Genomic DNA, 67221 nt, shown 5'->3' with positions numbered 1-67221 from the left:
TTGGCCTTTGGTTTTATGGGACTGGCTTATTTCACTTAGCATGATACTCTCCAATTCCATCCATTTACCTGCAAATGCCATAATTTCATTCTCCCTTAAGGCTGAGTAATATTCCATGGTGTATATGTACCACATTTTCTTTATCCATTCATCTGTTGAAGGGCACATAGATTGGTTCCCTAGTTTAGCTATTTTGAATTGAGCTGCTATAAACATTCACGTGCCACATCAATGTAGTATGCTGATTTTATGTTCTTTGGGTATAAATCAAGGAGTGGGATAGCTGGGTCAAATGGTGATTCCATTCCAAGTTTTCTGAGGACTTTCCATACTGATTTCCCAAGTGGTAGCACCAATCTGCAGTCCCACCCACAATATATGAGTGTACCTTTTTCTCCACATCCTTGCCAACACTTATTACTTGTATTCTTGAAAATTGCCATTCTGACTGCAGTAAGATGAAATCCGTGTAGTTTTGATTTGCATTTCCCTAATTGCTACAGATGATGAACATTTTTTCATGTTTGTTGATTGATTTTATTTCTTCTTCTGTGAAGTGTCTGTCCAGTTTCTTATCCCATTTATTGACTGTTTTTTTTTTTTTAGTGTTAAGGTTTTTTGAGTTCTTTATATATCCTAGAGATTGATGCTCTATCTGAGGTGCATGTGGAAAAGATTTTCTCCCATTCTGTAGACTCTTTCTTCACATTATTGTCTCCCTTGCTGAGAAGGGTTTTAGTTTGAATCCATCCCATTTATTGATTGTTGATTTTACTTCTTGTGATTTAGGAATCTTATTAAGGAAGTCAGGTCCTAAGCCTACATGATGAAGATTTGGGCCTATTTTTTCTTTTATTAGGCACATGGTCTCTGTTCTGGCACCTTAATCTTTGATCTACTTTGAGTTGATTTTTGTGCAGGGTGAGAAATGTCTGATTTCATTTTGTTCCATGTGGATTTCCAGTGTGAAAACTTTTTTTTTTTTTTTTTTTTTTGTGGTGCTGGGGATCGAACCCAGAGCCTTGTGCATGTGAGGCAAGCACTCTACCAACTGAGCTATATCCCCAGCCAGTGAAAACTTTTTGATTGCCCAAATTTCTCTTCTTCTAAGAACTCTTCCCCATTCTTCTTTCCCCTGAATTCTACCTCAATGATCAGCAATGGATTGATTGCGGTATGGACATCTGTCCCTAAGTGAGTCCTTGGGAAATGAAATCCCAATCCTTGGGAAATGAAAACTTCTACCACTAGCTAGCTGAACTTACCGGCTAATAGAAATTTGGATGCTTGGTCAGCATGCACAATGCCCTGGCTGTGCTCCTCAGCACCACAAGAAAAAAAAAGTGGAGAAGTTGTTTAGGCAGTCAGGGTTTTTTGCCATGTGGCTTGAGAAACAGAGAAAGTTGTTCAGCAAGCAGAAAGAAGGTGGCAGTTCAGAAACGGAGCAAAACATTTCCTTGATTTATTATGATGTTGCAGGCGCTAGTTCCAGTCTACTGCTGGCATGTGTCCCTGCCCCTCCCTTCCTCCCTTCCTCCCTTCCTCCCTCCCTCCCTTCCTCCCTTCCTCCCTTCCTCCCTCCCTCCCTTCCTCCCTTCCTCCCTCCCTTCCTCCCTCCCTCCCTCCCTCCCTTCCTCCCTCCCTCCCTTCCTCCCTTACTTTCTCCCTCCCTCCCTTCCTTCCTTCCTTCCTTCCTCCCTCCCTCTTTTCCCCTCCCTCTCTCTCTCTCCACTCTCCCCTTAGTGCTGGCAAGGGTTCATTTCTTGCAGAAAAGCTTTGAAAGATTTTCCTATTAAAAATCTCTCCCCATCTGGGATGATAAAAATGTTCTGGAATTAGTGTGAAAACCATACAATTTTGCAAACATACCCCAAATCCACCGAATGGTACCCTTTTAAATGGTGAATTTTATGGTATGTGAATTAAATCTCTGTAACAAAAAAGTAAAAACAAAAATAAATAATGAAAACATGGCCACGGTAATACCAGCTGACATTATATGTAATAAAATTAGTCTTAGGAATATGGTTCAGTGGGTGGAGCACTTCCTAGCATGCACAAAGCCCTGGGTTCAATCCTTAGCACCACAAAAATAATAACAACACTAAAATTAATGTAATAAATTAGATTCATTGATTATATAATAAAAAAAGGAAAAAAAAAATCACCCAAACTGGCATATTAAAACATCTCTAGGGCTGGGGAGATAGCTCAGTTGGTAGAGTGCTCACCTTGCAAGCACAAGGCCCTGGGTTCGATCCCCAGCGCCGCAAAAAAAAAAAAAAAAAAAAATCTCTAATTCTATTATTGAAGAATTTTCTCCTTTAGTTAAGGCATTGCTACTCCCAGAATCTCCTACTAATAAGCAAATATATTTTTACAATGCAATGGTTATATTAGGTGCTAAGATATCAGTGTTCTAAGAATACCAGCTAAGATTTACTGAATGCTTATTGTGTTCCAAGATCAGTTCTATGTGTTTTATTTGTGCTAACTCAAAGTTTTACCACAACCCTGAGAGATAGATATGATTAGTATTTCCATTTACAAAATAGGAAACTAAGATGCTAGCCTGGTAGGGTAGTATTTTCGTAAGTAAAAATAAATATAAGCAAATATATTTAAAAAAAAAAAGTACTAGTCATTCGCTCCTTTGGTTAACTTGACTGGCGAATAATAATCACCTTTCAGAGCCATGAGAAAAAATATAATGGAAAATTGTTATGTTATTTTATGTGGACAGTTTATGGAAGGGATAATGGTAAGGAGGTGAGCAATGGTCCAGAACAGCTAGAGGGTAGCACTAGTGTTGGGGGTCACGATGGGATAGTCAGGGCGTGGGATTATGGGGTTGGGAGAAGAAAGAGGAGAGGAAAAACAGTGTCTAGAGAGGACACGTCCTCTGTGGGATGGGACAGCCTCCACCACACCGCCCCCCTTTCCAGTGTCCCCATATTGGATCCAGCCTGTTCTCCTTCTTAGAATCTGTGTTTTCCAAGAAAATGAATGTCAAAGACAAATCTTAGAACAAAGCTAAATTATTAATAGTCCTGAAAACAAAACGGACCTTTTATCTCTCTGACAACACACTTGTTCTCCTTTGCTTGTTAACTGTGGATCACATAGTTTACCTTTCTCTTTGTTCTCCAAGAGGTACATGAAGAACTTTTTGAATTCTTGCCATATTATGGAATGACAGGAAGGGGTTTCCTAAATGTGGTGTGATGGTAAGCCTTCATCACCTGCACAGACAGCCAAGCAATAAAGGGTCACTCACTCAGTCCCTTAACCACAGAGAAGATGGATTCTTCAGAAATTGTTTTTACTAGCCTTTAGAAGATAATTAAAATTGCTCAGGAGGCTGAGGCAGGAGGATTGAGAATTCAAAGCCAGCCTTAGCAAAAGCGAGGTGCTAAGCAAGTCAGTGAGACCCTGTCTCTACATAAAATACAAAATAGGGCTGGGGGTGTGGCTCAGTGGTCAAGTGCCTGAGTTCAGTCCCCAGTAATTAATTAACTAATTAATTATTATTCTTGCAGATGTAGGGTTAGAAAACTGCATAGATAATTTAGATAGCCTGTTACTTCTAAATTAAAAGATTTTGGGCCAGGTGTGGTGGTGCACACCTGTAATCCCAGGAGCTCTGGAGGTTGAGGCAGGAGGATCGAAAGTTCAAAGCCAGTTTCAGCAACTTAGCAAGACTGTCTCAAACTAAAAAGTAAAAAGGGCTGGGGATGCAGCTCAATGGTTTAGTGACCCTGGGTTCAATCTCCAGTACAAAAAAAAAAAAAAAGAGGTTTGTGATAAATTTGTTGGAACCTATTGTCATAGCCTATGTAAATAAGTGCCTATGAGTGATGATAGGTAAATGGAATTAGCTATTGCTGGAGATAAAGTTAGTTATATTGACAAATGCAATGGTTATATTAGGTGCTAAGATATCAGTGTTCTAAGAATACCAGCTAAGATTTACTGAATGCTTATTGTGTTCCAAGATCAGTTCTATGTGTTTTCTTTGTACTAACTCAAAGTTTTACCACAACCCTGAGAGACAGATATGATTAGTATTTCCATTTACAAAATAGGAAACTAAGATGCTAGCCTGGTAGGGTAGTATTTTTGTAAGTAAAAATAAAAATATGCTAGAATATTCCAAAAATAAAGTAAAATTCAAAAAGGCAAGTGAGTTCATTTAGTTGCTTTCCTCTCCCTAGAGGTTCTCCTTTTACTCAATGTTAGAACTTGGAATTTCTGGGGTTTTTTTCTCATTACATCAACTCTAGGGTCTGTTACCTTAAATGCTTATCTGAATCGTGACTCTGTGTGAATTCTTGGGTATAGATCTAGAATCTCTGAGACTAAAGCAAGCTCTGATGTTCTATTCTCGTGACCTAAAAGCCCCGGTAAGAAACCTGATTGTATTCAGAGTTTAATGACAAGCCATCTGAACATTTTGAAGAGAGACACGACATGACTTTTGCTTTTCATAGATCACAATGATTGATGTGTAGAAAATAGGCTGGGGTGAGGGTAAGAACTGAAACAGAGAAACTAATTAAAAAGTCATTGAAATAGTACAGGTGAGATGTAATGATGGTCCGGATAAGGAAATAGTAGAAGAGGCAGTGGGAAGTAGATTTTCAAATATATTTTACAACTTGAATCAATAGCATTTGCTTTTCGCCTGATTGCAGGCTGTCTTCAAATTCGTTGGCCTTAGAAACTGGTTGAAAGGTAGGTTTTCTATCCAACTGTATGGAGAAGTTCATGATAATGAGGGTAGAAAATCAAAGAGTTTTGTTAATAAGTTATTTTATTGATTAATTTGTAAATTTTTGAGGCAGGGTCTTGCTATGTTGCATGGACTGACCTTGAACTCCTGAACTCAAGTGATCCTCTCACATTAGCCTCCTGAGTAATTGAGACCACAGGGGAGTGTCACCATGCCCAGTTTTTTTTTTTTTTGGTTATTTAAAATTTGAGATGCCTATAAGACATCCAGGTGTGACCCAAAGTAGGCATTTAAATATCTGAGTCTATAATTTAGGGAAGAAGAACCTTTGTTTTTTTTCCTCCCTGCTATCACTACAATCTCAGGCAAAGATTTAATGAACTAACTCACATCAAGCTACAAGCTGTGGGGAGAATTCCATACATTTTCCCCTTAGAAATGTTTTAATTTCATTACAGGACAAAGTGCAAAATTCCTGACACTCCTATTGAATAAAATAAACAAACAAATAAAAAATGCTGCTTGGGCTGAACAAAATAAATAGCTATTTCTGGTGCCTGTATGGTTAATCCTCATGAGACTCTCAATGGTAAAGACATAGACATCCTTATAGAAATGTCAATGAGAATATCAAGCTAAGTGAAATAAGCCAATCCTAAAAAACCAAAGGCCGAATGTTTTCCCTGATAAACGGAGAATGATATATAATGGGGGGGGGGGGGTGAGAGAAGAATGGAGGAACTTTAGATTATGTAGAAGGAAATGAGGGGGGGTATGAATGAAAAATGGTGAAATGAGACAGACTTCATTACCCTATGTACATGTGATTACATGAATAGTATGAATCTATAGTGTGTACAAACATAGAAGTGAAAAGATGTGCCCCATTTGTGTGCAATGAATCAAAAAGAAGTATGTAAAAAATTTAAAAATAAATTAAAAAAAAGAAACGTCAGTGTCTTGACGTATTACCACTTTGCCAAAGAAATGTCTTATATTAAATATGTTCTTAGATTGAACATAGTTGATAAGATTTGTCTCTAACTCACTTCTTTATACTCAACAAATGACATTAGTTTTTTTCATATATATGGAAAGAGAAATGTAGTAATATTTTCACACTTTATCAGGAAATATACAAAGATACAAAAATTGGAGCAGCATATCAGAATGTGTAAGAAAATCACAGTATACAAAAAAGTTTTAACGTCATATATTTTTATGTGCAAAAAAGCCACAGATTTTCTTTGTAAAGTGCACTTATTATATATCTGGCATTAAATTTAGAATAGAGTGTTTAACATTTCAAAGACATAATGCTTTCACAAAATAATTTATATAACTAATCATTCTCTATAACAACCTTTTGGAACAAGTGAAAAAACTTGCTTAAAAAAGCTAAATGGGGCTGGGGATATAGCTCAGTTGGTAGACCTGTCTGCCTTGCATGTACAAGGCCCTGGATTCAATCCCCAGCACAGCACACACACAAAAAGTTAAACAATATGCCTAAGATTATATAATCAAGAGATGGCAAACCAGGCTTTAGTCTAGTTCTTTAGGTTCTACATCGTGCTGCTTCTTTCCATTTCTTTATTCTTTTAATCCATAATGTCCTCTCATATTTGACCATTTTTAGTAACTGTATCAATAGAGGCTTTTTCAAGATAATATGCATTGCCTTTGTGAAGATATTTACCTTTTTTTTTTTTTTTGCAGATGCTATCTTTTTTTTTATTTTTACAGACTGCATTTTGATTCATTGTACACAAATGGGGCACATCATTTTGTCTCTATGGTTGTGCATGATGTAGACTCACACCATTCATGTCGTCATACATGTACATAGGGTGATGATGCCTATCTCATTCCACCATTTTTCATACCCCCTCCCTCTCATTTCCCTTTACATAATCTAAAGTTCTTTACCTCTGACAACAGTGAAGAACAATTAAGTGCTTGCTACGGGTCTGACAGAAGAAAGAGAAGAACTTGTGCATGTGTGTCATTTGTGCCTCTGTCACAGGAGAGTGGGGAGCTGAAGCTCCAAACCTCGGGTTCTGTGTTCTAACGAAAGAAAATTTAAAGTCAGATACCAAAAGTCAAGCAAGAGAACTTCATTAAAAGTGAAGGTGAGGTTAAAGTGAAGTAAAAGCAAAGTAAGGCTTCAGCAGAGAACACATGGGTCATCTCCCAGCACAGAAGTATGATGGCCCACTGCCCACGGGGACAATCACAACACGTACGCTCTTCTTGATCACAGGAACCAAAAGGGCTTTATTCCACAAGTCTCAGACTTATATTGAGAACATCAGCCTATCAGAGAGTAGACTACCAGGAAGTCAGCCTATCAAGGAACAGTCTCCAGGCAGATACCAGGATCGCCTCATGTACAACAGCCAACCAGAGTTACTTCCTAAAACTTGTTTATGAGTGCAGCTATGTCTGGCAAGCTGCCAGGCACCATCTTAGAGATCAGGCCATGGCGGCTCTGGGGCCCTCAGAGACCGCCCCTGACAAGAAGGACACCAGGAACAATGCTCCTTCTGGATTTATTACTGTTTGATGTTTGCCCGGAGAACTGGGCAAACTTCTGCACTCTTGGCCAATCAGGTGTTCAATTTCTCCTTCACATCAGGCAGAGGAGTTTTTACCCTAATTGGTCCTTTCCAGAACTGTCAATGGTGGCCATCATCTGTAAGTCAATCCCATGTTAATATGGGCTTTGGTGTCAGTAGCCATGCTACTAAAGGAAGACCTATGGAAACACCTATAGCCATAACTCTGAGCTTTACAGGGCCTCAATGGACCCTATCATGAGTCCCATTAATCCTTCCTTCTTGACATACTTCCCCAGTTAGCTCATTTTTCTCCTGTTTTCTACAAATTAACTGCTACCATTTGCTTTCACATCCACTTTGAAAGTCGTTTAAAGGAGACTCTAAACGTAATTTAAAGAACACCTTTGACCAGGCACAGTGATGCATGCCTGTAATCCTAGCGGCTCAGGCTGAGGCAGGAGGATCGAGAGTTCAAAGGCCTCAGCCTAAGCAACTCAGTGAGACCCGTCTCTAAATAAAATACAAAACACGGCTGGGGATGTGGCTTAGTAGCTGAGTGCCCCTGAGTTCAATCCTGGTACCCACCCCTCAGAAAAAGAAAAGAACACCTTTGACCTTGCTATGCATGTCACTGCTCATTACTAGCTACTACCTAGCACCTCTGTCTCCCCTATTTCCATCTTCCACTACAATTGCATTCAAATCTCTATCATGAACAGTTTCCTTTATCTCATTGTGCATAGTTATGATAGGTGCTTTAAAGTCATTTTGACTCTAATATCTGGGTCATCTCACAGTCGATCTCTCTTGATTGTCTTTCCCTTAAGAATCAATGGGACATGTTTTCCTGATCCTTTGTATGTCAAGTAATTTTAGATTGTGTACTAAACCTAATGGATATTATATTTTAGTCTCTGGATCTATTCTATTTCTCTGAAGAATGTTGATAGTTTTGATTTAGCAAATGATTCATTTGTTTAAATTCCCATTACAAACCTTATCTCACCCATGGTGGTGGCAGCTCTAATCTTAGTTATGTTCCTTTATCTTTAACTGTATCGCTTGCAACCTGACACCATGCATAGTGCAGGAATCAGTCAAAATCTTGGGCAAAGTTTATACAAAAATTCTTGTTCCTGTGTTAAGACTTTTGTTGTTGTTCTTACTATAATGAAATGCCTGAGATAGTCTAACTTTGTGAAAATAAAAAGGAGGTTTATTTAGTTTGTAGTTCTGGAAATTCAAGGGCATAATGCTGGCATCAGTTTGGCGCTGATAAGGAATTCAAGGTGGATAGCAGGACAGCATATGGAAAGAAATGGTCATAGCACCAGGCAGGACACAAAAGAGAGATTCAGGGGTCAGGTGCAGGTTCTTCTAACTATCCATTCTACTTAATCCTTTAAGTAGAGTAATAACATTAATTTAATAATAATATAATAACATTATAGTTAATATAACATTAGTATTAATATTAATAATAATATAATAGCACTTATATAATACTACTACTGCTAATAATAATAATTTATTCTACTTTAATCCCTTCCAAGAGCAGTGCCTCCATTGACTTTAGGCCTCCCACTAGGTCCCTCCTCTTAAAAAGATTCCATACCATCTCCCACCTGCACACTGGGGAGGAAGCTTCCTTTGGGGGACACCCAAAACATATCAAACCATAGCAACTTCCTTCTCTCTTTTCCTTCTGGTATTCCCTCTCATGCTCCAGCTGTTTATCCATGCCTATTCATCGGACCGAAATACTGCTGGCTTTCTACTGTCGTTTTTACTGCTCTGTGTTCTGCTATTACTGTGACCTTCACTCAGGAAAAACCCACAAACAAGCCAGAATTGGTGATACGTGCCTGAAAGGCAATGACTCAGAAAGATGAGGCAGGAGGATCACAAGTTCAAGGCCAGCCTGGGCAACTTGAGGAGCCCCTGTCTCAAAATAAAATTTAAAAGGGACTGGGGATGTCGCTCAGTGGTGGAGTGCTTGCCTACCATATTCAAGGTCCTGGGTTCAATCCATGGCACCACAAATACACATATACATACGTACTGCAAATACACAGGAAATTCACTGTCATTGTCCCTTTCTCCAAATTTTAACTCTTCTCCAGAAACTTGCTGCTTTTGCTCAGTCTTTAGAGCCCTCAGGTAGTTTTCTGTGTTTTATTCCCCAGAGTTATAATTGTTATCTGCAGGAGGGCTGCTCTGTTAGCTTATGTTTTAGTCAGTTCTTTTGCTGCTGTGACCAAAGACCTAACAAGAACAATTAGAGGAGGAAAACTTTTGGGGAGGCTCATAGTTTCAGAGGTCTCAGTCCACAAATGTCTGCTCCATTCTGTGGGGTCCGAGGTGAGGCAGAACATCATGATGGAATAATGTGGCAGAGGAAAGCAGGTCAGTGGCCACCAAGAAGGGGAGAGAGGGAGGGAGGCAGGGAGGGAGGGAGAGGGAGAGAGAGAGGGCGCTCTCCTTACCAGGACAAATTATCAACCTCAAAGTCACACCCTCAGAGCCCCACCTCCTCCAGCCACACCCCACCTGCCTATAGTTACCACTCAGTTAATCCCATCAGGGGATTAATTCACTGATTGGGTTAAAGCTTTCATAACCCAATCATTTCACCTTTAAACCTTCTTGCATTGTCTCACATGTGAGTTTTTGGGGGACAACTAATATCCAAGCCATAACAGCTTATATACCAGAAGCATAACTCCCATCTAAATCTGTTTCAGTTGGGGACTTAAAATAGCAACTACTTTCTTGCTTACAATTCTGCGACTCAAGCTGGATGGTTCTTCTCCATGTAATATCAGATGCAGCCATCTAGAAGCTCCAATGGGTCTGAAAACCCCAAATGGCTACTCCTATGTGTCTGATGCCTCAGTTGGAGGAGTAGGAATAGTTTAGGACTGATAAGATGGCTCGTTTTACTTGATCTTTCCAGAAGTTCAGCTGAGTCTCTTTACATGGCAGCTGATGCTTCAAAAGAAGTGTTCCAAGGGCACACGCCCCATGCACAAGTACTTAATCTCCCCTTGCTTCACATTTGCTAACATGCCATCGACCAAAACCACATATCAAAAGAATCACTGTGAGATGGGACTATGAGGGGGCTTGGCTCATTGATGCCACCCATGTAACAGTCTACCACGATTTCTTAGGCACCCCTGCTTCAAGTCATAGGATGCTTCTCCTCCCTCTTTTTACCTAGTGGATCTTTGTCAGTCATTCCTCCCTCTCCTGTATTCTCAACCCCTCTCTCCCTCCTGATTCTTCCCATCAGCACATAGGTGAGCTCCATAGCTGTCTTCTGGGACTAGCAGCAAAACTATACTTCAGTTACTTCCCTATTTCTCTGTAATCCTTCACTATCAACATCTTTTTCTTCTTCTCCTTCTTCTTATTCTCCTCCTCCTTCCCCCTCTCCTCCTTCTCCTCCTCTTCCTTCTCCTCCTCTTTTTCCTTCTCCTATTGCTACTGTTGCTGCCATACTGCAGATTGAACCCAAGGGTGCTCTACCACTGAGCTATATCCCCAGACTTTTTCATTTTGTATTTTGAGACACGGTCTCACTAAGTTGCCCAGGCTAGCCTTGAACTTGGGATCATCCTGCTTCAGCTTCCTGAGTTGCCGGGGTCACAGGTGTGCACCACTGCACCCTGACCCCAACCAACTTCTTACACTGGTTCTGCCCCTCAGCTCTCTCCAGTTCTCCATCTGGTGATTACCTGGCTCCATCAGTAGTAGGGCTTTCATTCACACCAGCACACAGGATTGCTCTTGTCATTCACATTTCTTACTGCGAAACACAACAGATATGTCTCTGCACTTCTAATTAAATTTCAGCAGCACTGAACAATGGAGAACAATCCTCTGTTATAAGGACTCAATTTACTTTGCTCATCGAGAGCACAGTTACTTGCCATTCTTTTTATTCCATGTTACTTTTAAAAAGTATTGTCATGTCTAAGGTTTTATCATCAGCCTTCTTCAATTTTTGCTATAAATATTCTCTCGTGTCATCTCAACCTTTCCAGTGCTTTAGCTGCCATATTCTGATGCCTCCTAAAACGAAATTTCTAGCCCAGGTCGCTCTTCCTTAGCTCCAGGAACATACATTCCATTGCATACTCCGGGTCTCTTGGTCATCTCATGGGTATACTCAATCCAACAGGTTCAGAACTGAAGTCATTTCCACTCTCCTCAAAAGTACTCTTCTTGTGATCTTCATGACCAATGTCATCAATGGCCTTGGTCACATGACCAGCATCATTGATGGCCTTGGTCAGATGCCTGAGTGTACTTTTGTCTTCCTTTTATCCACTTCCATCCCTGTCTGACCAACGTCACCCATCCTCCCCGGCCTCTCACGTGGGTTTCTGCCATCCACTCCTGCCTGATTTCCCTGAACACTGTTGCTTTTCCTGCCATACCCAATCCATATCCCACTCCCCCATGCACATACATGCAAAATCTGTTCATCACAGTAAATCCAGAATGATCTTTCTATATTGAATGCATTCCCCTTTAATGAGTACCCATCACCTGTAGGATAAAATCATGTTGGGTGACAAGGACCTTACTGACCCAGAAGCTACCTAGCAAACCTCCTTTCCTACTTTCCTCAACACTGCTCCTGACCTAACCCTTCACTCCTTTTCTTGCCGCTGACTTCTCAATTATGCACAATCTCACTCACCCCGACATGGAAATTGAACATGTTATCTCTGCCGTTAAACTCCCCAGCTGTTCTGCCACTCAAATGTGTGATCTTGGAACTATTTACATAACCTCTGCGTGCTTCAGTTTCTTAACTGTAAAATCAGAATAGTAATAGTACTGACCTCATAAAATTATTGTGAGAATAAGCTGAGATCACACACACATAGTGCCTAGCACACGAGAAAGGATCAATGAGGATTTATTGTTGTATTTTTTTGTTTATTTGTTTTGGTACTGAGAATTAAACCCAGGGGCCCTCTACCACTGAGTTACATCTCCATTCCTTTTTATTCTTTATTTTTGAGACAAGGTCTCACTAAGTTGTTCAGGCTGGCCTGGAACTTGCCATCCTCCTGCCTCAGTCTCCTGAGTCCCTGAGATTGCAGGTGTGTACTGCTGCACATATTATTATACCTTATGCTTTTATTATTATTCTCCAGTTATATTATTACTTCTATTTCTTCAGCTTGTTCTTTCCCTTCTTTCTGAGCTTTTGGTAAGGTTGTTTCCATAGCCCGGAATATCCTTCACCTCCCAACGCTGTCCCCTGCCAACATCTGCCCTTTACCTAGCAAGCCCCTACGCATACTTCAGGCCATGGCTTAGATTCTACTTCCTCCTGAGAGACTCCCTTCTGTAACTCTATATTTCCATCTGCTCTGGTATTTATCACACTAAATCATCATCTCCTGTTTATTTCTTTGCACCTCCACAAGATTAGAAGTTCTGTGAGAATATGGGTCATTTCTTCTGGCTCATTCTTTCCCAGTTATAGGCTGAATCACATACCTCTAAAATTCATATGCTGAACTCCTAACTGAATGTAACTATACTTGGTGACAAGGTCTTAAAGGCAATATTAAAATTTAAATTAGGTCTTTAGGGTGGGCCCTAATGCAAGATAATTGATGTCATTATAAGAAAATTTGGACACAGAAGAAAGGAGAAGAAGATAGCCATGTACAAGCTATGGAGAAGAACTCAACCCTGCCATCACCTGATCTCAGATGTCTAGCCTCCAGAATTGTGGGAAAATAAATTTCTATTGGCTTAGCCACCCAGGCTGTGAGTCTTTGTCTGGCAGCCCAAACTAATACATGAATTCACTAAAATATTTCTAGTGGTGGTGCATGCCCGTAATCCACTACTCAGGAGACTGAGGCAGGAGGATCACAAGTCCAAGGCCAACCTGGGAAACTTAGTGAGACCTTGTCTCAAAATCAAAACTTCAAAGGGCTGAAAGGATAGCTCAGTGGTAGAGCAACCCTGGGTTCAATACCCAGTACTTGGAGGAAAAAGTTAGCATGGTGCCTTGCAAACACTAGGAGCTTAAAAATATTTGTTTCCTGAAAATGAATCATCCCATGTTCCTCTGACCCTACATGGAAATGTTAGAGTCAACAGAAGCAATGTAACTAGCTAACCCTTCTTTCTCAGACCAAAGACACTACAGAAATGTGATTCAACCAAATTCAAAATAGAAATAGCATGTTTCAAATACTTGCAAATCATTTCCCTTTCCTTCTTTTAGAAACAGATGGCAGGAAATCTTAAAAATTGTTTCATAAAATAGACAAAGCAAAAGGGAACTTTTTTTCCCCCCCTTTGGTACCAGAGATTGAACTCAGGGGCACTCAGCCACTAAGCCACATCCCCAGCCCTTTTTGTATTTTATTTAGAAACAGGGTCTCACTGAGTTGCTTAGGGTCTCGCCAAGTTGCTGAGGCTGGTTTTGAACTGGTGATCTCCTGCCCCAGCCTCCCGAGCCCCGGGGGATTATAGGCGTGCGCCACCGCTACCGGCAAAAGGGAGCATTTATAATACCTATACCAACAAATCTGCTCCTGATTGATTTTGTTGTTGTTATTTTATTCTAACAGGGGTAAGTACTTGGTAAAGTCATCAAAATTTCTAAGAATATCTTCTAACCAGGCATTAGTTATCTCCAAGTCTGTCAAGCAACCAAATTTAAAATGAAAATAATGGAGGAGAAGGAAATATTTTAAAAACCAATCAGTCAAATTGTCTCCCCATCTCCATTTTTTTTTTTTTTTTTTTTCTGACAGTACTGGGGATTGAACCCAGGGCCATTCAACCACTGAGCTACATCCCCAGTCCTTTTTATTTATTTTTTTTTAATTTTGAGACACTAAATTGCGGAGGCTGGCCTTGAACTTGTGATCCTCCTGTCTCAGCCTCCTGAGTGGCTAGGATTATAAACATGTGCCACCACTTCCGGCCTTGTCAAACTTTCTTGAGGACACAACTTTCATTCTCTTTAATCTTCTTTTGATAGATTGAAGACAATCTGAAGCAGAAAACTACATAAAATTATTCCTCTATTTTTATTATGCTGGCATGTTCACATGTGAAACTCATTTAATCTCTCTAGAGAAAATATGAAACTTCCTAAAATGTGCACACTGAATTGAATGTAATATCTGCTGAAAATTAGAATGAGCTGAAACTCAAAATCTTCAATGGAACAGTTTGCTTCCCATTCAGTTTAAAATTCTCAATCGTCTGAGGTTTCTATGAAGGCGATACTGAAGAAAACGGTTTTAAAAAAGTGAATGTGCAAAAATCAATTTCTAGACAACATCGAAAGTTTAGTTTTTCCAATCTTGGAATGTTAAAATAATTTCAAAAAAACTGAAAACATTTTCTTCCATCAGAGCCTTCCATCTTTGCATTGCTGGTTTTGTGATGTTAGGGGTGGGGTTTTTCTGTGGGAAGGGGGTGAAAAACCATGAACTTTGGTGTCATATATTCTTGAGTTTACACCATGGTGTAGATGTGTGTCTTTGGTCGGATGATCTCTTTGAGCCTTGATTTCCTTTTCTGTAAAATGAGTGCAATATCACTTAATTCATAAGTTTAAGGAGTTTAATGAAATGCTGGGTGTGGTGGCACATGGCTGCAAACCCAGCAACTTGGGAGGCTGAGGTAGAAGGATTACATATTCAAGGCCAGCCTCAGCAACTTAGCTAGACACTGTCTCAAAATTAAAAAGTAAAAAGGGTTGAGGGAGTAGCTCAGTGGCAGAGCACCCTCAAGGGAGTTTCAGGGAAGGTTTAATAAGATAACATTCATAAAAAAAAAAAAAAAAAGATAACATTCATAAAGCAGCACCATAAGACCTGATATACAGTGGATATTTAATGAATACTAATCTTTCCCTGGTTTTCTTGATAAAGGGAAAATAAAGGCACCTAGAATGTTTCTTCAACTCACAGTTAAGGAATTTCGGTTATTCTGTCTGGCTTCATGCTCCTATCCCCTGCACACAGAGGAAGTCTCCTGAGATACAGCAACAGCTTGAGCAGCACTTTAAAGTCTAGCCCTAGAGATGATGATGATGATGATGATGATAGCCTGGGTACAATAGTTGAAATTTCACTTCTTTTTCTTTTTGAACCATTGATGGAATTCAGGGGCTCTTAACCACTGAGCTACATCCGCAGTCCTTTTTATTTTTTGAGACAGGATCTTGCTAAATTGCTTAGGGCTTCGCTAATTCTCTGAGTTGGCTTTGAACCCTTGATCCTCTTGCCTGAGCCTCCCCAGTCGCTGGTGTTACCACCACGTGGTGCACCACCAGGACTGGCTGGCCTGTCTTTTTAAGACAAGGTCTCACTGTGTTACCCAGGCTAATCTTCAACTCCTGGGCTCAATCAAGTGATCCATCTGCCTCAGCTGGGACCACAGGTCCACCACCAAGTTCAAGTGAAGTTTTACATTTTTTAAAATTGTCTTTGGGTATTTAGATACAGCAACCTCCTAACACAATGACTGACACGTACTGAGTACTATTCAAATAATACCTCCCTTTGCTTCCTTATGATTCATCAAAAAGCCTTTTCAAACACATCGCTAAAAGGAAAAATGATCATCTATCTTCAAGTGCTTAACGGGAACACTAAACATTCTTTCCATTTGATGAGAAAAGAGGACGCTTCTGAATGGTCTCCGTCTCACTAACAGAGGAACCGCGCTGCCTAGTGGGGACTGTGAGAACTGCACCTCTAGATGCGCTGTACTGCGGACAAACTTAGAATTGGTTTAGGTGGAGGAGGGAAATATAGGGGAGAGGAAAAGGGTTAATCCTGTAGGATGGAAGACGGTTCTACTCTCTTTCCCCAGGTCCTCAGAAAATTCTATGGAATCTCCAGACACCTGGTGTGAATTGGTTTCTTGCAGAAATTGTAAAAGGAGAGCAGAAGGGTGTTACAGTGTGCTGGAGAATTACAAACCACCATGCTTATTGAGCCAAACTTAAAGGGGAATAAAGGTCCTTTAACGAGGAAGCCAGGCAAGTGACTGGGAGCAGGCTAAGTCCTCAAAAACTCCCAGCACTTGGATTTTGGAGGTAAAGAGTTTACAAAGGCAAAAAACACAAAAACCACAAGAACAGTTTAACCAGATGTAGGACAGAAAAGACCTGGTTGAGACAGAGATGTTGATTACATGGGAGAATTGTTTTGATTACACGTTTCAGAATCATTTTGCTATACATCAGGGCCAGAGTCGGGGGTGCGGGAAGGTCCTACCATCCTTCAACATAGATACAGCGGTCAGGAGGCTGCAAAGAAAACATGTTACACAAGCATACAGTGGCGTCAGGTCAGAACAAAATGGTGTTACTTGGTTCTCTTACATTTCAAGGGGATTCGGCTGATATCTGGGTTCCTTTTGGAAGTCTCATCTCCCTACCACTGACAGGGTCAGAGTGACAGGGTCTTGATAAGTTGCCCAGGCTGGCCTTGAACTTGCAATCCTCCTTCCTCAGCCTCCTGAATTGCTAGGATTCCAGGTAATGTGCCACCATGCCTGGCCCAGCCGCCCTCTCTTCCTGACCTGTGATGGGTGATGGTGATGAGCCAGAAAACCTCATCGGTCTGACTAGCTTTCAGCCACTCAACCGCCTTGCCTCTAAGATCCATCACTATATTATTAACCAAAGTGCAGTCCTCAACTTCCAACTGTCCAAAAGTGTAGCACCAAAGTTGTGAGACAGGTGTGAGAGTTATCATCCCATCTTAGGGAGAAATGAATTGAAGCATCATTATGTAGTTTGCCAAAACAACACTCTGAATTTAGCATTGGTGCCATCTGAACTTCTGCCAGGGAAAAACATCTAATCAGAGTGATTGAGCAGAGTGCTTCTCTCCTGCTATGATGATGCCGAACTTAATCAAAAAGCATTTATTAAATACTTAATTACATGCAGTGCAGTGCTAGATGCCCACAGAGAGAACTGTGTGCACCGGGCCCCTCCTCTCCAGCAGTTTGCATTAGAGAGGTGGGAGGCCTGGAGGGGGAGACAGGAAGGAAGCCAGAATTTCATTAGTTCCTTGTATGTGTGCCAATCCCACTTAGGGTAAGAGATTCAATCCTTACCATTCCCTTATACGCATCATTTTGTCCACTTTACAGGTAAGGTAGGTGAGGCTCATGGATAATTACAGAGCTGTAATTCAAGCTGAGTTTTATGACTTAACACCGCATTACCTTGGGAAGGAGGACAGGCTGACATGGTGAGATGTTCTCAGGATAAAAGGACTCCCTAAACTGGGCATGGTGGTGCACACCTGTAATTACAGTGACTCAGGAGGCTGAGGCAGGAAGATCGCAAATTCAAGGCCAGTCTCAGCAATTTAGCAAAGCCCCAAGTGACTGAGACCCTATCTCAAAACAAAAAATAAAAAGGACTGGGGATGTGGCTCAGTGGTTAAGTGTCCCTGGGTTCAATCCCTGGTACAAAAGAAAAAAAAATTCTTAAAATAAGAATTTCACACCTGTAATCCCAGTGCCTCGGAAGGTTGAGGCAGGAGGATTGCAAGTTCAAAACCAGCCTCAGCAAAAGTGAGGCACTAAGCAACTCAGTGAGACCCTGTCTCTAAATAAAATACAAAATAGGGCTGAAATGTGGCTCAGTGGCTGAGTGCCCCTGAGTTCAATTCCCGGTAACCCCCCAAAAAATCGTAAAGCAATTTCTAAGCACTGAGAGGTGGAAGGCAGAGATATGGATACCATATAATTTGAGATCAAAGCAAAGTATGCCCCGTGGACATTCTGAAAAGGACTTCTTTATTCCATCCCTAAAATTTGAGCTGAATTTGTCTTGCCTAAGAGATACCAGGCTAGAGCTGAACGTAAAGTGGTGGCCCGAGAAGCAGTTGTCCCCCCTCCCCTCAGGCTGTTAGTGAAATTCTGAGATTGCCATTGAAGGTTTGTTGGCGGTGAGAAATCCTCCACAAATCCAGGTGAGGCAGCAAAACCGTGGCAAAAACCACAGTAACCCTACACAAACGACACGTCTGCTGTTATTAGGGGCCTGGTAAGGGACCAGGAGGACACGGTCACTCTGCCTGGCATCGATGTGCCACTCACCGTCACCATGTCATGTCTGAGTTTGGGTTTGGCACCCGCCCTGCCTGGCCTTGGTCACAGTGGAGTTTTATTTTTATTCATTTCCCTGACCAGTGCCTTTCACAGAGCTCTTAGACTGGCAGCTGGATCTAATCACACGGCACTGTGTTCGAAGCCTCTGGAATCCTTCCACGCTGGTCCGTGCTCTTCTTCCACCCCTGTGTTCATCTCTCACAAGTGCTCTCTTCTGTTCTACCATTGCTTTTCTCTCTCTTCCTCCTCCTTCTCTCTTTCTAATCTATTTTTCTGACTCGTTTATCCCACTCCCAACCTTCCCTCAATATCTTATTTTTATACCTTTCTCTTCCGGGCCTATTTGACAGCTGTGGGTTGCATGTTCAGTGCTGAGCTCTGTAATGCAGACACCACACCGGGCCTACCGTTCAGTGGGGGGATTAAGACCTGACCAAGAAACTCTTAATGGCAGGAAATAACTATTATTGGGGAGTCTGACAGAAGCATGTTGTGAACAAGGATCTCAAGCAATGAGAAAGGCTTTCATTTTCTTTTTGCCCTTCCAAACTTGGCATCTCTGAATTTAACTTTGCTAATTTCTCACTCGTTAAAGGATACAAGATCAGTTGAAATGTATACAGTATGAGAAAAAGAACACTTAAAAAATGTTCATGGTCGTTGCTTTCAAGGGCCTGAAGACAGGCTGCTATTAGGGAAAGAAGAGGGAGTTGACATGTCGCAACTCGCTGCTGGGAACAGGAGGACAGGCACGCTTTCTGATGGACAGGTTGGGTGACTCTCAAGTCACAGCCTGCTCAGTGCTGAGGAAAGCTTTCCTCACCAATTCCTTTGTGTCCAGATCCCTAAGGATTCCTCTCTGTATTCCTGTTTCTTCAGTTTTATTTATTTCTTCAGTTATAGTTCCCCAAATTTGATTCAACATATGTAGTTCAAACATCAACCATGTGTCAGCCATGTGGACTATGATGCCGGCAGGTGCTTAAGTCATTTTTTTCCCACTTTATTTGTTTTGGCTCCTTTCCAATGACTTGTAGAGAGACATCTCTTTTAAATGTATATGCTATCTTTGCTGTTGGATATTTATGTTTCAAAGAAATTTTCCCACAAACTTTCCAAAGCACAATTTCTTTCAACCGATTTTTAATTTTAAAATAATGTACCTGTTCTAGAACAACACCTCCACATATTTGCCAAGAGGCATAAGTATGCATGAATAAGAGTGTGGAAAAAATGTTTTATAGCACTGTTAGAAATATCAAGTAACTGAAAGCAACCTAAATATCCAATATTTGAGGACTGATTAAACTATGATACTTTTATTAAAAACACTAGGCTGGGGGTATAGATCTATGAGTGTTAGTGCACTTGAGGCCTTGGGTTTGATCCCCAGCACAGAAAGAAAGAAAAAAGAAAGAAAGAAAGAAAGGAAGGAAGAAAAAAGAAAAGGGGGAAAAAAAGTACATAACTGGAACACTACTGAGCAATTAAAAAAAATAGACCTATACATATGTTAACAAAAGAAAAAAAGAGATCTAGTTCCATAATAAATCAAAATAGTTATGATATAATTTTACATGTCTAATAGAAAAACATTTTAACATATAGATACATAGTATATAGAAAAATTTCTGAAGAAATATAACAAACTGCTTAATGTATGATCATGAGTTTTGTTGGGTTTTGTTTGTTTTTTTTGGTACTGAGGATTAAACCCAGGGGTACTTTATCTCTGAGTTACATTCCCAGTTCTTTTTATTTTTTATTTTGAGACAGAGTCTCACTAGGTTGCTTAGGGCCTTGCTAAGTTGCTGAGGCTGGCCTCAAACTTGTGATCCTCCTGCCTCAGCCTTCCAAGTTGCTGGGGTTACAGGAATGTACCACTGTGCCTAGCTATTTGTATAATTTAGAATTAAAGTTGGTTTTAGTGGCATATCCTATAATCCCAGTGACTCAAGAGGCTAAGGCAGGAAGACTGCAAGTTCAAGGCCAACCTCAGCAATTTAGCAAGGCCCTAAGCAACTCAGGGAAAACCTGTCTCAAAATAAAATATAACAAGGGCTGAGAATGTGGCTCAGCAGTTCAATCTCCAGTACCAAAAAATAAACTAATTAAAATTAAAAATGGCTGAGGATGTAGCATATGATAGAGTGTCCTAGGTTCAATCCCCAGTACCAAAAAAAAAAAAAAAAAAAAAAATTAAGTTTTAAAAAGTCACATGTGGTAAAAAAAAAAAATTTAGAATACAAAAAGTTAAACTGGAGTGAAAATATGTTTCATTTCCAATCCTACAGAATAGAAGTACTCATTAATGGTTTTTGTGTAGTCTTGCAAGAAATTACCATAAATATTCAAAAGCAAATATATGAATAATTTGTACCCTACACACTCATACACACACACACACACACACACACAATATTGTAAACTAATTTTTTATTTAGCTTATCTTCCTGCAATATGTATAATTTAATATATATGCATCTTCAATCATGCAAAATTGAAATGACTGACTCTTTTGTGAGTACAATTTCCTTATAGGGCTATGCTAATTTAAATTGCTTTAATAAAAAAAAATAAATAAATGAATAAATAAATTGCTTTAACAGAGTCGAGAATGTAGCTTAGTGGTAGGACGTGTGCTTAGTATGTGCAAGATCCTCAGTTTGATCTGTAGTACCACTAAATAAATAAGGAAATAAATTGCTTTAACAATCACTAAAGCATTACATGACTGAGATCTTAGTGGTGATATTACTGTTGAGGACTAAATCTTTATTCCCTATACATACCACCTGTGCTTGAAGTGCAATAAAAGTACATTTGAGGAGGGGTGTTTGCCTTGACCTGTTGTGATGTTTGTGTGTGTTTGTTTAAAGCATAAGCACACACTCTATCACAGAGCTACATGCCCAGCCCCTAACCTATTGCTTCTGCTTATATTCCCTCAGAATTAATCTCAGTGACTTTTAATTACAATTAAATATTTCCCTTTATAACTTTTGACCTGGACATACTAAACATGGAAGAGCACCTATTTTTTTCATAGCACCTATCTTGCACAGCTGTCCCAAACAAATGATAAGATGGATCATGTTCCCCCTCTTCCTTTTAAAGGACCACCCTTGATTTCCAGAGAGCATCCTTTTCTCCCATTCTGCCTGTTTCCTGGAAGTCCAAGTTCCCTACTGAAGCACACCTTCTAGATTCAATCCTGAGTTTCTGTGTTTTTCTTCAAGCTTTTCAAAACATTTTGTTTTGGGCCTGATACTTCACATATTTGGCATCTCTCTGAAGATAAATTATCTTTGGAAATCTTAGCAAATATGTTCTTCCACTCCCAAATTAGTCAGTGAGACAAAAATAAAATTATGTTCTACATCTAGAACATAATTAAAGGAGATGTCACTACAAAAAGTTTAAAGCCCGTCTTCTGATTATTTCTGATATAGGGAAATCCACCCATGAAAATGTCACAGACTGATCCAGCTGGATGATAAAGCCTGGTATTTAGCTTTAAAGTAGAATCAGGAGTGAGCAGAGATCAAATGAGGTCAGACTTTGTCTAAGTCTGAATCTGGAAATGTCCCCCAAAGTCTCATATTAAAGACTTGGTTGCCAGCTGGTGGCACTCCTGGGAGGTGGTAGAAACTTCAGGAGGCACAGGGTAGGTCATTGAATATACACTCTTGGGACCCTGACTCTTCTCCCCAGCACCTTCCTGGCTGCTATGAGGGAGAAGTTTTCCTTCACCATGCCCTCTGCCATGATGTTCTGCCTTACCCTAGGCCCAGAAACAACAGACTGAAACCTCTGAGAGGTGAACCCAAATAAACCTTGCCTCCCTTTACATTGATTTTATTAGGTATTTTGACACAGTGATGGAAAATGAACTAACACAACTCTATAATTACTGAACAATAGCCTTGATTTTCATAGTTTACAAAATTCATTTTCATCCTGAGTTTCTATTTTTTTTTTTTTGAAATCTTTTAAGATTTTAAAATTTTGGGGCCTGATACTTCACAAAGTTGATATTTATCTGAAGATAAATTATTTTTGGAAATTTTAGCAAATTTCTACTTTCACTCGCAAATTAGTCAGTGAAGCAAAAATAAAAATTGCCTTCAAAAACAAATGCATTTGTAAATGTCAGGATTTGAGATCACATGAACTTTAAGAGAAAACAAATCACTAATGAGGGAGGAGGAGCTAAATAAAAAATGAAATTTTAGATCCCAAGAACCATTAACAAGAATCCTTTGTCACCCAAATTTGAAATGTTTGGTTACAACTCAATTCTATTTATGGTGCACAGTGCTATGAAAGGCACAAACCTTTATGGAATAAACAAATGGAAACTGTGGACTATTTCCAATTGTTCTCAATATCACTAAATTTATATCTAGAAAAACTGTTTTCAAGAGGGGAAAGTCTCTGGGTGTCTGAGAGACTTAGCTACAAAGCATAATCCAGAGTCAGAATATGTTTATTCCTGAAGGAGGTACAGGGAAGCTTGGAGAACTGTAGGAAAATCTAGGTAGGGCCTAGTCATTCCAAATTTTTGTTTATTTATTTATTCATTTATTCATTCATTCTTTCATTCAGATGCTAGGAATCAAACTGAGCATCTTGTGCATGCTAAGCACATGTTCTACCACTGAACTATACCACCCCCCATCACCAAATCTAAAATTTGACTTAAAAGGCAAGTTAAACCAAAAAATAAGTATGCAAGCAAGTGGGGAACAGTGGCACGTGCTTGTTATAATATAAAGCTGCAGTCATTATAATATATGCTATTATAATATGCATATAATATTATGCTGCAGTCATTTCCCTGCCTCCCAACTTCTTGTCAGTCTGTGAACATCCTAGCTAGCTATTGGTTCATCAGTCAGCTTGCAAGTATCCTTCTCTGTTATTGGTCCCCTGATAAGCCTCAGAATTTGACTGCTTAAGGACAGCTACCCGCCATCTTTTTTCATGCTTTCTCTCTTCTCCTCACTTTCATTCTTTCTCTCTCCTCCTTGCTTTTCACACTCTCTCTTGCGTGCGCTCTCTCTCTTTTCCTCTCATTTTCTCTCTTACCCTGCAGGGAGACACTCTGTTTGCTTAATAAACCCTCTTATGTGAGTTCCCGGGTCTCGAGTGTTTTCTGGGTTCTTACACTTGTAACCTCACCTACTCAGGAGGCTAAGGCAGGAGGATCACAAGTTTGAGGCTAGCTGGTCTCAGCAACCTAGCAATACTGTTTCAAAATTTAAAAAACAAAAACAAAAAAATAGGGCTGGCCTGGGGATGTAGCTCAGAGGTACAGCATCCCTGGGTTAAACCTCTAGTACCACAAAAAAAAAAAAAAAAAAAAGATAAATAGAAAAAGAAAATAAATTTAAAAGACCAGTTAACATCAATATCTGGAACTAAATAGATTCTACCTTAAAATTAACAATAAGTATCAATTAAGTACCTATGTTTATATGATATTTGATAGTAGCTGTGGCAGGCTAAACAGAATTAAGGATATTTTATTTTGATGTTGGAAAAACTCAATGACCTGAGCTGAAGATTAACTCAGTGGTAGAGTGCTTGCCTAGAGTGCACAAGGCCCTGGGTTCAATTTCCAGCACTGGAAACAAAAAGTTAATGAGCTATTATTAACATTTTAATATTTGTAATCAGGCCCAATCATTGTGCCTTGAACAATACTGATAGTAACACTTGAAGGAACTGATAGTGTTTCACATTCAAATCTTCTAATTCTGAACTGTTTGAGAGCAAAATAGGTTCTCTAGTTCTCTTTTTACTTCTCCTAAACAAATGCAAGAATCTTCACCAAAAGATCTTCAATCATGCAAAAATAAAGTGAGGGACACTTTTGCAAATATAATTTCCTTATAGGGCTAACTTATTTAAATTACTTTATCACTCGGGGGACAAATGATCTTCCTTTTCAAGATCTAACAAGGGGGGGGGCTGGGGAGATAGCTCAATCGGTAAAGGACTTGTGTTGCAAGCCCAAGGCCCTGGGTTCGATTCCCAGTACCACAAAAAAAAAAAAAAAAAAAAAAGAAAAAGATCTAATAGGGGCCACTTTTTTAGGTGGAGTCCTGCCTGTTGCCCACAGAGCTAAAATACAAGGGTCTCCTGGAGTCCCCTATGTCTTGGTCATGCTGATTTCTGTATAGAGTGTCTCTGTCTCTCACCAACTTCATGTTAGGATGGCTCCAAACGAGGTCAGAATTAAGCACATTTAAATTATGCTCAAAAGATTAATTTTTATTGTAAAGATTTCTGCGATCTCTAAAATAAACAAGGGATATAATGCAAAACTAAGTAAGGGTATGTGGAAATTATAAAAGGTATTCAAGGTTGTAAAAGAGTTTTAAAAATAAAATTCATGAAAGATCTTATAGAAGACAAAAAAAATGCTTTAACAAATAAAAATAAATATATGAATAAATAAATTGCTTTAACAGAGCTGGGAAGATAGCTTAGGGGTAGGATGTGTGCTTAGCATGTGCAAAATAATTGGCTTGATCTCCAGCACCACTAAATAAATAAGGAAATAAATTGCTTTAACAATCACTGAAGCATTACATGACTGAGATCTTAGTAACAATATTACCTATTGATCACTAAATCTTTATTCCCTATACAAGCCATCTGTGTCTGAAGTGCCATAAAAAATACATTTTAGGAGGAGTGTTTGCCTTGACCTGCTGTGATGTTTGTGTGTGTTTGTTTAATGCTTAAGCACACACTCTATCACAGAGCTACATGCCCAGCTCCTAACCTGTTGCTTCTGCTTATATTCCCTCAGAATTAATCTCAGTGACTTTTAGTTACAATTATATATTTCTCTTTCTAACTTTTGACCTGGACATACTAAATATGGAATAGCACCTATTTTTTTTTTTTGTAGCACCTATCTTGCACAGCTGTCCCAAACAAATGATAAGATGGATCATGTTCCCCCTCTTCCTTTTAAAGGACCACCCTTGATTTCCAGAGAGCAAGCTTTTCTCCCACTCAGCCTCTTTGTGAAAGTCCAAGTTTCCTGCTGAAGCATATTTCCGAGCATGGGACAACCTCGCTCCTCCCCATCAACTCCCCACACCTGTAAAATCTTGCAAAGTTCAGGATTCTATTTCCAAAAACTATCGTCTCTTCTGATTTATACTGGGTCATCACAGATTAATCTCATCCATTAGTGTAAGCAAGCCCTTTAACCTACTAAATACACCATTATCTTTCCCTGCCCCAAACTTTCTGTGGTACGGGGGATTAAACCCAGGGGCACTCTACCTCTGAGCTACACCCTATCCCCCAGCCCTTTTTAAAAAGTGTTTTTGAGACAGGGTCTTGCTAAGTTGCCCAGGCTGGCCTAGAACTTGAGATTCTCCTGCCTCAGCTGCACCCAGTCAAACTTTTTTTATTTTGAAAAATGTCTACCTCCAAAAAAAATTTGCTGAACTATTTGAATAACATATTTATTGCATTATTAAAATAATGACTATGATTAGTTAATGATTTCTCAATAAATCCGATTTAAGAAAAAAGTGACTAACATTTGCTGAGTACTTTGTAGACAACACTGTATGAAGAACATTACATGCCATATATTCTTTAATCAAAAATCTCTCTGGCTGGATGTGGTGGTGAACACCTGTAATCCCAGTGGCATGGAAGGCTGAGGCAGGAGGATTGCATGTGCAAAGCCAGCTTCAGCAATTTAGCAAGTCCCTAAGCAACTTAGTGAGACCCTGTCTCTAAATAAAACATAAAAAGGGGCTGGGGATGTGGTTCAGTGGCCAAATGCCCCTGGGTTCAATACCTGGTACCACAAAAAAAAAAAAAAAAAAAAAAAAAAAAAAAAAAAAAAAAAACACCTTTCTGAAATGGGTGTTTTCTATTTTTACAGATGAGCAAACGGAGTCTGAAAGAATGTAAATGAAGTACCTAAGATCACATGTTTAATAAGATCCAGAATTCCAACTTTCATAACTATCTATAACTGTATCTATTAAAACACATGTCTTGACATAATAACTAAAGGCAATGTGTGAACCTTGATTAGACCCTGGTTAGTGAAAAATAAATAAAAGGTGGCAAGTTTCAAGGGATGGCACATGCCTGTAGTCACACATCTGTAGTCCCAGCTACTCAAGAGATTGAGGCAGAGGACCACTTGAGTTTAGGAGTTCAAGACCAGCCTGGGCAACATAGGGAAACCACAAGTCTGAAAAAATAAAAAACTGTGCGAGTACACAGACACACAAAAAAATTGCAGCATACAAAAATATGCAATGGAGAAAAGATAGCCTCTTCAACAAATGGTGCTGGGAAAACTGATTTTTCCACATGCAAAAGAATGAGACTAAACCCCTATCTCTCACCCTGCACAAAAATCAACTCACAACGGATCAAGGACCTTGAAATTAAACCAGAGACCCTGCGTCTTAGAGAAGAAAAAGTAGGTCCAAATCTTCAACTTGTTGGCTTAGGATCAGACTTCCTTAACAGGACTCCCATAGCACAAGAAATAAAAGCAAGAATCAATAACTGGGATAGATTCAAACTAAATAGCTTTCTCTCAGCAAAGGAAACTATCAGCAATGTGAAGAGAGGGCCTACAGAAGTGGGAGAATATCTTTGCCACTCATACTTCAGATAGAGCACTAATTTCCAGAATATATAAAGAACTCAAAAAACTCTACACCAAGAATACAAATAACCCAAACAACAATAGGGTTAAGGATATGAACAGACGCTTCACAGAAGAAGATCTACAAGCAATCAACAAACATATGAAAAAATGTTCACCATCTTTAGTAATAAGAGAAATGCAAATCAAAACTACCCTAAGATTCCATCTCACCCCAATTAGAATGGCGATTATCAAGAATACAAGCAACAATAGGTGTTGGAGAGGATGTGGGGAAAAAGGTACACTCTTACATTGCTGGTGGGGCTGCAAATTAGTGCAGTCACTCTGGAAAGCAGTGTGGAGATTCCTTAGAAAACTTGGACTGGACCCACCATTTGACCCAGCTATCCCACTCCTTGGCCTATACCCAAAGGACTTAAAATCAGCATACTACAGAGATACAGCCACATCAATGTTCAAAGCTGCTCAATTCACAATAGCCAGACTGTGGAACCAACCTAGATGTCCTTCAATTAATGAATGGATAAAGAAACTGTGGTATATATATATGCAATGGAATATTACTCACCTATGAAGAATAATAAAATTATGGCATTTGCAGGCAAATGGATGAAATTGGAGAATATCATGCTAAGTGAGATAAGCCAGTCTCAAAAATCCAAAAGACGAATGATTTCACTGATAAGCGGATGATGACACATAATGAGGGGTGGGAGGGGGGGCAAGAATGGAGGAAAGAGGGACTGTATAGAGGGAAAAGAGAGGTGGGAGGGGTGAGGGGAAGGAAAAAATAACGGAATAAATCAAACATCATCACCCTATGTAAATGTATGATTATGCAAATGGTAGGCTGTTACTCCTTGTACAAACAGAGAAACAACATGTATCCCATTTGTTTACAATAAAAGTAAATTTTTAAAAAATTGCGGCATAATATTAACAACTAATGAATCAAAGTGAGAGATACACGGATTTTGTTGTAATAGTCTTTCAACATTTCCGTAGGTGTGATGATTTCAAAATAGAATGTTGAGGGGGAATGCATATCTGGAAAGGGCTCTTAAGAAATAATTCTTAGAATCTCAGGATTACGAGATTTTTGCTTCACAGAGTCTTACACAATCTCTTTGCTGACATTTGAGTGGTTTTATTTTCACTAACATCATTAGCAATATCATACTTTACTCAGTATACAAATAAACATTTAAAAGTATAAAAGTATAAATGCTCTGGTATCAAGGTTTTCTATGCAAGCTGATATTACCAGAAAATTTCACTTTCTTTTTTTGCAATTATGTATTTTCAGAAAATTTCATTAAAGTTTCTAAAATTCCATTTAAAAAGTGCTAAAAATTCCATACTGCTGTCAGCTGCAGTAGCACACACCTGTCATCCCAGCTACTCAGAAGGTTGAGACAGGAGGATCTGAAGCTCATGGCAATTTGGAAACCCTGGCTCAAAATCAAAAATAAAATAACTTTTAAAGGGACTGGGAATGTAGCTAAAAAGGGCTGGGGATGTAGGTCAGTGGTAGAGTGCCCCTGGGTTCAATTCTCAGTATCCCCCGCCCCCATCCGAACTGTTTCCTTTCTTACTGGAAAAATCTGATAATTGAAATCGAAATCATTTTTTTTTTTTTTGAACTTTTTTGTTCCTGTCCCCTCTACTGGTGGAGCAGGATTTTACCGCTGGTTCTACCTAAGCACAGAGCCGTCCCTGCAAACAAATACTACGCAAGACAGGAAAAAGTCTTTAAAATCTCTTAAACAGAGGAAAGTGGAAGCCTAGAATACTTCAGTTTTGGACTAGAAACTCATCCTTTAATACCCAAGCCTCTGACCAAGAGCAGTTGGAGAGAGTATTGCCTGAATCCCTAGAAACTGAAAGGTCCGGGAGGCAGCAGCGGCCCACGGGCCGGGTCTTCAGGGCGCGGCACGCCCCTCCCACTGCCTCGGCCAATCAACTATGAGGGGGCGGGTCCCGGGACCGCGGAGGCGGGGCGAACACGGAGTGGGTGTGTCCGGGGCGGGGGCCGCAGGTCCCAGAAGGTGGCGACTTTCCTGGGCCTGCGGCGCCTCGGCGCAGGTGGAGAGGTCAGGCTGGAGGGGCCTTCGGCCTCCGGCGTCGGGAAATGGCGGCGGGGGTCAGGATGGAGGACGTGAGTGCACGGAGGGGTTGGGCGGCTGTCCCCGGAATCTCCTTCTTCCTGTGCTGCGGCGCACAGGGCGGGGACGGTCGGACTGGAGAAGCCTCCGTGCGCCCGCGGTCGGAGGGGGCGCCGCCTGCGTAGGGCCCGCCCCGGGCTCGGGGCTGTGGAAGAAGGCGCGGGTATGCTGTGGCGTCCGCGACACGCCTGCTCCGGGCCTGTGTTCCCCGGGTGGAGGTTGGGGTGGGGTCCTGCAGGATGGGCGCGCCTGTTGGGGGTCCCAGGCCGACGCTAGCCCACGTGTGGCGCGCGTCTTTGGTCCCGGAACTGGGAGCTTCACGTGACGCGCGTCTGGCCTGACAGCCTTCCTCCGGGAGAGCTCGCCCCGCGCTCGACTTGAACGTCCCGGGGCGCAGGGCCGATTCTCCCGCGTGGGCTCTCCTGGGCTGGCTCGGAGGGCCGTGGACCTGCAGTAACTGTGTGCCCCGGCTGGACGCCAGCGTCCCACGGGCAGACCTGTCGCTGTCATCTCCCGGAAACCCCCATTGGAGAAAAACAGTGTCATGTGCTGTTTTGAATTTAGGCGTGGTAGAAAGAAAAGGATTTTTAAATCTTAGATCCAAACTCGATTATCCAGTACCCCAGTTTACAGTATGTACAGTACAGAATGATACCATAATTGCAAAAATCTTGTATCCTTCTTATGACTATTTATAATTTTTTTTGGGGGGGGGTACTGGGGATTGAACCCAGGAGCGCTTTACCACTGAGCTCTCTCGCCAGTCCTGTTTATTTTTTTGTTTTCAGGTAGGGTCTCACTAAGTTGCTTAGGGCCGCCCTCATTTGCTGAGGCTAGCCTCTGATTTGCAATTTTCCTGCCGAATCATTGGAATTACAGGTGTGTACCACCTCACCCCGTGTACGACGGAAACACATATTGCCCAGAATTAAGTTCGTTGCCCATTGGCACATAATAAAATTTTTACCCTGAAGAAATGCAAAGTTGACAGGTGTGTTGTTGTGTTGTTTTGTACTGGGAATTGAACCCAGGGGCGGTGCTTTACCACCGAGCATACATCGTTAGCCTTTTTTCCCCTCCCCCCTCTTTTTTTTTTTTTTCCCTTCTTTTGAGACAGGGTCTCACTAAGTTACTTAGGGCTTGGCTAAATTGCTGAGATTGTCACAGACTCCCAAGTTGCTGTTAATAAACTAATGATTTTATCACTAAATGAATGCATCAGGAAAAGCAATGTCCAAGCATTATAAAATCTTCTTGACTTTGTTTCTGAATTTTTAAGGGTGACATACTTAAGTTGACCATTTATGGATAATGAGACTTAGAAAAAAGCATAGGCAGTGTTTCTTAGTTGGTGCTGAGCTGCCTCTAGAGTTCTTGAATCTGTAACTTTAAGTCTTAGTAGTACAATGGTAGAAAGCTCATTCACTGAACAATTGGGAGCAATGTTTCACCAACAATTTATTGCTAAATTACTGTAGATCTGAGTGAGTTGCTGCTTTTGGTATTTTTTAATGTATGATTTCTAGTATTCAGTAAATAGCTAAAAATTATGGACCAGAAACTTGAATGAATTAAGAGTCAGACTGTGTATTAGTTAGGATTCATTGTTTGCAGTAAACTAATGGCTAATTTACAAAGACAAGGATTTATTTGAAAGGATATAGGGTGCATGAACACCAAGACCTCTGAAAGGACCCAAACAAGAGCAGCTCAAAGGATCTAAGTAAAGTTCCTTTCAGGTCTACTCTGGAATGAACCAACCCAGCCATGGTCTTTCCTTCCCTGCCCACAGAGAGGATTGGCCCAACCATCTTCTGTTCTGTGACTCTCTTAGACCTGAGGAGAGTGAAGGAAGTGTGAAGAATGTCTGTATTAAGACAGTGCAGACATGACAGTGAATTTCCAAAGGAAACAGTCATTGTCACAAAAGAAGAGGGAAGAGACAGTACATAGGCAGAAATAATAGATATCTTCTTTGGTAATAATGCAGTTACTAATAGTGGAAATGAAGAAATCATTTGGGGGGCTCGAAATTATAGCTTAGTGGTAGAATGCTTGCCTCTCATGGGCAGGCCCTGGGTTTGATCCCCAGTACCACGGGGGGGGGGGGGTTGCCAAAAGAAGAAAATATGTCATTTGAAACTGAGTCAGAAATAACACAGAGACAAATAACAAGCAAAGACAAAATGTAACTTTTTTATATGTTCAACAGCTTAGGGAGAGATATAGAAGATATAAAGTAGACTCAACTTGAACTTGTAGAGGTGAAAACTGCAATGTCAAATGAAGAAGCTGGGAAAGTGTCACAGAGAAGGCAGCATTTGCTTTGAAAAGCATTTGACAGGTGGAGGAGAACAAGGAGAAGCAGTATAGAGATTGAAAACATTTCATGAGCGATGGGAACAATCAGTAGACAGCATCAGGAGGGAGAGATGGCAAGGAGCAAATCCTGAGTAGTTCGGGTCAGAGTTGATGCTCCTTCCCTTGTCCCGATTATCTCTCCTGCACAGCACAGAAGTGTGGTGATACCCATAGCTGAGATGAAGAACACTGCAGAGACAGGTTTGGGACATTCATCCATCTGTCAGATGTTTGCTGAGTGAGGCCATGAGACACTGGGATGCTAGCTATTCTGCAAGACAAATAAGAGGTGGGGGATTAGTGGGTCAAATGAGGCCTAATGAGGAAGACAGATAAATACAAAGATCGTTATGGAATACTATGATACAGGTGAGCACAGAATACTTTGGAAGACGTAGAGGGCTGGGATAATCCAGATCTGGTGTATTCAGGGAAGGCTCCTTAATGGGAATTGCTCCATCTGGTCAAGGAAGGATGCTCAGACATGAGCTAAGGGAAGAGCTTTCAAGACTAATTGGCTGAATGAGAACTCCAAGCAGAAGGGTCATGAGGTGAACAGAAATAATCAGAATTGTACTGAAGCAGGAAGCTGTGTAGGCACCGAGTGGAAAGAATTCAGAGCAGCATTGGATGCCTGAGACTGGAAATTGGGGAACCCACCCCAATCTGGGTTGTACTTCAGATTGGTTATTCATCTTTGTCATCATAATGCCCAGCAGCTCTGCTGTCCACCATTTGTCCCTTATTCTCTGCCTGGATCCTGTTTTCAGGCTCCTCTCTTGCCCATGAGAGTTCATTTCCATCTCATTCTAATGTAGTTGCCTGGTCTAACCCTGTCGCAACACCTCTTTTTTCATTTGCCTGTTTATTGACTGCTTCCCCGTCGTGTTCCATGCAATATATTCCACTACACGTCCTGTCTTGCCTAGTTTATCATGTCTTTATCCGCAACCTAGTGAAAATGTAATCTTCTGTTCTTTTACCTTAGGCACAGCACCTGTAGATTACAATTTTCAGTAAGGGTCTGAGTTTGAGAAGTTGTTATGGCTCATTTGTATGCAAGAGAGACATGGATGTACAGCACCTGTCAAGACAGTACCTTTAAACATGACTAACTGAAAATTTTATGTTACAGCCCACGTGAACTCAATCTTTGTCAGCTGCTTCAGTGACATTACAATTAACTCTCTTCAGGCTAGGCCTCCAAGTTCACACCCTTAGTCCCAGCGTTTGTCAGACTCAGGCAGGTGTATCCTTTGAATCCAGGAGTTCAGGACCAGCCTGGGCCACATAGAGAGACCCCATCTTAAAAAAATGAAAAACAAAACAAAACAAAAAACTAGTTTTGGGGCTAGGGTTGTGGCTCAGTGTAGAGTACTTGCCTAGCATGTATGATGCACTGGGTTTGATGCTCAGTACCACATAATAAATAAATAAAGATGTCCATCTACAACTAAAATTTTTTTTTAAAAAATCTAGTTGTTTTTACTGAGACTCTGGTTTCTACAAACTGAAGACTCCTTGAAGGTCCATTGGGATGATCTGCCTCTATTGGTACTCTAAAATATTCCTAACAAAACTGAAAGTTTGTTTTTTTCGGCATGTGTGTGTGTATTGCTAAGGAGGGGACCCAGGATCTCACAATACTAAGAAAGCTCTCTACTACTAAGCTCCACCCCCACCCTGCTTTAAGCATTCTTAATAAAGTCTCCACTCAACTTTTCAAAGTTTTATGGAATACCAGAGAGATGCTTTAAGAATTGCTACCATAGCCGGGTGTGGTGGTGCACGCTCATAATCCCAGTGATTTAGGAGGCTGAGGAAGGAGGATTGAAAGTTTGAGGTCAGCTTCAGCAACTTCGCAAGACCCTGTCTCAAAATGAAAAGGGCTTGGAATGTAGCTCAGTGATGGAGTGACTCTAGGTTCAATCTTCAGTACTCAAAAAAAAAAAAAAAAAAAAAAAAAAATGCTACAGTGATGGGTTGGAAATGGGGAGATATAAGTCAGAGGAAAGTAGCAGATATACAGGATGAAAAGTCTAGAAATGTAAAGCACAGCATGAAGACCTCAGGTAATAAAATTATATTTGAGATGAATAGATTTCAGCTGCTTTTGCCACAAGAAAACGAAAAGCTATCTAGCAGGGCATGACACCTGTAATCCCAGTTACTCAGAAGTCGGAGGCAGGAGGATTGCAAATTCAAGGGTAATTTAGCAAGGTCCTGTTTTGAAATAAAAAGTGAAAAAGGGCAGGGCATGTAGCTCAGTGGTAAAACTTCCTTGGAGTCAGTCCCCACCTAGTACCAAATAAATAAAAGTTAATATCTTAAGTTTTGAGGGTAGGAAGAAGTGATTTATTTAAATCTCATTATTACCTTGTTTGTGAGTTGTAGAAATAATTAAGATTTCCTCCAGCTGGGCATGGTGGTGCATGCTTGTAATTCCTGCTTGGGAGGCTGAGACAGAAGAAAAAGAAGAAAAAAAAAAAAAAAAGAGGCTGGGGAGACAGCTCAGTTGATAAGGCCTTGGGTTCGATCCCCAGCACCGTGCAAAAAATAAATAAATAAATAAAGGCTAGTGATGAAGCTCAGAGGTAGCATTCCTGGGTCTAGTCCCCTGGAGCAAAAAAAAAAAAAAAAAAAACTCTCTGTGCCCATCAGATGTGACACCCTACCGTCATCCTCGTTCTTTGGGAAACTGAGGCAGGAGGATCACAGGTTTGAAGGTAGCCTCAGCAACTCAGAAAGACCTCATCTCAAAATGAAAAAATAAAGGTGTTATGGTTTGGCTGTGAGGTGTCCCCCAAAAGCTCACTTACATCTGAGACAATGCAAGAAGGTTTGAAGGAGAGGTGATTGGGTTATAGTCTTAACCTAATCAGTGAATTAATCCCTGGTGGGATTAACTGAATGGAGGCAGGTGGGGTGTGGCTGGAGGAAGTGTTATATTGGGGGCGTGGCTATGGGGTATATATTTTATATCTGGAGAGTCGAGTTTCTCTCTCTATGCTTTCTGATTGACCTGTGAGTTGCTTCCCTCTGTCACACTCTTCCACCATGATGTTCAGCCTCACCTCAGCACCAAGGAATGGAGCCGGACTTCTATGGACTAAGACCTCTGAAACTGAACCCAAAATAAACTTTTCCTCCTCTACAGTTGTTGTGGTCAGGTCCTTTAAGTCACAGCAGCAAAAAAGTTGACTAAAACAGCTAGGAATGTAGCTCAGTGGTAAAGCACCCTTGGGTTCAATCCCCACTACTGTTATAAAAATTTTTTCTAAAATTTTTTAAAAATTTCCCCTACACATTTTAATACTTTCTTGTTTACAGTAGTTATCTAGAAGGAAGTGTTTTTTTTAATTGGCTTTAGGAGGGGTATGTGCTATTGCATCTAACTTGTATCATAGTTTTAAAAACTTTCTAGTTGGGTGGATTTGTCTGGGAAACATAATCCAGAAAGTAATGACTATAACTTAATTTTTTACCCTGCAGGGTTCCTTGGACATCATCCAAAGTATTGAAGATGACCCACTTCTGGATGCCCAGCTTCTCCCACATCACTCATTACAAGCTCATTTTAGACCCAGATTCCACCCTCTTCCTACAGTCATCATAGCAAATCTTCTTCTGTTTATCCATGTAAGTTGACACAAGGGGATCTCTCCAGAGGTTACATCCTTAAAAATATATAAGCTCTTCAGAGGGCAACTGGACTTATTTGTCAATATTTAGAACCTGCATCCTTTTTGCTCATACCTCTACTTGAGAGAATTTAGATAGTAGATATATTTGCACAAGCATAAGGAGATTGTTAGGTAGCAATGTTGAATGTCATATTAAGACTGCAAATTGCATGGCGTGGTGGTGTATGCCTATAATCCCAGCAGTTCAAGAGACTGAGGCAGGATTGCAAGTTCAAGGCCAGCCTCATCAACTTAGTGAGGCCCTAAGTAACTTAGCGAGGCCCTGTCTCAAAATGAAAAGTAAAAAGGGCTGGAGATGTGACTCAATCCCTGGTACAAAAAAAAAAAAAAGACTGCAAACTAAAAGACTACAAACTATTTGCCACCTGGGGGACATTTTATGTATCCCATTGATATAAAATACTATCAACTGTTTAAAAAGAAATGTGCATATATTAACATAGAATAACCTTCACTATTACACTATTGAGTGAAAAATAGTAAGACTTACAACATGTTGTATAGAATGGTCCTGTTAGTGGTTTTTAAAAGAGAGGGGGGCGGCTGGTATGTGTACATACTCCTTATATCAGAATATTTTTAGAGCAGTCACAGGCCTTATTGACGTAGGTTGCCCCTGAAGTGGACTGAGGGCCTTGGTGGAGCTGACACTGATGTATTTTATTGCTTACTTTTTGTATTGCCATTCGATTTTTTTTTTTTTTTTTACCATGTACATGTATTACTTTTTCAGTTACAAAACAAAACCAAAAAAAGATGCAAATAAGAATGCACACTCACACAGGAACTTATCAGTTTACCTACACCTAGGAAATAATGTGAAGCAGAACAATCAAGTTGCAACAGAACATTGCCTACAACACTCCTCCATGTTTGTATAAAGATAAAATTACAAAAGTGAAAGCAGGCCTTGCTGGTGACAGCTCCGCTCAGTCCATAAAGCCACTTCCTTGGTCAGGTGTGGTGGTATACACTGTAATCCCAGGGACGTGGGAGGCTGAGGGAGGAGGATCACAAGTTTGGGGCCAACCTTCACAATTTAGTGAGATCCTGTCTCAAAATTTTTTTAAAAGCCAAGGAGAGGGGAATATAACTCAGGGGTAAAATACCCCTGGGTTCATCCTCAGTCCCCCTCCCCAGTTAAAGGGAGCACTAGGGGTTAATTGATCTTTGCTGCAATGTGGTTTTAAAAAAAAAAAAAAGGCCAATTTCTCCTGCTCTTTGGGTTTCGGGGTCAATGTGGAGGTTGACTGGCCCAGATGATGCTCCACCCCATCCTGCCTGTCTGCAGAAGCTGCATGCCCAGCAAGGTCCCCTGCAACTGGAATGCCCCTCCGGTGTGAAGCACGTGGTCAGAGACTCGTACTGAGAACTGAACTGTTCAGAGAGGCGGCACCTGTTTTTCCTCGCAGGCTCTCTGGGTGTGGCATGACTGCCACGGCTTCCTGATCCCCAGATCTCAGCTGAAATGCCTCCTGCCTGATACTGCCACATGCAGGGGTGGCTTCTTTTTCTTCTTAACGTTCACTTACTGAGTAGTGTACTCTATTTCCATAAAAAACATACATGTATCACTTTTTAAAGGCCATTTCATATTAAATCACATGTCTTTGATACCATGGGATTGGTTGCCTTAATTTTGGGACTAAAAAAATCTTAATTATTAGAAAGCAAGATAAATTGCCAGGTGTAGTGGCTTGTGCATGTAGTTCTTGCTACTTGGGAGGCTAAGGTGAGAAGATCCCTTGAGCCCAGGAGTTCCAGACCAGCCTGGGAAACATAGCAAGACTGCGTCTCAAAAAAAAAGGCAGGGGTGCAAGGTGTGGTGGTGCACCCCTGTAATCCCAGCTACTCATGAGGCTGCGGCAGGGAACTTGAGTAACAAAAAATAATGAAAAGAACAAATAAAATAATGATAATGAAAAGGGCTAGGGCTGGGGCTTGTGGCTCAGTGGTAGAGCACTCGCCTAGGCACTGGGTTCGATTCTCAGCACCGCATATAAATAAATAAATAAAATAAAGGTGCACATACACAAAGGGCTCGGGATGTATCTCAGTGGTAGAGCACTTGCCTAGCATGTGCAAGACCCTCACTTCAATCCCTGGTACCACAAAAAAAATAAATAAATAAATAAGAAGAAAGAAAAATTAATGTCTTTTATAGTTCTTGGGTTCAACATACACTATTCCATTATAGGGACTATATTAACTTTTCAACATTTTGTGGTATTAAGAATCTTGAGGGGCTGGGGAAATAGCTCGGTTGGTAGAGTGCTTGCTTTGCAAGCACGAGGTCCTGAGTTCAATCCCCAGTACTGAAAAAAAAAAAAAAAAAAAAAAAGAATCTTGAATTGTGGGTTGGGGTTATGATTCAGTGGTAGAGCACTTACCTAAGCACACGTGAGGCCCTGGGTTCTATCCTCAGCACCACATAAAAATAAACCTACAGCTAATATATATATTTTTTAAAAAAGAATCTTGAATAGTAATACTTACTCTGAATATTACTTACTCTTGATAGATTACTTTGGCAAATATTGTGCTTTTTTTTTTATTTTTTATTTTTTGTGGTACCAATTGAAGCCAGGGACGCTCTACCACTAATCTACCTGATATTCCCAGCCTCCCCCCCTTTTTTTTTATTTTATTTTAAGACAGGTTTTCATGGAGTTGTCCAGGTTAGCTTCCAATTTGCTATTCTCTTGCTTCAGGTTCCCAATAGGTGGGGTTACAGCTATATGTCAGTACACCAGGCTGTATTATACATTTTAATAAATTTCTTTTGTGCTCATATAGCCAGCTATTAGATCCTAGCAATGAATGCTAATGATAGCTTTCTCTCTCTCTCTCTCTTTGCAGTACTGGGGATTGAATCTAGGGACACACAACTACTGAGCTACATCCCCAATCATTTTTTAATTTGAGACAGGAGATGGGCATTATTTTGAATCAGGGTCTCCTTAAGTTGCTTAGGGTCTCGCCGAGTTGTTGAGGCTGGCATCAGACATGTGATCCTCCTGCCTCAGCCTCCTGAGTTGCTGGGATTACAGATGTACGGCACCATACCTGGTCAGCCTGGGCAATTTAGCAAGACCCTGTCCCAAACAAAAAATAAAAAGGGCTGGGTGTGTAGCTCAGTGGTAAAGCACCCCTGGATTTCAGTCCCCGTTACCAAGGGCAGGGTGGACAAGGGCAGATTATTTTGAAACAGAGTCTCTATATTATAGAGACTGGCCTTCAGTTTGTGATCCTCCTGCCTCAGTCACCCAAGTAGCTGGAATTACAAGTATGTGCCACTGCTGTGGCATTGGATTAATGATATATTTTTAAGTTTGTTTTTGTTTTGTTTTAGTACTGGGGATTGAACCTAGGGGTGCTTTACCTGTGACCTACATCCCCTCCCCTTTTTTATTTTTTTAATTTTGAGACAGGGTCTCGATATGTTACCTTAGGACCTCATTTAATTGCTGACGCTGGCATCAAACTTTTGATCCTCCTGCTCAGTCTGGTGTATGAGTTTACAGGCATACACCACTATGCCAACTATTTATTTGATTATTTTAAAAAATCACAGAATCATATTTCCTTATTGTAACAAGTAAGCATCACTGAAGTATAAAGGTAAAGTCATAACCTTCCCTTTCTCTTTGTCAGCCTTCTCCCTGAGTTAATAAATGAGTTCAGTTTCTTGATCTCCTTTAGTGCCTTTTGTTAAATTCATGCAGATATTGCTGCATGCAGTGGTGCATACGTGTAATCCCAAGGCAGGAGGATTTCAGATTCAAGGACAGCCTTGGCAACTTAGACCCTGTCTCAAAATTAAAAATAGGGCTGGGGCTGTAGCTCAGTGGTAGAGTACCTCAGAGTTCAATCCCCAATACTGCAGAAATAAATAAATAAAATTTTAAAATAGCCATGTGTTGTGTCCTCCTGTAATCCCAGCAGCTTGGGAGACTGGGGCAGGAGGATCACAAGTTCAAAGCCAGTCTCTGCAATTTAGTGAGGCCCTCAGCAACTCAGTGTCTCTAAAATACAGAAAAGGGTTGGAATTGTGGCTCAATGGTTAAGCACCCCTGGGTTCAATCCCCAGTACAAAAGTAAGTAAATAAATAAATAAATAAAAACAATACAGATACATACAAAGATACTAGCACCTATATAAAGGGATTCCCCCCATTTTTTTTTAATTGGATAATACTGTATTGCTCCTTTTCTATTTTTTTTTTTCACCCCTTTGTGCTGTGTTGGAGATTGAATTTAAGGCCTCATATGGGCTAGACAAGTGCTATTCCACAAAACTACATCCCCAGCCCCTGTATTTGTTTCTTTCTGACAGTGTTTCTCAGATTTACAGCACATCGAACTCTGACAGGCTTGTGAAAAGGCAGATTGCTGGGCTACATCCCAAGAGATTCTGGCTTAAAGAGGATTAGGGCAGGCTCCAGAATGTGCATTTCTAACAAGCTTGCTTAATCTTACCATATCATAGATAAGCAAACTGATACACAGAGTTTCATTTGTTCATTTGTTTTATTGTATTGGGATTGAACCCAGGGGTGTTTTACCACTGAGCTACATTCCCAATCCTTATTTAATTTTGAGACAGGATCTCTCTAAGCTGCTGAGGCTGGCCTCGATGTAATCCCTCTGCATCAGCCTCCTGACTCTCTGAGATTACTAGCATGCACCGCTGCGCCTGGTGCTTAGTGTATTCTTTTTCAGGTTCATCATACTCTATAACGTGGGTGGATGTGTCATAGTTTATTCAAGCATTTCATGATGGCTGGTCATATATATGGGCAATTTCAGATTTTTGCAAATATAGGAAGTACTATAATAAATATTTGCATCCCTATATTCTAGATACTTGTACCTTGGAGCTATAGAGACCTTAAAATAGGTTTTCTGGGTCAATACATTTCCAAATTATTCTCCAAAAGCAATTTACAGGTTAGTTAGCAATTTTTTTATGGACACAATACCTTTATTTTGTTTGTTTACTTTTATGTGATGCTGAGGATCGAACCCAGTGCCTCACATGTGCTAAGCAAGTGCTCTACCACTGAGCTACAGCCCCAGCCCTAGTTAGCAATTTTAAAGTAAGTCTGTGTGTCTCTATTCTAGCACCAGTCACTTAAACTTTTGTTTTTCTTTTTTATACCAGGGATTGAACCCACAGCCACATTCCCAGACCTTTTTATTTTTTACTTTGAGACAGGGTCTCGCTAAGGTGCTTAGGGCTTTGCTAAGTTTCTGAAGCTGGCCTCAGACTTTCAGTCCTCTGCCTCAGCCTTCCGAGTCACTGAGATTACAGGTGTGCACCGCCACACTCAGCTGGACTTTTTTAAAACCATGATTATTATTAGTTACCTTTGAGACAAATTACTTTTTAAACTCTTTTTAATGTAAGAGAGGTAGCAAGAAACTGTTGAGCATTTCATGTGCATCTGTTTTAGATGGGATTTGGGGCGATTTCTGTTTTCTTTGTGACTTGTTTTTCAAATTTGTAAAAAATGATAAAAAATATGTTTTCAGACTCATTTATAAAAATAGGATGGCAGGAGTCAAGCGTGTAAGAGTACTTCCTGGGGCGTCGGTTATTGTTTCCTAATTCCACACACTGCGTATTCACCCTGCTGCTTTCCTTTCCATCAGGTTGTGTTTGTTATCTTAGCGTTCTTGACAGGTGTGCTTTGTTCTTACCCTGACCCCAATGAGGACAAGTGCCCTGGAAACTACACCAACCCCCTGAAAGTTCAGACGGTCATTATCCTGGGAAAGGTCATCTTGTGGATTCTGCATTTGCTCCTTGAACGCTACATTCAGTATCACCACAGCAAAGTGAGAAACCGCGGCTACAATCAGATCTACCGCGCCACGAGGCATCTGAAGAGACTCGCCCTGATGACACACTCCACCGGTAGGCCCGCCTTGAGTGGCAAAATGACAGCAGGACGACATGTGAAGTTGGATTTTATGACCCAGTATATTCTCTCGTTGTTGTGAGAGTGATGTGTGGTGGCCACTGTCGGTTCTCAACACTTGGTTTTCACTTGAAATTTGTATTTGTTGTGGACATGGCGTGCGTATATCCCTGTGTGCAGTGCAGAATCCCCCCCCCCCGACCCCCTTTTGGTTTCAGCAGGTTGATTATCAAGAAGCTATAAATGCTGTTGCTATTTGATATTTCTGAGACTAAAAAGAGAGGTTTGGTTTTGTTTTTTAATGAAACAGTGCTTTTCCTGCAATAGGAGACAGTGATAGTAAGTTGGGAAAGAGAGATTGTCATATAAAAATACAGTGTCCAGCAGCCAGGCACAGTGTAATCCCAGCAGCTCTGGAGGCAAAGGCAGGAGGATCACAAGTTCAAGGTCAGCCTCAGCAACTCAGCGAGACCCTGTCTCAAAATAAAAAATATAAAAGGGCTGGGGATGTGGCTTAGCTGGGGATATGGGTTTAATCCCTGGTCCAAAACAAAACAAAAACCCAATATCCAAAATGAAAAACTTCTAAAATACACATGTTCTAATTTATGAAGGTATGATCAGAAGCTTCATATAGGACTTAGCATGACTGCTTGCTTTTCTTTATTGTTGCAGACATTTTAAAGGCTTAGTGAAAGTAAACTGAACTTCTTTAGGGACTTTTGACTTAGTGTGAGAGTTTCTACCTTTTTAGAAGAACCTCAGTTAGAGTCCAGACTAAATGTTTAAATATTCTGAATATTTTGAATTCAGATTAGGAACTCATTTTTCTAACTGGGCTTGGTGACTGACTCTATAATCCCAGCTACCTGGGATCTCATGTTTGAGGCCAGCCTGGGCAATTTAGCAAGACCCTATCTAAACATAAAACTATAGACGGGCAGCTGGGTGCAGTGCCACATGCCCGTAATCCCAGCAATTTGGGAAGCTAAAGCAGGAGGATCATAAACTCGAGGTTAGCTTGGGCAATTTAAGACAGGGTCTCAAAATAAAAAATAAAAAGGACTATAGATAAGCTTAATGATAAAGCCCCCTGGCTTCAATCCCTAGGACCAAAAACATAGATTTGGGATGTAGCTCCATGCTTGTGAAGCATGTGCAAGGCCCCGAGTTCAGTCCTCAGTATCACAAAAGTGAACAAAGAGAAAAAAATGCATTTTGCCCCAGAAAAACAACTCCACTGAATTTAAGTTTTTTCTTCTGTGCTTTGTGAGTGCACTATCTCAACGCTCATCCCCTCAGTGAAATTCTCAGTGGAAACTGAAGTGCCATGCTGTAAGGAGAGAAAAATATTTGTAGAGAGGGTGATCTTGACTGATTTTGCACTGTGGGATGGGGGTTCTTACTGCTTCCTGCCTCTTTTGAAGATGAGCTTGGTTTCCATTCAACTATTGATGTGTAACACTCTTTTGGGGCCAGAAGATGTCACTGTAACATAAAGATAAAAACAAACCAATCTTTACTGACAGATCTTATGTCTGTCACCAATTAATACTATTTCTCAAGTGATGGTCTTCAAAATAGTATTTTGAGGCCCATAAAGAGATCATCTGATCTGGTACTGGGGATTGAACTTAAATACTTTTTACCATGGAGCTACATCCCTAGCCCTTTTCATTTTTTTAAATTTGAGACAGGGTCTCACTAAGTTGCTGAACTTGCCTTGAACCTGCAATCCCCCTGCCTCAGCCTCTTGAGTCACTGGGTATATGACTCTTAATTATGATCTGTTTTTTAAAATTAGACATTTTTGGCAGTACTGGGGATCAAATCCAAGGTCTTGCACATACTAAGCAAATGCTCTACCATTGAACTATATCCCTAATCCTTTATCTTTTATTTTGAGACGGGATCTTACCCAGGCTGTCCTTGAATTTGAGATCCTCCTGCTTCAACCTTCCTAGTAGCTAGACTTATAGGTGCCCAACCTGCTTTCTTTAAATTTTTTTCTTCTGATTTTAGGGAGGAAAACAACAACAACAACAAAAAAGGCATGCCCAAGGACATAGTGACTGGGTCCTATACACTCTTAACTCTTACTGACCTCACATTCCTCAGGAGAGCCCAAGGCTGTTTTATAGAAATTCCTGCTGGCAGGGTTCTCACTGGGGACTGGGCCTGATGCTCTTGGGCTTAGTGTGGCAGAGGGGCAGCAAGGTCTTTCATATAACATTGTGTCTGACTATAAATTTTCTGTGCAGAGTTGCTTTGGAGGAGAGACTTCATGGAATGTGCCTGGGACTGGGATATATATTTATTTGCATTGCTATGGATCAAACTTAGGACCTTATGCATGCTATACAAGCCCTCTGAACCACTAAGCTATATACTCAGCTCCCAGAATTATTGTTATACTAATGATATGTACCACTTTCTGAATACTTAGGCATTGTCAGTTCATTTCCTCAAAAGATACTGTGTGCTCGGTGTTATTTCTGTGACTTTATAGTGGAGGAGTCCAGGACTTTGGGTGACATTTTATTTTATTTCTTCTTATCATTATTATTTTCAGTATTAGGGATTGAACTCAGCATTGCGTATTTTGGGGACATGCTCTACCACTGAGCTATGTCCCAGGCCACGGGAGCTCATTTCTTCCAGATACTTTTATTTCATTTTTTGCTGTTCTAAGTATTGGACAGGGCTTCGCACATCCTGGGTAAGCAATCTGCCACTGAGCAACATCCCTGGGCCTTTTTATTTTATCTTGAGACAGGACCTCACTAAGTTACCTAGGCTGGCCTTGCCACTGAGCAACATCCCTGGGCCTTTTTATTTTATCTTGAGACAGGACCTCACTAAGTTACCTAGGCTGGCCTTGAACTTGAGATGCTCCTGCCTTAACTTTTTGAGTCTCTGGGATTACAGGCATGCAACACCATGACCAGGTCTAAGAGTTCTTTTTTACTTCCTTTTTTTTTAATGGCAAATGAAATGAAATAAGAAACAGGCTATGTCTGAGGTTATAAAAGAACTTATAAAGAAAACAAAACTGGTTTTATATTGTCATGTAGAAAGTTGCTGATGAGTTGATGAGCGTTTGATGTTGTTGTCCTTGTAACAAGTTGAACCCAGGAGTGCTTTACCACTGAACCACCTCCCCAGCCATTTTTTATTTATTTTTTTATTTTGAGACAGGGTCTCACTCAGTTGCATAGAGCTTCACTGAATTGCTGAGGCTGGCTTTGAACTTGTGATCCTCCTACCTCAGCCTCCTGAGTCACTGGGATTACAGGGTATACTGCCCAGCTTCTGAGGGAGTGGGCTCAGAGGGGCTTAAGCCATGAAGGATGACGTAAAGAAGTCATCCAGGGTCAGATCATGAGGGTTGCCACAGGTCTAAGAGACACAGCCACGGAAAGGAAGGCTTTGCTGAGAGTTTTGAGAGTTGGAAAGATGAGTCTGGCCATGACTGAAGAGGGCAGTTAAGGAGGCTGCTGCTATAGTACCCCAGAGCAAAGCATCTAGGACTGAGCTAAGATATTGTGCTGGGCAGTACTTCCTCACCGAGAGGTCTTGTGTGCTGTCCACGGCGTGTGCCATTTTAGGGAATGTTTTATTTCAGCATGCCTCGCTCCCTCTCCCCCCAGGCAGCAGATTTCATGCCCCATAAACTCCCAGTCACAGCCTGTGACCCACAGGCATGTGACCATGCTGGCATGTGGGGTTGCTCAGGACCTTAAATCCTCTGCAGGGTTTAATTTCTGTGCAGAGGTTTTTTTAGTGCTTTGTTGTCTGTCTGTTTGTTTACCTTAATGTTGTAAAACTGTTTGTTCCATTCACAAAACTAAGTTACAAAGAGCATAAGGGAAGACATAGGACTTTGTGTAATTAGTTTTGATAGGTCCTTTAAACATGTTTCTTGGGCTCAAAGCCATTCCTTTTGTATAAAAATGAGAGAAAAATAAATGAGCATTGTTTTTGCCTAGATCAGATTTAGATAAATATGCCAAGTAAGCCCAGGCAAGGTGGAGCAAGCCTGTAATCCCAGGGCCTCAGGAGACTGAGACAGGAAGGATTGCAAGTTCAAATCCAGCCTCAGCAAAAGCAAGGCGCTTAGCAACTCAGTGAGACCCTGTCTCTAAATAAAAATACAAAGAAGGGGTGGGGATGTGGATCAGTGGTGGAGTGTTCCTGAGTTCAATCCCTGGGGACCCCCCCCCCCGCAAAAAATGCTAAATAAGTTTTAGGAAATTTTAAGAATAACTTTTGCCCCTAAAGTTTTCTGTGACATTCTTCAGAGTACAAGGACAAAATGAAGTTAAAATAATTCTCAAAAATAAATTAACAGGAGCCAGGCGCAGTGGAGCACACCTTTAATTCTAGCAACTCAGGAGGCTAAGGCAGGAGGATTGCAACTTCCAAGCCAGCCTCAGCAACTTAGTGAGGCTCTGTCTTTAAATAAAATACCAAAAGGACTGGGGATGTTGTTCAGTGGTCAAGCACCCTTTGGTTCAATCCCTGGTACCAAAAGAAAAAAAAAAAAAAAAAATAGGGCTGGGGATGTAGCTTAGTGATAGAGCCCTTGCTAGAATGCTTGACGCCTTGAGTTCAATCCTCAGCGCCACAATAATTGATTAATTAATTAATTAAAGAGAAGTTTTCTTTTGTTTTTAGGTACTGGGGATGGAACCCAAGGGCGCTTTACCACCGAGCTACACCAGCCCTTTTGCTTCTTATTTTGAGATAGGGTCTCACGAAATTGCTTAGGGCTTTGCTAAATTGCGGAGGCTGTCCTAGAACTTGAGATCCTCTTGCCTCAGCCTCTCAAAATGCTGGGATTACAGGCATGTGCTCCCATGCCTGGCTAGAATTTTTTTTTTTTTTTTAAAGAAAGAAAGTAGATAGTTGAATGGGTGGTTTTGTTAAAATAGGTAATATTGTTGCCAAAAGCTTGGTTCTTGTCCCTGATGCCAATCTAATAATGAGGACATGGTTTTGAGGAAAAGGAAAAAAATCTTATTGCTTTACTAGCAAAGGAGAAACACAGGGGACTCTTGTCCCAGAGGTTGTGATTCAACCCAACAGGGGAAAGAGAGGGTTTTTTGAGAGATGATTCAAAGGCTACATTCACCTGTTATAATTCACTTGCTAATTTGAGAGATAATCATTTCTGAAATTCTCTGTTGCCATCCCAAAAGTCTGAATTACTTAGTTCCTTTGGTAGGTGTGTGCTCAAGGACAGATAAATGTGCCTATGTTGGGTAAGAAAGGAAATCCTGTTTCCCCTGAGATTAGGGGTGGGTAAGATTTAACAAGGGAAAAGAGGAAGAGAAAGAAACATGTCTGTTTTAAAAATAAGTTGCAGTGGCAGAGCAAAAAGGCTATATATTCAAAGCATGGAGTGACCACTGTTACAATATTACTGACTCAGAACCAGGCATCATTCTGAGTATTTTTCATTTGCTACTCACAACTGGACCATAAGGAAGATACTGCTGCTCCATTTTTCAAGTGAGACATTGAGGAAAAGAGACTTAGGTGACTTACCCAAGGCAGCGTGTCTTAGATTTCCTACATCAGCGTCACTACAGCGCTCCTAGGAGTGAGCAGTTCTGGTCACCTAGTATGCCTCAAATGTGTTTATGAGTACAGGTTTTTTTATAAAGGACATATCAAAGACACAGATAAACAATCAGAGGAGGAGGTCTGGAAGAGTCCCAAATCCACAGCTTCTGCCCACTTTGAGTCGGGGTGTACTAGCCTCGGGGTAACCTAAAAGCTCATCAGATCTCATTGTTCAAGAATTTTTAAGGGTTTAAATTTCCAGCCTCCTGTACTTCCCTGAGGTTGGTGGGTGGGGCTGTAAATTCCAACACTCTTGTAATCACTGCTGTTTCTTGTGACCAACCCCATCCTTGGCTATCTACGGGCCCCTCTCCGAGATCACTGGTGTAAAGCTGGGTACGATGGAAAGGGCTTGTTATAATAGTCAATTTTGTCATTTAGGACATTTCAAGCGTTTTTAGGAATGTACAAAAACCAATTGTAACCAAAGGTGTTTCTGTTGCTCTTGTCACTCAGGAAATTACAAGGGTTTTCAGAGCTCTGTGCCAAGAACCAAATACTAGTTATGTATGGATGAAGAGCAGCTACACAGTTCTCAGTTCATGCTATTATGTTTCTCCTCAGGCAACACGATGCTCCTCCTCATACTGTGCATGCAGCATTCTTTCCCTGAGCCCAGCAGGTTGTACCTTGACCTCATTCTGGCCATCCTGGCCCTGGAACTGCTCTGTTCCCTGACCTGTCTGCTCATTTATGCAGGTGAGAATTACCTCTAGGCTACTTTGTAAGACTTTTAATTGTTTTTTCCTCCTAGTGTTTAGCATAGACCATCGTTTTAATGACAAGGATGTTTTCCTATGTAGCTGAGAACCTGTTTAGCATCTCTCTCTTTCATTGCTGGTCACATCCACAGTCCTCTCCTTGGGAACCAACAGGAAGATACAACTGCAATCCCTACTAGGGAGTCACTTTTTTAAGTTTGTGTCTTCAATAAGTTTTTGTCAACTAAAGTGAAGTCTTTTCATTTAAAAACTGCAAGGAATCCCATGAAAACCATGCCCGACATGGGAAATCACATAAGGGAGTTTATTAAGCAAACAGAGTGTCTCCCTGCAGGGTGAGAGAGAAAATGAGAGGAAAAGAGAAAGGAAAGAGAAAGGGGCGCACTAGAGAGAGTGGAAAGTGAGGAGGAGAAAGAAAGTGAGTCAGGGAGAGAGAAAGCATGAGAAAAGATGGCGGGTATCTACCCTTAAGCAGCTGAATTCCACCGGGCTAACAGGGGACCAATAACGGAGAAGGATACTTGCAAGCTGACTGATGAACCAATAGCTAGCCAGGATGTTCACAGATTGACAAGTAGTTGGGAGGCGGGGAAATGGCTACACCGGAAAGGAAGGGGGAGCAGTTTTATATATTACAAAAACAAAAACAAGAAAAAAGCCTGACAAACTTTGGGCTTCCATTCAAGTCAACTAAAATATAACTTTGACATTTAAAAATAAAGACAGTAGTTGGGTACAATGGTGCATGCCTGTAATCTCAGTAACTCAGGAGGCTGAAAGTTCAGTCCTTGTCCCCAATGCCAATCTAATTAACGAGGGCACAGTTTTGAGAAAAAGGAAAAAGAAGTTTTACTGCTTTTGTAGCAAAGGAGAAACACAGGGGACTCCTGTCCCAGAGACTGTGATTCTGCCCATCAGCAGGAGCATAGGGTTTTTAAAGAGGGATTCAAAGGCTGCATTCCACATGTTCACTTATCAATTTGGGAGATAGTCATTTCTGAGATCTTTTGGTGCCATTCCTAAAGTCTGAATTAGTTCCTGTGATGGGTGTATGCTCAAGGACAGGTAACTCTGCCTAGGATGGGGAAGAAAGGTAATTCTGTTTCCCCTGAGATTAGGGTGGGGGAGAGGTTAAATATATGACAAAATTATAGAGGCAAAACTGCATTTAGCCCTAACTTATTTTGGGGTAAGCCATTTAGGAGCCCACTTCTTTCTGAGTTTAAAATTGTCTTTCTCTTTATGGTAAAATTGAATAGACTTAAGATGTTAAATGAAAAATAGTATGAAGATATATTCTGTATTTTCTTGTGGTACTAGGGATTGAACCCAGTAGCACTCTCTCACTGAGCTACATTCCCAGCCCTTTTTGTTTATTTCGAGAAAGGGTCTTGTTGCATTTCCATCCAGCCTCCCAAGTTGCAATCCCCCTGCCTTAACCTCCCAAATAACTGGGTTTAGGATTTCAAGCATGTGCACTGGGCTACAAGGACACTTTAACAAAAAATTCAGGGTTGGAGAAATTTAGATTTCAGTCCTCCTTTAGGCAGTATAGTCTGTCCACAATAGCAGCTAACCCTGTGGCATTGAGCTAATGGTTGTTTTGTTACAATGAATGTATGCATTTGAAAGAAATCATTTCTCTGGTTGTCAAGCAGTCATCTGGTCCTTCACTCAAGTTTTATTTGACTGATTTTGTGTATGTGTCCTTGAGGGCCAACAGAAGGGTGTTTATAATACCGAGAGAGAGATTAGTTTGTAAATGTGAATGATGTTGTTATAGGGTCCAAGGCCAGAGACCTGACTCTGGGGATCCAGCAAATCAGGTCCCTCCACTCGCTTGGGAACCCAAAGAGAAAAGGAAATGTTGAAAAACATGAAAGGAACTTTAATCAGTATAGTTACACCAAGAAGACAAGGGGACCTATGTCCTTAGCCCTGTCTCTGAGGAGCTGACAGTGACTTTGAGGCTTACAGAAAGGGAAATGAAGGCAATGGCGAGGGTTTGCATAGCTGAAGGCTTTGCTGCAGCTTCTAAAGTGACCTTGGACAGTTGTGGTCTGGCCCAGCTTTATCTCAGGATGGGTCAGGCTAGGTCCTGTCTGCATAAGAAAGTTGCTGTTGCCTAGAGGTCGCTTCCCCTAATCATGTTTATTGAGCTGAAGGGGGCGTGGCGTGCACACCTGTAATCCCATTAACTGGGGGACTGAGACAGGAAAATCATGAGTTTGAGGCCAATTTAGTGAGACCCTATCTCAAAATAAGAAATAAAAGGACTGGGGATATAGTTCAGTGGTAAAGCGCCCCTAGATTCAATCCCCAGTACCAAAAAAAATATGTATTTATTAATCAGATGTGTTGTTCCTGGAATCTACAGACTCAAAATAAAGGAGGTTGATGCAAAATGGAGGCAGAGATGCCACGTTTTTAATCCTGCTTTAGCTATCCAACATACATCTGCAAGCAAAAGTGAAGTCTAAGTCTTTGCTAAATGTTACATTTTAAATCAGTGTATAAGTTTTTCTGTATTTAGTAGTTAGCAGTTGGTCCAGTTGGGTATAGGATTACATTTGCACCTTACTCTTAAAACAAGGTGTATATTTGCTGGGCACAGTGGCACACGCTTGTAATCCCAGCAACTCAGGAGGCTGAGGCAGAAGGATCACAAGTTTGAGGCCAACCTCATAATTCAGTGAGACCCTGTTTCAAAAGAGAAAGGAGATTGGGGTGGGAGGTGATGGCTAGGGATGTAGCTCAGTGGTAGAGTGCCCCTGAGTTCAGTTCCCCAATACTGCAAAGGGAAAAGAAAGCATGCATACCACCCAGTTAACTTTATAGAATAGAATGAGACTTTCATTTTCAAGTAGGATTAATTTTTCAAGATGTTAGTGGCTCAGTACATCAGTAAAATGATGTATGTGTCATGAGTGAACATTAAATTATCCTGTCGACTGAGATCAGTTCCATTCTGTGGTATATCATGTCTGTTCAGTGTTGTAATGGGAGTTAGATTTGAGCATAGGAGTTGATAAGCATGTCCATGAATTCGTTTATTGTTATAGTGCTGGGGATGGAACCCAGGTGGGCAAGTGCTCACCACTGAGCTACGCTCCCAGCCCCACAGTCTTTCTTTTTATATTACAGTGTGCCTTTAAATTCACTATAGGTTCTCACTGGAGGGAATTTAGGGAGTAGCTGCTAGAGACAGATGTTGCTTTGTTTGGCATGGTCACAAAATTTGAGGTTGGTTCTCTGATAAATTCATTTTTCTTGTTTCTCCATACTAAAAGAATTTGAAAACATAGCTCTGTTGTGGTGGTGTTGGTAGAAACTCTTCAGGACATTCATTGATGTACTAATTTTGTTCTAAACTTGACTAATTTATTTGCGTTGTAGGTAGTTAATCTCCAAAAACCAAAAGGGACTCTTCTCACTAAGCCTTAATTTGAATTACTGCTTCTGTAGGGAAAAACTAGAAAAATAAAGTTTAAAGCATTTTTTTGCAATATTGAATTTGATTAACTCTCCATTCATTTAAACATAATCAAGAAGAATCAATGCATGCCATGATTCTCGGTCTAAAGCAACCCTGAAGTCAGAGCTCCAATACAGAATGAAAGAACGTGTGAACAGTGCGCAAGTCCACCTGTCTTTAGTATTCTGATGTTCTAATAGTCATTCTTTCTCTGGCTTATGACAGAAAGAACAACTGGAGGATTCATATTCGAGTGGTTTGCCTTGGTGTTTTAGCTGACCTGTGATTTGGAAATTGCTGAATTTATTGATTTGAATTGCATTGCATCCATCCAATTTAACTTTTTTTTTTTTTTTTTTTTTTTTTGGTGGTGATACTGGGAATTTAATCCAGGGCCTTGCACATGCTGAGCAGTCATCCTACCACTGAGCTATATATATCATCAGCCCTTTTTATTTTTTATTTTGAGACAGGGTCTCATTAAGTTGCTAAGGATGGCCTTGAACTTGCAATTCTCCTCCCTCAGCCTCCCGAGCCACTGGGATTACAGAGTTAGTCACCACTCTTGGTAATCTAATTTATTTTTCAAACTGCCAAGATGACTCTGAAAGGTGGACATTTTAATTTTATTTATTTATTTAGGCACTGGGGTTCAAACCCAGGAGTGCCCTACCACTGACTACATCCCATTTTTTTTCTTTCAATATATTTTGAGACAGGGTCTCACTGAGTTGCTGAGGCTGACCTCGAACTTGTGATCTTCCTGCCTCAGCCTCCCAAGTCTCTGGGGTTACAGGTGTGGGCCACTGCACCTAGCAAAATGACTATTTCTGTATCATCAGACTATGGGTACAGGTTTTGTTCCGATTCTGAAACTTTTACTTTAAATCTATGTAAGTGTTATCCCTGGTCCCCAATTCAAGAAACTTCTGTGTCTAAAACATGAACGTGTTCCAGGTTTTATTTTGTGTGTGTATGTGTGTATGTAGTGCTGGGGATTGAACCCAGGACTTTGTGCACACGAGGCAGCCACTCTACCAACTGAGCTACATCCCAGCCTGGTTTTTTTTTTTTTTTTTTTCAGAAATTATGGGGCTGGGGATATGGCTCAGTTGGTAGAGCACTTGCCTTGCATGCACAAGGCCCTGGGTTCAATCCCCAGCACCGCAAAAAAAAAAAAAAAAAAAAAAAAGAAAAGAAAAAAAGAAATTATGTGGAAGACACCATTTTAGGGAGATGTGAATAAAAACAACTGTCATCAGATTTACCAGCAGCCCTCATCTATTGCATCTTCAGTGACCCTGGACATTTGATCACTCCTCCTTGCAGTGTGTTAACTTTCCTGGAGGTTCTCTGACTGCCCTTCTATGCTTTTCGCCTTTGTTGAATGTTCTGTGGTCTTGTCATAGGTGGGGCCTCGGGGCTTCGTCTCCGTCTTCTCCAGCCCGACAGGAGCAGTACTTCATGTTCTGTGCCCAGTTCCATTTGAAGTCAAAGCGTTTCTCATTTCTGATTTTCTTAGCCACATTTTAAATTAATTTAAATTACTAAAATTTAGGACCTTCTATATATTTCCATACTTTGTACCTTTTCGAGATTCCGCTTACTTCCTTACTGGTCCTTTCTGGAAACTGTACATCTCACTTTAACACTTCATTTGAACTTCTTCAACCCAGTTCTCAGCTGAGAATGCACTTCAGAATCACATGTGGAATCTGGCAGTTAGTTCCTCAAAGGAAGGATTAAACATTGATTACCCTGTGGCTCAGCATTGAACTCCTAGGTATATATCCAAGAGAACTAGAATTGTATGTCCACACAAAGACATATACCTAAATATCCAAAGCCACATTAGTTCATAATGACCAAAAAGTGGACACAGCCCAAATGTCTCAGGACTCCTAGATTAGAAGCCTGGCTAAAGGACTTCACTTTACTCCTTTGTATGAAATAGGAGTAAAACATCAGCCACTTCACTGAGTAGTTGTCTGAAAAAAACGAGGTCATCCGTGTAAAACAGTTAAACTGTGTTTCATGCATTGTGAGTACACAGTAAACATCTGTTGTTATTAGCATCAGTGCCAGTGATAATCTGTATCCCCGGTGCTTAATATCAGATTGGTAGACTTTGAAATGTCTGAGTACATTAATGAGTAAACCAGTTTATTCACTTTATGAAGCAATTTTACTTATTATATATGAAGCATATTAACTTATTAGTAAAAACAGCCAATTCATACAATTTGAATAAATGAAAATAGGAATTTTTGACTAATAATGGTTTTATTCTTTTAGTGAAAATTAGACAATTTAATAGAGCCAAACCACAACCTGATGTACTTGAAGAAGAAAAAATCTATGCTTACCACAGCAATATTACCTCGGAAACTGGATTCAGGTAAGGTTTAGGTGAGAAATTAAAACTTAGAGAAAGAATTAAAAGTTGCTTTCCCTAGAAACTATTTCAGTGCTTGACTAGGCATTTGTACCTTTATAATTATGTTTGATTTGTTTTCAGTTGTGGTAAAACCAAGTCTAAATCAACGTATGTAAATTTACTAGATACGTTTGATGCAAAAGTGAGATTAACCATGTATTTGACCTCAGAGGTCTTTCTTTTCTATTTGTTTGTTTATTTATTTATTTATTTATTTATTTATTTAGAGATAGGGTTTTGCTGAATTATCTAGGCAGATCTTGAACTTGTGATCCTCTTGCCTTAGCCTCCTGAGTAGCTGGGATCACAAGTGTGTGATACCATGCCTGCCCACTTAAAGTTTTGTTTTGTTTCGTTCATTGTTTAGTTGTTGATGGACCTTTATTTTATTAATTTATTTATATGAGGTGCTGAAAACTGAACCCAGTGCTTCACATGTGGTAGGCAAACACTCTCTACCACTGAGCTGCAACCCTAGCCAGCACCCCCACCCCGCTGGGTTTTCATTGTTGTTGTTTTTGTTTTGTTTTGGGGGTTTTTTTTGTACCAGGAATTTAATTCAGGGGTGCTTATCCACTGAGCATGTCTCCAGCTTTTTTTATATATTTTATTTTGAGATAGGGTCTTGCTAAGTCGCTTAGAACCTGGCTAAATTGCTGAGGCCGGCCTTGAACTTGGATTCTCCTGACTGGGTCTCCCAAGCTGCTGGGTCTACAGGCCTGGACCACCATCCCAGCTCCCACGCTAAGCTTTTGATGCTGTGGAGTTACTCCTTCCTTAACTGAAATGCTTTTTTTTTTTTGGTAGACTTCTCTAATGCTACAACCCCTTCCTGGTTTTCACCTTTAATGGCTCTTCTCTGACTGAACGTCCAGTGCCAGCACACCAAAGGACCTTCTCTCTCTTGTTTCCATCATGGTCTCTTTCCTTAGGTGACCTCCACGGTTTAAAAGGTCACACACAGCCATTGGGGAACTTGGGGCTAACGTGATGATTAAAATCTATAGAAACAAACTGGTTGTGGTAGTGCACTCTTACTATCCCAGCACCTCTCAGGAGGCTGAAGCCCGAGGATGGCAAGCTCGAGGCCAGCCTGAGCAACCTGCCGAGACTCCGTCTCAAAAAAAAGGAGGCTGGAGGTGTAACTCAGGGGAGAGACCCTTGTGTTCAATCCCCACTATCAATACAAATAAAATAAATAAAATAGGCATCTTGACACTCCCACAGGGCCCCACCCCCACCAGTCCCCCACTGCCCCTTCTACATAAGTGGCACTGCCTTTCACCAGACTGCTCAGGCCAGAAAGAGCCCCATTTTTGGCTCCTGTTTCCTTCACTACACCCTCACCCAGGTAATGCATCAGCAAACTCTGTAGGGCTTGTATCCAGAACATTGCAAGTGCAGCTGCTGCTCACTGTCTCCACTGCCACAAGCATCTCTTCCCATTCCTGCCCCCATGGAGCAAGCAGTACATGTGCCAGTGTGGTGTCTGCTTTGCCAAATCTAGTGTGAACTGACCCTCAGTCCCTGGATCCTGATATTTACCCTTCCTTTTCAGTGGGCGTAGTTAGCCACTGGCTTTCTTTTCTTTTCTTCCTTTCTCTTATTTATTTATTTATTTGAGCTCAAACAAAAAGGACTGGAGATGTAAAGTTCAATGGTAGAGCTCCCCTGCTTTTATCCCCAGTACTGCAATAAATAAATTAGTTAAATAAAGCAAGTGTGGCTGAAGCACAGTGGTGCGTACCTGTAATCTCAGTGACTTGACTGGTTGAGGCAGGAAGATCACCAAGTTTGAGGCCAGCCTCAGCAAACTAGTGAGACCCTGCTCAAAATAAAACAAAAAGGACTTAGAATATAGCTTAATTATAGAACACCCCTGAGTTCAATCCTCAATTCAAATATTGTAAACAAATGGAATACATGTTGTTTCTCTGTTTGTACATGGCGTAAAGGCATACCATTTGTGTAATCATACATTTACATAGGGTGATGGTGTTTGATTCATTCTGTTATTTTTTCCTTCCCCCCACCCCTCCCACCCCTCCCACCCCTCTTTTCCCTCTATACAGTCCCTCCTTCCTCCATTCTTGCCCCCCTCCCACCCCCCATTATGTGTCATCATCCGCTTATCAGTGAGATTATTCGTCCTTTGGTTTTTTGAGATTGGCTTATTTCACTTAGCATGATATTCTCCAATTTTATCCATTTGCCTGCAAATGCCATAATTTTATTATTCTTTATTGCTGAGTAATATTCCATTGTGTATATATACCACAGTTTCTTTATCCATCAATTGAAGGATATCTAGGTTGGTTCCACAATCTGGCTATTGTGAATTGAGCAGCAATGAACATTGATGTGGCTGTATCTCTGTAGTATGCTGATTTTAAGTCCTTTGGGTATAGGCCAAGGAGTGGGATAGCTGGGTCAAATGGTGGTTCCTTTCCAAGCTTTCTGAGGAATCTCCACACTGCTTTCCAGAGTGGCTGCACTAATTTGCAACCCCACCCTCAATTCAAGTAAATAAAGCAAAATGCAAGTGTGTTCATTTTGGGGGAGTCAGGGTGGGGGTGGGGTACCAGAGATTGAACTCAGGGGCATTCAAATCACTAAGCCACATCCCCAGTCCTGTTTTGTATTTTATTTAGAGACAGGGTCTCACTGAGTTGTTTAGTGCCATGCTTTTGCTGAGGCTGGCTTTGAACTTGTGATCCTCCTGTCTCAGCCTCCCTAGCTGCTGGGATTACAGGTGTGCACCACCACACCTGGTGTGTTCTTTAGGGGCTTGAGAAACTGACTCAGTACTAATGTTGATATACTGCTTTTTTTGAAAGGCGAGGTGGTCTGAGGATAGAGCTCAGTGGAGGAACGTTTGTCTAACCTGTGTGAGACCCTGGGTTCAACCCCTAACAACACAAAAAGAAAAGAAATTAGATAATGAAAGAAATAGCTGGGCATGGTACGGCGGTCTTGTCATCCCCGTCATTCTGGAGGCTGAGACAGGAGGATGGCAAATTTGAGCCCATCCTGGGCCACTTAGTGAAATCCTCTCTCAGAATAAAAATTGTATAAAGGGGGACTGAGGTTGTGGCTTAGTGGTAGAACACTCGCCTAACACGCGTGAGGCACTGGGTTCATTCCTCAGCACCACATAAAAATAAATAAAGTTACAAAAAAAGTCATCTTTAAAAAAAATTGTCTAAAGGGTCAGCTGTAACGATGCATGCCTATAATCCAGGCCCTCAGGAGGCTGAGGCAAGAGGATTGCAAGTTTGAGGCTAACCTGGACAACTTAGCAAGACCCTGTCTCCCTAATACAAATTAAAAGGACTGGGGATGTAGCTCAGTGGTCCAGTGCTTGCTTAGCATGCATGAGGCTCTGGGTTGAAGCCACATTCCCCTCCCCCCAAAAAAGGAAGGAGTAGAGAAATGATTAAGTATTAAATGTTTTTGTGTTAATGTCTAAGACCAGAGACTTCAGGTAACTTACTAAGGTCACACAGTCAGTGCGTGCTAAGTCAGAATTGAGATTTAGAGTCTGAGAATATAGCTCAGTGATGGAGTGTTTGCCTAGCATGTTCAAGACCCTGAATTCAGTCCCCAGCACCACAAAAAATAAATCACTTATACCTGTGCCCATATTATTTATAAGCACAATTTTTTTTGTTTGTTCACATGGGATCATTCTATGCATAGTAGTTTTCACCTTGAATATTTCACTTACCATCCCTAGAAATGTTTTCATTTTAACACATGGGAAAATATGAGCAGAACACATCCATTAATATTTAATTTCTTGGGGCTGAGGTTATGGCTCAGTGGTACACTAATTCCTAGCATGTGTGAGGCCCTGGGTTTGATCTCCAGCACCACATAAAAAAAACTAAATAAATGAAATAAAGATATTTTTTAAAAAATATTTAATATCTTGAGCAGGCAATTTTTAGTAGTCTGGCACATTGTTTCATTATTATAATTATTATCACCATCATTATTCCTAGTATTAATGTCTAGAATTAATGAAAGGAAATTCAGATTACTTTATAACTGTTACCTCTGAGCAATGAGACCAAAATGGGCTAGAGGAGTGGTGTGGAAAGGGGTTGGATTTTTTTTTCCCTTGAAGTATTGTTTTGAACTCGGGGCCTCAGGCATGCAAGGAAAGCATTCGACCGCTGAACTACATCCCCAGCTCTTTTTCTTTTTTTTTTTTTAATACTCTCCTGTGCCATTGTATTTTATTTTATTGGTACCAGGGGTGTTTAACCACCAAGACACATTGCCAGCCCTTCTTTATATTTTTATTAGAGACAGGGTCTCACTGAGTTGCCTAGGACCTCCCTGAGTTTCAACTCGCCATTCTCCTGCCTGAGCCTCTGAGTCCCTGGAATTACAGGAGTGTGCCACTGCACCCAGCTTGTATGCCATTTTAATTTGTGGGGTTGAGGACTCAGTGGTAGAGGGCATCTGGGTTCAATTCCCAGTATCCCCCCAAAAAGAGAATTGCTCATGAAAGAATCTCATTTCCGAGTATTGCTCTGGCTTATAACATCTTAGAAAACATGCCTCGTATAATCGACTGTACTGAAAATTGGTAAGGACTCATTTACAAATAAATGCCTATTGGTGAATACATGTAACCCCTTTATATCTTGATTTTTTTGCAGGACTATGTCAAGCCTAGAAGAAATTGTTGAAAAGCAAGGAGACATAATAGTATACCTGAAGCGACACAATGCCCTCTTGAGTAAGCGGCTGTTGGCACTCACTTGCTCAGACCTAGCCTCTCAGCCAAGTAGAACATGAGAGGCTCGCAGGCTTGACCATCGCTGAAGAGTCCAGAGCAACCTCAGACTGAATGATGGCCTGCCATGCTGCCATGGGGAACCACAGCCCTTGCTGAATAACACTGTGTAGTGCGTGTTGGAAACTTGAACTTGGTTCTCACTTGTGTGGCTGTTTAGTAGATGGGGCTGGTGGATCATTTGAAAGGTACTTTGTAGAAGCCTGGTTAACCTGAGAAGAATGTCTGTTTTGTACATTTTTAAATAATTTAACTTCTTGGTTTTTCCTAGGATCAAAGGTATAGCTTAATCATCCCATGGTCCACAGTTTTTCTACATGATATTAGATCCCTATAATAGCTGGGGATATCGCTCAGCAGTAGGACATGTGCTTAGCACGCACAAACCCCTGGTTCAGTCCATAGCCAATCCCCCAACCCCCCCTAAAAAAGGCATGTAGTAACATGGCTATTTGTAAAGAAAGACTGACATAATGGTTTGTTTCAAACAGGGGTTGATTGAACGTATTTCACCACTGAGCTATGTCCCCAATTTTCTTTCTTTCTTTCTTTCTTTCTTTCTTTCTTTCTTTCTTTTTTTTTTTTTTTTTAATTTTGAGATAGGGTCTCATGAAGTTACGGAGGCTGACCTCAGACTTGGAATCCTCCTGCCTTAGCCTCGTAAGGCACTGGTATTACAGGTGTGCACCACACCCCACACATTCTTCCAAATCTTAAGCCGATGAGAGAAGTCATTATTTCTTGGGTTTTATGTTCTTTCCCTACAGAGCCTTGTCACGTGTTTTATATGCTTATGTGATACTGAATAACAACTGAGTTTGTGCAACCTTTGTCATCCCCTCAGGCACGCTCTCCCACTGGGCTGTACCCCAGCCCCTTGCAGCTTTCATAGAGACTTTCCTCCTATAGCACCAAGGCCTCACCAGGTGATCAACAATATAAAATCTACATGGGTTTGTTCTTTCAGAACAAGATAGGAAAATTACCTGGACCAGTGTGAGCCCGACCAGCAATACCTGTTACCTGGGCAGTACCTTCCCTTCCATTGGCAAAAGCTGAAAAATTTAAAGAGTTTATGTCTTTCCATTTTTTTTTTTTTTCCTCTTCTTCGAGAAGCTACCATCATTTCTAAATTAATTATCCTTTCATTGGATCAGTAATTTCACTATAGGAATGAAACCTTCTATGGTTTTAAGTCTATCTAAATAGAAAAAAGGCAGTTTATTTAGACTTGGATTATATGTAAAAATTGTGATGGAAATAAAATATATATACACATACTAAACATACCTAGTTGTTGAGATAAAAATGAAGTATTTTTATGAGCAAATGGTATTATTTTTCCATTCTTCCTAGTGTACCCTTTAATTTATCAATTTGCTCTCAGCCCCTCTACAAGCTGCCTTAGAAAGATTTTTTTTTGTCATTAAAGGCTCAATTTGAGGGGAAGAGATATTTGTGATTATGCAGTGATTATGTGTAGCCAGTAGATGAATACTCTAACTTGAAAGCTGTACATAGCTTTATAGGAATGTGTTGGATGTACCACATAGACAAGGAATGTGTTCATTTGATCTGCTGTTACTGATGGAGAGCAGATACTTGTTTCCTTTAGATACAGCCATTGCTGGGGCATCTAAAATTTTTCTACTAAGATAAGCATGATTATGTGTCACCTGCAAGTAAATTCAGTTGAATCCTCAAAATAGTGACATTCACAAACCGAAGCCAAATTGTATTTTTAAAATTTAGATTATAAATTCTCAGCCTTGTGTAGTGGTGCGTGCCTGTAATGCCAGCAGCTCAGGAGGCTGAGGCAGGAGGATCGCAAGTTCAAAGTCACTCTCAGCAAATTAGCAAAGTTTGAGACCCTGTCTCAAAATGAAATATAAAAAGGAATGGGGATGTGGCTTAATGGTTAAAGCACCGCTGGGTTCAATCCCCAGTACCAAAAATTAGATTGTAAGTTCCCTCCCTTCTTCCTTTCCTTTCTTTATAGTAGGTCTCTCGAAGCTATTGCCTTCTCTGGAAAATTGTTCCTACATTCTGGAAGAGCCTACAGCCATTGCACTCAGTTGTTTTCCTTAAAACACCAGTGGTTTTGAACCAGGCATGGTGACACACACTGGTAATCCCAGAGACTCAAGACGACTGAGGCAGGAGGATCTGAAGGTGAAGGCCAGACTGAGCAATTTAGTGAAATCCTTTCTCAAAATAAAAGGAAAGGACTGGGGATGTAGCTCAGTGGTAAAGCACCCTGGGTTCAGTCCTCAGTACAGGGTGGAGGGATGGCGTTCCCCACTGAACACACTCCTAGCCCTTTCTATTTTTTATTTTGGGGCAGAGTCTTACTGACACCCAGGCGAGCTTCGAGCTTGTGATCCTTCTATGTTAGTCTCCTAAATTGCTTGGATTACAGATGCATGTCACTATGCCCAGCTCCCACCAGTGGTTTTAAGGAAATAGTATTTATTTTAAAATGAAGTTTAGATATATTCAATTTCTGAGATTTACTTGATGAACATTGGTTTACAGGGAAAGGTATAATAAAGTCAGGGGTTTGATGTGATACCTGTATAATCACCAACATTTTTCTAAACCAAATAATGAACATTTCAAACAATAAATGAAAGTCTCAGTACTAGCAGAATAAAAAAATGAACAAAACTATTTAAATGTTAGGGATTCTAGTCATTGAACTCGTTCTGTGCTAGCATTGTGGAGACAAAAATAAAAAACTGGCTTACAGCTTACATTCTAGGGAGGGAAATGATTTCCAGGCTCTGTACTAAATGCAGTAATGACAGTAAGCCCTGGATATAGGGGTACAGAATCACAGACCTGTAATCCCAGCTACTAGGGGTCTAAGGCAGGAGGATCACAAGTTGGAGGCCAGCCTCAGCAACTTTGTGACACCCTATTTCAAAATAAAAAGGCTGGGGATGTAGCTCAGTGGCAGAATACTCCTAGATTCAATCCTGGTAAAAGGATTGAAAAAAAGACACTATAGAAGCACCAAGTTGGAGGATACACTGAAGTGGTAGATTTTAGGAGTTCCTGGCAAATTAATCAGTAGAGAAAAAAAGCAGATAGCTACAAAATACCACGAGCACATTGTGTAGAATGCATTGTATAGAACTTGAAAACAGTTCTCCAGAGTTTGGAGGCTTTGACTGTATGCTGAGGAGCTTGCACTTTATTGTATTGACAATGGGATCCACTAAAAGATTTGTTAAGGAAATGATGTCACTTTTAGGAGGACCTGATAGTAGTTTGATATAGAGGAAAGGTGGTAGCAAAAAGATATGACCCTAAACCAGGGCAGATATAAGAACATTTAATTATGAGTATATATGTGTATATGTAAATATAAAGATAGACTTAGATGTACATGTGTGATCCAAATGACAATAGCATCATGACATATTGTAAAGTTAAAAGCTCGTTATTTTTTAATGGAAATATAAAGAAAAACAATGATTTGAAATTCTAATACTAAGGATTTGTACCTGTTTGGACTACTGGTTTTCCCTACCCTAATATGTTGTGGTTGTTATTAATCTGTAATCCCTGCCCATCGGATGGAATGTCATTGTTTTAAATTGTATTTCTTTGAATACTAATGAAACTTATAACTTTTGCAAGATTATTTGGCCTTTTATATAAATCTTCTGTGATGTGTATTCAAGTCCTCTGCTTAATATTCTCCCAGGATGGTGATAATAATAACTATTAATTTATTATTATTATTATTATTTTGGCAGCCCTAGGGATTGAACCCTGGGCCTCATGCATGCTAGGCAAGCGCTGTACCACTGAGGTACATCCCCAGCCCTTCTTTATTTTGTTCTGATACATGTTCTTGCTAAGTTGCCCAGTCTGACCTTGAACTTGAGATCCTTCTACTTCAGCCTCCTGAGAACTGGGACTACAGGTAGGTATATATTTGTTGAAAATGTGTCCTAATTTGTTGGAATTCTTTTATTTACTCTTCAGCTACTGAAGCCTAAATTATTATTCCCCCAGCACTGGTATAAAGTTCACACAAAAGACTTCCTAAAGCCACATGGGATGTGATGTCATGTGAGAGCCACCACAGGCTCTTTTGCTTCTTTCAAGCACTTAAACCAAAATCTGACCTGAGCTGGGCACAGTGACACTCACCTGTAATCCCAGCAATGGAGAAGCTGAGGCAGGGGGCTTACAAGTTCAAGGCCAGTCTGCAGCTTGATGAGACTGTCTCAAAAATATATATATATATTTTAAAAAGGACTGGGGAGATAAACTCGGGAGCTCTGGAGCATGCAGCTGATGGAGCATCACCCTGCTAAAGGCTTCAGTGTCAGCAAAGCTATAGCATGTTCCCAGCACCACACAGACTAGTCCAGAATAACTCAGAGAATTGAGAAAGGGTTTCAGAAAGACCAGATTATCAAATTGGGATGCCATAAGGAGCTGACTTTAATGCTGTGACTTAATGAGCAGAAAAGATGTGGTTCAAGAACCAGCATGTTGCCGGGTGCGATGGCACATGCCTGTAATCCCAGCAGCCTGGGAGGCTGAGACAGGGAAATTGCAAGTTCAAAGCCGGCCTCAGCAAAAGTGAGGCACTAAGCAACTCAGACCCTGTCTCTAAATTAAATACAAAAAAGGACTGGGGATGTGGCTCAGTGGTTGAGTGTCCCAGGTTTCCATCCCCAGAACCAAAAAAAAAAAAGAAGAAGAAGAACCAACCAGCATGTCCAGTAGAAAAAACAACAGCAACAAATACAGCCAAGTCCATCACTAGGACCATCCATCGAGAACATTCTAGTGAAGGAGGAGATCCCCTTACCTGTAACTGCTGCAAATGCTGGTGCACCGAGTTCTGTCTGGAAGTGCAGATGACCAGCACCACCCTCCACATAAGCCTTCTGATGTTGAGCAACCTAGAGAGGGTGGTGCCCTGTCTTGAATTTGTCAAGGGAGCCTCAGCCTTACAATACATATGTCTGGGGAATTCAGATCCTCCTTGGGTCTCCGTTCCCTATGGCATAGAACAACTTGTGAAAATGTATGCCTTACCTAGGAAAAATGATCCCACCAGCCCATCCAGGTTATTAACTCTTCCCTGGGTGCCTTGATTGAGGGGTGTGGCTTGCATCGATATTCATGGTGACTTCTGATGCACTCACAGCTCCTGACAGAGGTCTGTTACCCAAATCTAGACCAATGGAGAGACATTTCCAAACACCTTTATGGTGGGTTCCAACCCACCCAAATCAGAGCTCAGGGATTTGTACTTTCATACTTTCAGGTCAATTAATCAACCTACCTTTAAAAAAAAAAAAAAAAAAAAAAGGACTGGGGATGGAGCTTAGTAGTAAAGCATTCCTAAAATCAATCCCCAGGAGCCTCCACCAGTAGATAAATCCCAAAGTCTTGGCCAAATGAGTGCTTTTGTCTTTTCCCCAATTTCCTGGAAGGCAGGCTGTCTCAGCCACAGCACTGCTGCCATTTGGGTCAGATCGTTCTTTGTTTTGGGATGCTGTCCTGTGCATTGCAGAATGATTGACAGCATCCTGGTTGCTGGGGTTCCCATGGCATCCCCTAGCTGTCACAACCAAAAATGTCTCCATTAACCCTTAGTAACTTAATACCTCAGTTCCACGTTCAGTGTTAACGTTTAACTGAGGGCTGACTGTGCCTGAGTGTAGGTGCTGATAAACCAGGGTCGGTGAGACACAAAAGGTTCCTATCTTCTATCTGCATTTTATTGGTGCAGGAGGGTGGAGAGTGGAGGGAGATGGAAGTGAAGACAATAGACAAACCAACTTTTGGTTTTGGTGGGTTCAAACCATATGGAGTGCTCATGTCCATATGGCTTAGGGGAAAACTACGCTGTGGAGCAATTCAGAAGATCAGATGGCTTCCTTCCCCACGCTTTTTACAGAAAAAGCAAGAAAGGCCTGTCCTTTTAACAGTGGTATCCGAGATATTTTCCTGATCTCACAGTGTGTTCAGAGATGCTTTTACAAATCATGAAAACAAAACCCTGATCTTGTAGGTTCTTGAAATTGTGTGTGTGTGTGTGTGTGTGTGTGTGTGTGTGTGTGTGTGCATGTGTGTGTGTGATCCTGGGGCTAGAACCTAGGTCCTTGTACAGGCCAGCACTAAGCACTATACCACTGAGCTGCACATTCAACTCTGGATCTTGAATTTTTTTTTTCTAGTATTGGGGATTGAACCCAAGAGCACTTTACCATATAGCTACATCTCAAGCCCTTTTTATTTTTTATTTTGAGACAAGTTCTTGCTAAGTTGGTGAGGCTGACTTCAAACTTGCGATCCTCCTACCACAGCCTCTCCAGTTGCTGAGGGTATAGGTGTGCACCACCATGCCTTCGCCGAATTAAAGGTTTTTTTTGGTAGCAGGGATTGAACTCAGGGGCACTTGACCACTGAGCCATGTCCCCAGCCCTATTTTATATTTTACTTAGAAACAGAGTCTCACTGAGTTGTTTAACACCTTTTCCTGAGGCTGGCTTTGAATTTACAATCCTCCTGTCTCAGCCTCCTGAGTCGCTGGGATTACAGTTGTGGGCCACCGATCACAGCTAGATTAAGTTTTTTTTTTTTTTTTTTCCCAATTAAATACATCATTTTATTACTTAATTTTCAAGTATATTTTTAACTATAGGTACCAAACACAACTCTGAAAAGGATAAGGTTCCATTCACAAGGACACAGATTTCAAATAGCAAAAACAAAAGTTGCAATACCAAAAAGTCACTTTCAAAATGACCCTTGCTTTGCCAGTTAGTGCTGACCCCGAGAATATTGACATATTTCTCCAAAGCCAAAATTGCTAGATCTTATCACCTATGACACCTACACATTAACAATGATTTAACAGACACAAAATGTACAGAGGTATTACCCAAAAGGTATCAATCACCACATACAAATCCTTTCATTTTAGCACACAGATTTGAAATTTCGTTTTATTATGCAATGATGGCATGAAATATTAAATCTCACTGTTCTATAATCTAGTTTCAATAAAGACTAGTGAAAAGATCATACACACTATCATTTTAAGCAGTAAAAGATAACATTTCTAACTAAATATTTTTGAAATAGTCAAATTTCTAAAACCTCAATGTTAACACTTAATTTCAAAGTCTACACTCATAAGAAACCAAACACTGTATTCAGTATGACAGAAGTTGAAAAGCTTATCTAAGAAACCACTTGTTCAATTATGTTTCAGCTTGGTCTGGTTTTGTTTGCACTGCAGCTTTTCACTTAAGTGAAAAATAAAAAATAAAAGTATGTATTCAGTCAGTAAGAATAATCCTCTCTCCCTCATTCTGAAGAGCAAGCGTCCTCTCCTCCACCCGTGTCAAGGAGAGTCCCGCAGAACCGGACCTCCCTACCCGACCCAGGATGTCTCTCAACGTCACCCACCTTCAGCGACCAAGGTTGACACCCGCCCACCTTGGGCCTCGTCTCCTCTCTCCCCCAACAGCTTCCATCCTCGACCCCGAGGACCCTGATTCTGCGCGAGCGCAGGGGACACCCCGCCACCGGACCACGGGCGCGCGGCCGACGCGCGAGCACGACCCGCCACCCCCGACGGTCGACCCGGGCCCTCGGCATCCGCGCTGGTCCCACCCGATCCCTCCCCAGCCCCAGGCTTCTTTCCAGGGGAGCGCAGCGTTCAAAAAATCGCACTCCGGCTTCTCCCTCCCGGACAGCACTCGGCCACCAGCAGCGGGCGGAGGGGCAGAGCCGGGTCCGAGAGGAAAAGCAGGCAGCCCGGCCCGGGAACCGACCTGTGGAGACCGACGCAGCCGCCCGCCCGCCCGCACGGGACGTAGTCTAGATTAAGTTTTTTAAAGTTTTTTTTTTTTTCTTCTGATTCTAGCCACTCTCCCAGCCACCCCTCAACATACAAACATTTGTTTTATCAGCACCCAGATTTTTGGGGTTGGGTGTGGGGGAGTGGTTACCATTGAGCTACATCTTCAATCCTCCATTCCTTTTTTTTTAAATTTGAGACAGGATCTTATTGAACTGCCGAGGTCATCACTCAATTAACTAAAACTGACCTCAAATTTGCAATCCTCCTGCCTTAACCTTCAGAGTCACCAGGATTATACGCAGGTGCCACCATACCCAGCCTGGAGATTCTTCCAAACCATACGTTGTCATTACTCTTAAGAGTTCCCTGTCTCAGTAAAAGCCAAAGCCCTGACAATGACAGTCAGGGCCCTGGGAAGTCTGCTCTATCTCACACCCCCTCTCCCCTTTTTACTTCCCCTCTGCTTTCTCTGCTTTTGTTACTTTGTGGATTGCCACGCACCTTCACACCTCAGGACCTTTGCACTTGTTACCTGGACCTGGACCAGTCAACTCCCCTGTATCTTTTATCTCTTTCAAGTCTGTTCCAATGCCACTTTCTCAGGGAGCCTGGCTCCAATCACCATTTAAAAGTGTCCTTCCTGGGCTGGGGTTGTGGCTCAGTGGTAGAGCCCTTGCCTAGCATGTGTGAGGCACTGGGTTCGATTCTCAGCACCACATATAAATAAATGAATAAAATAATGTCTATCAACATCTAAAAAAAAAAAAAAAGTGTCCTTCCCCACATGGACCCTTTCCATCTCCTTGCCTTCTGTTTTCCGTTTTACCATACTGTGTGAGGTACTTTGTCTGTCCCTGGACTACAATGTGTGCTCCGTCTTGGGCTCATTACTGTATCCCTCAAACCTAGAGCCGTGTCTGGCACAAAAAATTATCTGCTTGCTTAATGTTACCAACCTCAGTGATTTTTGTAGCTGAAACTGTGGTAGAAAACGACTTTCACCAACTTAGAGCCTATCTATAAAATCTAGCCTAAGACTTTCACTTTCT

The 67221-nt window shown here is 41.0% G+C and overlaps 1 protein-coding gene across 2 annotated transcripts; it reads left to right on the top strand.

Annotated features, from left to right (window-relative positions):
- The first annotated feature begins 29129 nt into the window (after positions 1–29129).
- Positions 29130–61781, top strand: Tmem192 (transmembrane protein 192). Of its 2 annotated transcripts, none has more exons than XM_047551264.1 (6): positions 29130–29261; positions 35122–35268; positions 40989–41253; positions 47450–47584; positions 53378–53480; positions 58190–61781. In XM_047551264.1, the coding sequence occupies exons 1-6, from the start codon at positions 29235–29237 to the stop codon at positions 58326–58328; spliced, it is 816 nt and encodes a 271-aa protein (XP_047407220.1). In that variant the 5' UTR covers positions 29130–29234; the 3' UTR covers positions 58329–61781. The 2 variants fall into 2 exon arrangements, with proteins under 2 accessions (XP_047407220.1, XP_047407222.1); XM_047551266.1 differs by lacking the exon at positions 58190–61781 and adding an exon at positions 54327–54500.
- The last annotated feature ends 5440 nt before the right edge of the window (positions 61782–67221 follow it).

Source organism: Sciurus carolinensis, chromosome 4 (genome assembly GCF_902686445.1).
Source record: "Sciurus carolinensis chromosome 4, mSciCar1.2, whole genome shotgun sequence".
In the NCBI taxonomy this organism is placed as follows: domain Eukaryota; kingdom Metazoa; phylum Chordata; class Mammalia; order Rodentia; family Sciuridae; genus Sciurus; species Sciurus carolinensis.
Note: the sequence above shows the minus strand (reverse complement) of the source record. Positions and strands in the feature narration are given on the sequence as shown.

Excerpts from the sequence above, each read along its gene's own strand:
- Tmem192 (XM_047551264.1), top strand. The coding sequence starts at position 29,235 with ATGGCGGCGGGGGTCAGGATGGAGGAC. Across the intron at positions 41,254-47,449 it reads CCTGATGACACACTCCACCG|GCAACACGATGCTCCTCCTC; the intron begins GTAGGCCCGCCT and ends GTTTCTCCTCAG. Across the intron at positions 47,585-53,377 it reads CTGTCTGCTCATTTATGCAG|TGAAAATTAGACAATTTAAT; the intron begins GTGAGAATTACC and ends TTATTCTTTTAG.